This window comes from Chiloscyllium punctatum, chromosome 17 (genome assembly GCF_047496795.1).
Source record: "Chiloscyllium punctatum isolate Juve2018m chromosome 17, sChiPun1.3, whole genome shotgun sequence".
In the NCBI taxonomy this organism is placed as follows: Eukaryota; Metazoa; Chordata; class Chondrichthyes; order Orectolobiformes; family Hemiscylliidae; genus Chiloscyllium; species Chiloscyllium punctatum.
This window is the reverse complement of record NC_092755.1, coordinates 13,920,871-13,992,959: the sequence shown is the minus strand read 5'-3', so window position 1 is coordinate 13,992,959 and position 72,089 is coordinate 13,920,871. Positions and strand designations below refer to the sequence as shown.

Here is a 72,089-nt window from a genome sequence, read left to right as displayed (position 1 = left end):
CAATTAGGAGAATCCGTTAATAGTTTGAAGCATTGCCAATCATTTGGATGGCTTGTTGCTGTTCGTTTCTTTGTGTAGCAGGAGCCGGTGCCTTCCTGTCTGGGCCCTCGTTTGTTTGGTGGATACGTCTGTCCAGAATAACTGTTGCCTTTTACATTATGCTGTGTTTGCGCTGTGCCTTGTGTGCGGGTTTTGTGATTTGGGAAATTTCCTTGGCCAATAAACCTTGGCTGTCTATCTGTGTTTTAGCCAGGAGGTTGTGACATTTCCCCAACTCATCCAATTGAAAGGAAAGAAAAGAAGCTTATGTAATAAATTACAAACCTAATTTTAAAAGCTGGTTATGCTTGTTGTCAGAGTAGCCAGCTGTCTGTGCAAAAGCCATTGTGTACATTGGTCAAACCGATGGTCTTATAGCTGATAAGTGATATCATAAAATCTTGACAGAACAGAATCAGGCCGTTCAGCCCATTGAGTCCACAATGACCATCTGAAGAGAATCCAAGTCAGACCCGCTCCCTCGATGGTATCCCTGAAATCCCACATTTCCTATTGCTATTCCTGCTAGCCCGAATATCCCTTGACACAATGGGCAATTTAACATGGCCAATCTGTCGTAATGGCAACTATGGACAGGCAATCAATACTGGTCCAGCCAGGAACACTCAAACACTGCAAATGAATGAAACTAAGGTGATCACCCAGGGAGTTCCATCTACCTTCCAGCCCCTGGGGATATGTCCAGGCATGATTCACCATGATCATACCCATCTGTTGCAGCCTGCAATCCTAACCACCGGTATCCCGGGATATATCAAGGTGAGTGCGGTTAGGACCACAACCGATGTGAGAGGAGCCGAATTCTTGGATAACAGGCGATGGGAATGTCATGGTATGACTTGTTCCTTCCCATTTACGTAAGTATGGTCCCTGGCAATGTTCCCTCTATCTCCACAGTAAGTGGGAGGTAATCATGGTAACCCATCCAAATACAACTCCGATAATTTGGACTTCATCCTAACTTTGGTCACTTGGGTTAAGTGGAATCCCTCATACCAAGCCCGGGTGTCCCACCGAGAGTGTCCTTACAGCTGTTATTAACCCAGCCCTTGGTGGGCTGCTGTCACTGACAGTGAGAGACGTTGGTGTGGGTGTTCTCCTGGAACAAATATTTATACTGTTTGTCACTAACCCAGGATGGGATTTTCCCTTGGCTGGCCTGCCTGAGCTCCTCCCTCAGCTCCTCCATCATCCCGTTACCATTGATACTGCACAGGGTGTGGTTTTACTGCTCACCATAATCTCTGATTGAGCCCTGGATGATCTTGTTAATCGTGTTGGCGTGACCCTCCAGTTTGGTCACTAAGTGATGGTTAGCCTGATTCTCCACTCGTTGTCCCATGGTCTCCTCTGGGTTTTCTGTATTAAGTCTTTCTCAGGCTCATGAGAGAGTTGTTGGGTCAGGATCCTGAGTTTATTCTCCAAATTAGCCAAGTCAGCATCCTGACCGGTAACACTCCTGCCCTGGGAGTGGACTCGTATACTGTGGCTAAATCATTAAGGAGTTCCCTTTTCTTTTGTCTTTTAATTACTTTTCTGGGTTCTGTGTTTTCCTTCAAATATCCCTGTCCTTTGTCCCATTATCCTGTGGGTCAGTTGGGAACATGATTATTTTAATGGGGAAGGACACCACTCTGATTACTGTCTCCCTGATACATTCATTACTGTCTCCCTGATACATTCATTATGATTAGTGTCAGTTTGTGATAAATGTTCGTGAACAAGGAATTCCCTGTGAGTTTAGTGACTAGTCTATTGTGAGAGCCTGGTATGTGTGGGACAAGCTGGGGGAGGAGCCTTCCCTCCTGGTCACAGCCCGTTTTTAATTTTGTTTCTGAGGAATTCTCCCTGGTGGGCTTCCTGGGATATCACTGTCTGAAAATGACCCCTAGTCCAGGCAGGGTGCTTGGTATCCTACTACCATTCTCGGGGAAACTCTACCAATCGCTTCTGATCCCTGAGCTCCTGGAACACAATGTGGAAATCCCTAAAGTCTATTTCGTATTCAGCAATTAATTAGCAGAGAGCCCAAGCCTCATTACGGGCACGATTGAGGGGTCGAATCCCAGATGTCTCTCCTCCTTTCTGAGACATGGGAGACAAAGGGTCGGGCCCAGTTTCTCATCGCTAAGAGAGGTGCAGATCATATCCCCAAAAATCCAGACAAATTGTGTCTCCGGGTGAAGCTGACAGGGGGGAGGGGAGGTGCATTCCCCTGGTTGTTGTTCTGCAGTTATGTATCGCCTCTGCAGGATATGCCTTATCCTGCCCTCGAGCAGTGAGGATCGCTGCCTTCATCTCATCATGGATGCCCCTCCCTAGCTGTTGGCCCTCAGGGAGGGCTGAATGGCCTGCTGGACTAAGGCACATGGCGATTCATTTGGTTTGCTCCTCAGCGTCCACTCTGTGTATGACAGAGTGTCAGTCAGTCTCTGTGACAGAGATGGGATCTTTTTGGTGCTGCCCACCAGCTGGGTGCCCGGAATGACTGTTGTGTACGGAGTTCTTAAATGTATCCTCCTTGACCACTTGCACTGGTAGTTCATTCCGTATGTGTAACACCCTCTGGGTAAAAGCATTGTCCCTCAGGTTCCCTTTTAATCGTTCCACTTTCACCTTAAACTGATGCCCTTTCATCCTTGATTCCCCAAGCCTTGGATAAAGACTGAGTGCATTCACCCTATCCATGTCTCCCATGATCTTATACACCTCTATAAGGATACCCCTCAGTCTCCTACACACGAAAGAAAATGTCCTTGCTTGTCCAACCTCTCTCTATATCTGTCTAGTTGAGTTCTGGCAACATCCTTCTGTACTCTTTCCAGTTTAATAACATCCTTCCTATAGCACGGTGGGCAAAACTGAACACAATACTCCAAGTGCGGCCTCACCAACATCCTGCACAACTACAACAGAACTTCCCAACTTCGATATTCCATGCCCTGACTGATGAAGGGCCCAGTGTGCCAAAAGCCTTCTTCACTGCCCTGTTTCCCTGAGTTCAGAGAGCCGTGCTCCTGGAATCCAAGGTCCCTCTGTTCCACTGCACTCCTTCAGGCCCGACCATTCACCATGAAACCCCTGTCTTGATGTGACTTTCCAAAATGCAAGATCTCACCCTTGTCTGTATTAAACTCCATTTGCCATTTCTCAGCCCAATTCCCCAGCTGATCAAGGTCCTGTTGCAATTGCTGAGAACCTTCCTCACTTATTTTAGTGTAATCTGAAAACTTTCTAATCATGCCTTAAACACCCGCATCCAAATTATTGATATAGATAACAAACAGCAATGGGCCTAGCACTGACCAGCTCAGCGGCACAATGGATCAGTGGTTAGCACTGCTGCCTCATAGCACCGTGGATCTGGGTTCAATTCCAACCTCACAGGATGGTATATGTGGGTTAGATCCTGTTAGGGTTAGATTTCCGACAGTATGGAAACAGGCCATTTGGCCCAACAAACCACACCGACCTGCTGAAGAGTAACCCTCCCAGATCCATTCTCCCAACCCAACATTTACCCTTAATGAATGCACCTAGCATTATGAACAATTTAGCCTGGCCAATCCATCTGACCTGCGCATTTTTGGAATGGGGAGGAAACCAGAGCACCCAAAGGAAACCCACACAGACACAGGGAGAATGTGCAAACTACACACAGTCACCCGAGGCTGGGGTCGAACCCGGGTCCCTGGCGCTGTGAGGCAGCAGTGCCAACCGCTGAGCCACCATGCCACCCCAACTGAGTTTGTACGTTCTCCCCATGTCTGCGTGGGTTTCGTCTGGGTGCACCGGTTTCCTCCCACAATCCAAAGATGTGCAGGTCAAGTAAATTGGCCATGCTCAATTGCCGAGAATGTTCATGGATATGTAAGTAAGTTGCATTACTCAGGGGTAAATGTAGAGTAATAAAGTAGGGGAATGGGTTTGGGTGGAATAATCATCAGAGGGCCAGTAGACTTGTTGGGCCGAAGGGCCTGTTTCCACAGAGGAGGGATTCTATGATCCTATGACCGCTGAGGCACACCACTAGTCACAGGCCTGCAGTCAGACTGTTACCCTCTGCTTCCTACCATCAAGCCAATTGTGTACTCAGTTTGCCAACGCCCCCTGGATTCCATGCAATGTAACCTTCCAGAGCAAGGTACCATGTGGAACCTTATCAAAGGCCTTCCTGAAATCTGTCGAGTCGACATGTACTGGCCTGCCCTCGTCAAACTTCCTGATCACTTCAATAAAGAACGCTGACAAATTTGTGAGGCATGGTCTCCCATGCACAAGGCTTTGCTGACTACTCCCAATCAAATGTATTTCCAAATGCATGTCTATCTAATCTCTCAGCATCTTCTCAAGTAACTTACTTATCACGGATGTTAGGTTTACTGATCTATAGTTCCCAGGTTTATCTTTGCAGCCATCCTTGAATAAGGGCGCAACATATGCTGTCCTCCAGTCTTCCGGGACCTCACCCGTGGCTAAAGGTGAGGCAAAAAGATCAGCAGGGACCCCACAAGTACTTCCCTCACCTCTTGAGGTGCTGTTGGATATATTTGGTCAGGTCCAGGAGATTTATCCACCTTCATACATTCTAATGCATTCAACACAGTAATCCTGGGCCACGAGGAGGGGATGGTGTGGGTTTCTAACTTGAACTGATAGTGACAGATTTTATAAACTTGTATTAGTAATCTCAGTAAATATTCTGCTCAACTCTGATTAAATTACTCAGTATATCAGGATCTGGATATTCGCATTGTGTGTGTGAGTATTGTGTTCCAGATCAATCCCATTTGCTGCTTAAAAATTCTCCTTTGAATCATCGCATTCTCTCAAAAGGTCTCCCCAAACCTTCAATGTGTCATGTAATCCTTTTATGATGACCTGATGAGTGTAAGGTTTATTATTCGAATGTGTAATTTTTGTATAAGGATGTCTTAGAGAGGTAGCAGAATATTCTTAAAGGGGAGAATAACCGTTTTGAGGGGAGGCTGTTGTTTATTGGTATCAATGACATGGGAATAGAAGAGTTCACATTATTGGATCATTGGAATCTCTTGTGGGGTAGAATTGACCTCCATCAGAAGGATGGATTGTACTGGCACTGAAAGGGAACAGTTGCTAGTGCTATTCAGGAGGCATTAAACCAATGAAGGAATGTGGGTAAACCCAGAGAGAGAGTGAGGGAAGAGCTCAGTCTGACGTCGGTACAGTTCAGATGTCAAACAGTCAAGGCAGGCAAAGGCATGGCAGAGAACGAGGTAGGACTGAGCAGTTACCCTGCATTTATTTCAATGCAGGAGGCCCGATAGGTCAGGCAGATGAGCTCAGGGCATAGTTTTGAACATGGCACTGGGATATTATAGCAATTACAGAGGCATGACTCGGGGATGGATAGGACTAGCAGCTTCATGTTCCAGTGTATAGATGCTATAGCAAAGATAGAAATGGGGCCAACAGAGCAGGGGGAGAGGTATTTTTGATAAGGGATAACATTACAGCTGGGCTTCAAGAGGGTATTCCTGGGAGTACATCGAGGCAAGTTATACAGGTGGAACTGAGAAATAAGAAAGGGATGATCTCCTTACTGGGATTGTATTATTGATCTCTCCTCACCTCTAACCCCAATAGTCAGCAGGGAATTGAGAAGCAAATTTACGAAGACATCACTTATCTGTAAGAATAGTATGGTTGTATACAAGACTTGACCTTTTTTATTCATTCACAGGATGAGGGTGTCACTGGCTGGGCCCAAAGGGTAGTCACATTGCTGTGGGTCTGGAGTCACATGTAGGCCAGACCTGGTAAGGATGGCAGATTTCTTCCCTGAAGGATATTAGTGAATCTGATGGTGTTTTTTTTCACAACAATGGATTCATAGTCTTTCATAGATTCATAATTCCAAATTTTTATCGAATTCACATTCCACCACCTGCCCTGGCAGGATTCCCACCCAGAGCTCCAGAACATTATCTGGGTATCGGGATTATCCGTTTAGCGAAAATATCACTAGGCCATTTGGCAGGGTGAGTGACTGAGGTATCCGTAGGACAGCACATCAGCACCAAAATTCCCATGGTCTCTGCAGAACATAGAAAGGGCTGGGGAGGGAAATATATTCCTGGTGGTGGGGTCTGACTGTAGGTAGCAGAAATGGCAGAGGTTAATGCGCTGTATCTGGTGATAAGTGGGGTGGCAGGTGAGGACCGGTGGATTATATTCTTGTGGTTGGATGGGTGGTGTAAAGGCGAAGGCGCAGGAAGTGGAGGATATGCATTGAAGGGCATTGTTGATCACGTGGAAGGGAGATGTGGTCCTTGAAATTGGAAACCTTTCTGGGATGTCCTGGAGTGGAATTGCTTCTCCTCGGAGCAGATATGGCAGAAGCAGAGGAATTGAGAGTACAAGATCACATTTTTACAGGAATATACTCAAGGGTAATCAGGAGAGCAAAAAGGGGACATGACATATCTCGAGGAAATGGTTTAAGGAGAATCCAAAGAGATTCTACAAATACATCAAGGATAAAAGAATAACCAGGCAGAGAATAGGATACCTTAAAGATTAAGAAGGCCATCGATCTCACAACAGGAAGTGTGAGAGATACTGTGCTATTCTGTTCTAGAGAGTTTGGAGAAATAATAGTGATAACTTGAAAAGTGTCCATATTACAGAGGAGGTGGTACTGGATGTCTTAAATCGTAGCAAGGTGTATCCCAGAAATTTGTGGGAAGCTAGGAAAGTGATAGCAGTGTCCCTCCCTGAGATATTTATATCATCGTTTGTGACAGGTCAGGTGCTGGAAGATGTGTGCCATTATTTTTAAAAGTGGTAAGGAAAGGCCAGGGAGCAAGAGAAGAGTCACCCTGACATCAGTGGCAGGTAAGTTGTTGGAAGGGATTCTGAGGGATAGGATTTACATGTATTTGGAAAGACGAGGAATGATTAGGGATAGTCAACATGGCTTTGTGTGTGGGAAAGTCTCTTTCTCTAACTTGATTGAGTTTTTTTGAAGGCAGACTGTGGACATTGTCTATATGGATACTGAACGATGTTCCACAAAGCAGACTGGTTAGCAAGGTTAGATAACATTGAATGTTGGGAGAACCAGACATTTGGATACAAAACTGGCTTGAAGGTCGGCGGCAGAGGGTGGTGATGGAGGGTTGCTTTGTGGGCTGGAGGCCTGTGAGCAGCAGAGTGCTGCAGGAATGGATATTGGGCCCTTAAATAAATGACTTGGATGTGAATATGAGGTATGTTCAGTAGGTTTACAGAAGACACCAAAATTGGAGGTGTAGTGGACAACGAAGTAGGTTAGTTCAGAATACAACAGGATGTTGATCAGATGGGCCAATGGAGCAAGGAATGGCAGATGGAGTTCAATTTAGATAAATGTTAGCTGTTGTATTTTGGAAAAGCAAATCAGGACAGGACATATGCACTTAATGGTAAGGTCCTTGGGAGTGTTGTTGAACAAAGAAACCATGGTGTGCAGTTTCATTGTTTCTTGAAAGTGGTGTTGCAGGTAGGAAGGCTAGTGAAGGTGGCGTTTGGTACACTTATATTTGTTGGTCAATGCATTGAATACGGAAGCTGGGACGTCATAATGTGGCTGGACAGGACATTGATTAAGCCATTCAGGAATTTTGTTTTAAGTTCAAAATTCCCTGTTGTGGGAAGGGGGTTGTGAATCTTGAAAGAGTTCAGACAAGATTTACAACCATTTTGCCAGGTTGGAGGATTTGAATTAAAGGGAGAGGCTGAATAGGCTAGGGTTAATTTCCCTGGAGAGTCAAAGACTGAGAGGTGATTTTACGGAGATTTATAAAATCACGAGGGGCATGGATATGGTGAACAGCCAGAGTCTTTCCCCCCCAGGTTAGATGGGTCCAAAACAAGAGCACATGGGCTTATGTTGAGAGGGCAAAAATTTAAAAGGGATCTAAGGGGCCATGTGTTCAAGCTGAGCTGTGTGGAATGAGCTGCCAGATGAAGTAGTGGAGGCTGATAGAATTACAACATTTAAAAGGCATCCGATTGGGTATATGAATAGGAAGGGCTTCGAATGATACGGACCAATAGCTGACAAACCGGACCCCATTAGTTTAGGATTCCAAGTTGGCATGGACCAGTTGGACCAAAGGTCTGTTTCTGTGCTGTACATCTCTGACACTAATAAATGAAAATAAAATGTGTTCCTCTTTTGTGGAGAGCTAGCAGAAGCACAGATAATTATCCTTGGAGCTGAGAAGGTTAAGCAATGATTTCAACCAGGTGCAGATTTGTTTCCAAGGTATTTAATTTACAGAGAGAGAAGAATTGTTAACAACGTCACAATTTTAATAACTATTTTCAAGTAATTGGCAACTAATGCAGGATGAATATGTGAATATTATTTTATTCAGTAAATTCTGAGCATCTGGAACAATCTGATTGGCAGCTGGACACAGATTCAGCAGTTATTCATAAACAGATTTGGAATTTTACTTTTTAAGCAAAGATTTGGGGGGCTATGGGCAAATGGGAGGGGAGTTGGGACAGATATGCAGCATCTCCAGAAAGAGGGAGTATAGCCCCAACGGGCTGAATAGCTCCCAGCCCCTGTGCTCTGTGATACTGCCCCATTCACTGTGAATGATGAAGCTCATCCCAGGGCAGAGAGAGGGAGGATCCCACCACTCACCTCACAATGGGCCTCAGATGATTGATGTCAGCGCAGGCCAATAGGAGGCAGAGGGTGGGTCTGGAGGACCAGGCAGGACCAGTTTGTCTTCCAACCAATCGGAGTGAATGAGGGTATCCTTAAGGCTGGAATTAAAGAAAGGCACATGTAGCAGAGATTTGAGAAACTGGAGGAGATGAGACATAGGGAGCTTTCTGTGGCTGGACAGGAATCATATAAATAAGGAAGAGTTGTGAGGCTGGATGAGGTGATCGGGAGAGTTGTGAGGATCGAGGAATTTGGAGGTAGTGAGAATTACAGTCCTAATGTTATACAGCAAGGAAACAGGCCCTGTGGTCCAACCAGTCCATGCCGACCATAATTCCAAACTGAACTAATTGTACCTGCCTCCGCTTGGTCCACATCCATCCAAATATTTCCTATTTATGTACTTATCTGAATGTATTTTAAATATTGTAATTGTCTTCACAACTACCACTTCCTCTGGAAGTTCATTCCACACGTGTAAATTTAAAAAAAAAACCCTAATGTCTTTTCTCAAATCTTTCTCATCTCTTCTCAAAATGAATGCACCTGAATTTTGAATTCCACTCTCTCCCGGCCATTCACCTTTATCTACACTCTTCACGATTTCATAAACCTTTTAATAAGGTCACCCCTCAACCTCCGACACTTCAGTGAAAAAAGTCCCAGCCTCTCCTGATAACACAATCCCTCCATTCCCATTAACATTCCAGTAAATCTCTTCTGAACCTGCTCCGATTTAATGATATCCTTCCTATAACAGCATGACCAGAGCTGGGTTTAGAATTCCAGAAGAGGCCTCCCCAACATCCTGTACAACCTCAACATAACGTCCCAACTCCTATACTCAAAGGTGTGAACAATGAAGGTAAGTGTGCTTGAACACCTTCTTAACCACCCTGTCTACATGTAACACAAACTTCAAAGACGTGAAGCCCTCGGTCTCTTTGTTCCATATCAATACTCAACGCCTTACGTTTAATGAGTGTACGTCCCGCCTTCGTTTGTTTTATCAAGATGTAATATTTTGCATTTATTCCAATTCAAAAATCCTTTGAATATAAAGGCAGTAGGAGTATAATTAAGAGGGAAATCGGGAGGCAAAAAGGAGACATGAGATAGCTTTGGAAAATAGGGTTAAGGAAAATCCAAAGGGCTTTTATAAATACATGAGGAACAAAAGGATAACTAGGGAGAAAATAGAGACCCTCAAAGATCAGCAAGGCAGCCATTGTGTGGAGCTGCAGGTGATGGGCGAGATAGGAAACAAGTATTTTGCATCAGTGTTTACTGTGAAGAAGTACATGGGAGATATAGAATGTCGGGAAATAAATGGTGACATCTTGGGAAAAAAAGTCCATATTACAGAGGAGGAGGAGGTGCTCAATGAGTGGCTAAGGAGCTGGTGCAGGGGAAAAGGATTCACATTTTTGGATCATTGTGATCAACTCTGGAGTAGAATTGATGGATTGTACCTGATTTGGAAGGTGTCTAATATCGAGGCAGGGAGACTTGTTAATGCTACTCGGGAGGCAGTAAACCAGCAAGGAGTGGGTGTGATCGCAAATAGATAGTGAGAAAAGAGGTATCTCTGAGGGGTACAGTTCAGAAGGCAAATAGTCATTGCAGGCAAAGGCAAGGCACAGAACAAGGTGGGATTTAGCAGTTACACTGCATTTATTTCAATGCAAGAGGCCTGACAGGGAAGGCAAATGAGCTCAGGGTATGGTTTTGAACATGGCACTGGGATATCATGGGCATTATAGAAACGTGGCTCAGGGATGGAAAGGACTGGCAGCTTAATGTTTCCAGGTATAGATGCTATAGGAAGGATAGAAAGGAGGACAAGAGGAGGGGGAGTGGCATTTTTGATTAGGGACAGCATTATGTTGTGCTTAAGGAGGACATTCCTGGGAGTACGTACAGTGAAGTTATTTGGGTGGAACAGGGAAATAAGGAAGGGGTGATCTCCTTATTTGGGTTGTCGCGTGGGTCTCATCTGGGTGCTCTGGTTTCCTCCCACAGTGCAAAGGAATGCTGGGTAGGTTGGATTATCCAGGCTGAATTGCCCACAGTGTTCAGGGATGTGTCGGTTGGGTGGATTATCCAGGCTGAATTGCCCACAATGTTCAGGGATGTGTCGGTTGGGTGGATTATCCAGGCTGAATTGCCCACAGTGTTCAGGGATGTGTCGGTTGGGTGGATTATCCAGGCTGAATTGCCCACAGTGTTCAGGGATGTGTCGGTTGGGTGGATTATCCAGGCTGAATTGCCCACAGTGTTCAGGGATGTGGAGGTTGGGTGAATTATCCAGGCTGAATTGCCCACAGTGTTCAGGGATGTGTAGGTTGGGTTGATTATCCAGGCTGAATTGCCCACAATGTTCAGGGATGTGTATGTTGGGTGGATTATCCAGGCTGAATTGCCCACAGTGTTCAGGGATGTGTCGGTTGGGTGGATTATCCAGGCTGAATTGCCCTCAGTGTTCAGGGATGTGTCGGTTGGGTGGATTATCCAGGCTGAATTGCCCACAATGTTCAGGGATGTGTCGGTTGGGTGGATTATCCAGGCTGAATTGCCCACAGTGTTCAGGGATGTGTATGCTGGGTGGATTATCCTGGCTGAATTGCCCACAGTGTTCAGGGATGTGTATGTTGGGTGGATTATCCAGGCTGAATTGCCCACAGTGTTCAGGGATGTGTCGGTTGGGTGGATTATCCAGGCTGAATTGCCCACAGTGTTCAGGGATGTGTATGTTGGGTGGATTATCCAGGCTGAATTGCCCACAATGTTCAGGGATGTGTCGGTTGGGTGGATTATCCAGGCTGAATTGCCCACAGTGTTCAGGGATGTGTCGGTTGGGTGGATTATCCAGGCTGAATTGCCCACAGTGTTCAGGGATGTGTATGTTGGGTGGATTATCCAGGCTGAATTGCCCACAGTGTTCAGGGATGTGTCGGTTGGGTGGATTATCCAGGCTGAATTGCCCTCAGTGTTCAGGGATGTGTCGGTTGGGTGGATTATCCAGGCTGAATTGCCCACAATGTTCAGGGATGTGTCGGTTGGGTGGATTATCCAGGCTGAATTGCCCACAGTGTTCAGGGATGTGTCGGTTGGGTGGATTATCCAGGCTGAATTGCCCACAGTGTTCAGGGATATGCAGGTTGGGTGGATTATCCAGGCTGAATTGCCACAGTGTTCAGGGATGTGGAGGTTGGGTGGATTATCCAGGCTGAATTGCCACAGTGTTCAGGGATGTGTAGGTTGGGTGGATTATCCAGGCTGAATTGCCCAGTGTTCAGGGATGTGTAGGTTGGGTGGATTATCCAGGCTGAATTGCCCATAATGTTCAGGGATGTGTAGGTTGGGTGGATTATCCAGGCTGAATTGCCCACAGTGTTGAGGGATGTGTATGTTGGGTGGATTATCCAGGCTGAATTGCCCACAGTGTTCAGGGATGTGTAGGTTGGGTGGATTATCCAGGCTGAATTGCCAACAGTGTTCAGGGATGTGTAGGTTGGGTGGCCCTGGGAAATGCAACGTTACAGGGGGAGGTTAGGAGGCTCTGAGGGTCAGTGTCGATGTGATGGGCTGAATTGTCTCATTCCCCACTGTCGGGATTCTCTGATAATTCTACTAGTTTTAAAATAGTTACAGAAAATAATATACCAGATCTAAAAGTTAAGTTTCTAAATTAGACAAAGGCCAATTTTGACAGCACAAGGGAAGCACTTTCAAAATTTGTTTGCGGGAGGTTATTCCCTGGGAAAGGGATGGCTGGAAAGTGGGAACATAAGAACATAAGGAATAAGAGCAAGAGTTAGCCATCTGGCCCCTCAAGCCTGCTCTCCCATCCACAAGATCAGGGCTGATCTTTTCATGGCCTCAGCTCCACATTCCTGCTCTCTCACTATAACCCTTAATTCTTTTCCTTGTCACAAATTTACATTTTGCCTTAAAGGCATTCAAGTTGATAACGTCAAATCCTGCACTCGGCAGGGAATTCCACAGATTCACAACCCTTTAGCTGAAGAAGCTCCTCCTGAACTCAGTCCAAATCTGCTCCCCCTTATTTTGAGGTTATGCTCTCGTTTCAACCGTCCCTAGTGGAAATAACCTTCCAGCTTCCATCTTTCTTACCCCCTTCATAATTTTATTTTTTCGTCTCCAACCTCCCATTCTTCTAAATTACAATGACTATAGAACCAATTTTCTCAATCTCTCCACATACACCAATCCTCTCAACTCCCAACTCAAACTAGTGAACCTCCTCTGTACTCCCTCCAGTGCCAGTACATCCTTGCTAATGTAAGGACATCAAACCTGTACACAGTACTCCAGGTGTGGCCTCCCCAGCACCCTGTACAGCTGCTGCATAACCATCCCTCTAGCAATGAAGGACAATATTCCCTTCACTGCCTTAATTACCTGCTGCACCTGCAAACCAACTTCCTGTGATTCATGCACAAGGACACCAAGCTCCCTATGCACAGCAGAATGCTGCATGTTTTTACCATTTCATCATCCAGTTTGCTGTTCGTCCAACCAAAATGGATGACCTCACATATCCCAACATTGTCCTCCATCTGCCAGACCCTTACCCACTCACTTAACCTATCTGTGTCCCTGTGCAGACTGACAGTGGCCTCTGCAGACATTGCTCTACCTCATCTTCGTATCAAATGTGAACTCTGTCGCCATACACTTGGTCCTCAACTCCAAAACATTTGTGTAAATTGCAAACAGTTGTAGTGCCAACACTAATCCAAACACCCGTTTATCCCCATTCTTTATTTTTTGTTGGTTAACCGATCCTGTATCAATGATAATACATTACCCATAATGCTGTGCATCTTTACCTTATACAGCAGCCTTTTGTATGGCAACTTGTCGAATATCTTCTTGAAATCCAGGTACACCACATCCACCGAGTCCGCCTTGTCCAATGCGCTCGTCATATCCTCAAATAATTCCAGTAAATCCTTAAACATGACCTGTCTTTCCTGAATCCATGCTGCGTCTGCTAAATTAGACAATTTCTACCCGGATATCTCACCACTCCTTCCTTGAGAGATTCAAGCATTTTCTCCACTACAGAAGTTAAGCTAACGGGTCCTTTTTGAAAAACAGTGGCACTGCATTTGCAGCTTCCAGTCTATAAAATCCATCCCAGAATCCAACAAATTTTCGTGAATTATCACAAGTCTATTTGTTATTCACCCCCCCCCCCCAAAATCTACCTTTAGGCTGTTATCTTTCCCAACATTACCTCTTTACTGGGAATGATTGCCTCCATAGGCCTGCTACATTGTGAGTACACAGACAGTATATTCCTGTTAAGGCTAAGGATGGTAGGTGTAGAGAATGCTGTCTGTCGAAAGAAATTGAGGGCCTGGTCAAGAAAATGAAGGAGGGATATGGCAGGTACAGAGAGCTGTGTTTGTGTGAATCCCTTGAGGAATATAGGGGCAGTAGGAGTATACTCGAGGTAAACAATGAGGGCAAAAAGGGACATGAGATAGCTTTAGGAAATAGGTTTAAGGAGAATCCAAAGTGATTGTACAAATACACTAAGGACAAACGAGTAACCAGGCAGAGAATAGGTACCTTCAAAAATCATCAAGGCTGTCTGTGGAACAGCAGGAGGTGAGAGAGATTCTGTATGAGTGGAGAGGTTTTAAGAACAAAATATGCACATCGGAAAACACAAATTTGATCGTCCCAGTCTTGTGTTTTCAGTAAACAAGGAATTGCCTCAGTGTGGCTGCAGGCATGAGTGCACACCGCCATCTTTATTTGGGGCAAAAATTCACTGGACACGTGTGGAGCCACCAGCTTTGCAGGGGGCAAGGTGCAGCCAGGCGCATGTGCAGCCTTTCTCTGGGACAGAGTCATTGGGCAGGATTTTACACAGAGCACATTCAAACTCAGAGAAATGGATGTTTATTTCGGGATTTGTTTCGTCATTCATTTAAATTATTTGGTATCGTAAATGAGTTTGCAGGTCATACAAAATTGGAGGTATTGTGGATAATGAAGAAGGTTACCTCAGATTACAATGAGATATTGATCAGATGGGGTTTAATTTAGATAAATGTGAGGTGCTGCATTTTGGAAAAGCAAATCAGGGCAGGACTTGTACACTGAATGGCAAGGCCCTGGAGACGTTTGTGGAACAAAGAGACCTTGGACTGCAGGTTCATAGTCCTTGCAAGTCAAGTTGCAGGCAGATAGAATGATGAAGAAGGTGTTCAGTATATTTTCCTTTATTCGTTAGAGCATTAAGTATAGGATGTGGGAGGTCATGTTGCTGTACAGGACATTCGTTAGGCCACTTTTCGAATATTGTGTGCAGTTCTGGCCTGCCTCCTATCAGAAGGGTGCTGTGATACTTGAAAGGTTTCAAAAAAGACTTACAAGGATGTTGTTAGGGTTGGAGGATTTGAGCTACAGGGTGAGGCGTAAAAGGCTGGGGCTGTTTTCCCTGGAGTGCCATAGGCTGAGTGGTGATGTTATGGAGGTTTATACAATCATTAGGGGCATGAATAGAGTAAATGAACAAGGTGTTTTCCCTGGAGTGGTGGTGTCCAGAAGTAGAGGGTGAATGGATAAAATTTCAAAGGGGCCTAAAGGACAACTCTTTTATGCAGTGGGTGGAATGAGCTGCCAGAGGAAGTGGTGGAGGCTAGCACAATTAAAATATGTTAAAGGCATCTAAATAGACAGCTAATATGATTAGGAAGCATTTACAGGGATATGGGCCAAGTGCTGGCAAATGGGAATAGATTAGGTTTGGATCCCTAGTTGGCAAGGATGAGTTAGACCGAAGGGTCTGTGTCGGTGCTGTACATCTCGATGACTGTGGGATCATAACAGCTTACACTGTTCTGCTTCATCTCTGGGCTCCCTCATGACCACTTTGTCAATATCCAGCTTGCTCAGTATCAAACAATGGGTGTATTTTTGGTCTGTTTAGTATTTTACTATTACTTTTACAGACATTTTTGTAAGTTAATTTTTCACTGCCACCCAGCCCCTGACCATGTGCTGCTTATTAATTTTTTTCTGGAAGATCTTTGACAGTCAAGAATTCTTTTTTCCAATAAGCAAGTGCATTTTCCTTCTATTTCGAACTATCAAATTCTGCACCATTTTCATTCCCTGTAATCTGTTTTGCACTCCCTGAAACATCAACTGTGTTTCTCCTTCCACAAAAACCAGTGATTAATGCCAAAGCCCTGTTGCTTGTGGAGAGGGTGATGTTTGACTTTCTTGTCCAGCTGCAGTTTGTGTGGTGAAGGTGCTCCCACAATGTGGTTGGGTAAGAGACATTACAGAGTATTCATTACAGCAACAGTGATGATTTGAAGATAATGTTCAAATCAAGAACAGTTTGTAGTTTTATTATCCTGCTTATAATTTCATAAAAATATTATTGGGAACTTTAGACATAAGGCCAGAGAAGGATGATATTAGGTCAGGTGACCAAAAGTATTGCCAAATAAGCAGGTTTTGAGGAATGTCTTAAAGGGGGAAAGCAGACCTGTGAGGTTTTAGCTGCGAATTTCAGACCTTGTTGCTTTGGCAACTGTAAAAGCAGCCACACAGGTGAAGTAATGAATTAACAGGTCATTGGGAGTCTCGAACAGAATGGGTTGTCGAGGTCTCAAAGGGTGTGAGATGCAGCGACCGAGGGATGATCACAACCAGGAATTAAATCAAGGGTGAGAATTTTAAATTGAGGGATGTGGGCCGGATGCTGGCAGGTGAGACTAGATTGGGTTGGGATATCTGGTCAGCATGGATGGGTTGGATTGAAGGGTCTGTTTCCATGCTGTACGTCTCTGTGGTTCTATGTTGTTGATTATGAATAGGAGCCTTTTGATGGATCAACAAGTTTTGGTACGAGGGATTACTTGGGCAGCAGAGATTTAGTTTTTCTTGAGATTACAGGGAGGTTGAATGTGGGAAGATGGCCAGGAGTGTGTTTGGATAATGAAGTCTGGAGATAACACAAGATGGATGAGAGTATATGAGCTGAGACAAGGGTAGAATCAGCTAGAATTAGTGGTCTTGGAGTGGGACTGGGCTGTCACCCTCACCTCACCTCTGGGATTCAGTTAGTTGTCAGGTTGTGAATCAGGGCAGTAACACAATCGGGAGCTGAGTGGCCCTGGTGGAGCCTAAAATGAGTGTCACTCAGCTGGCTGTTACTGAGCAGCTGCTGCTTGGTAGCCCTGTTGATGACATCTTCCATCACTTCACTGCTGATCGAGTGTGGACTGATAGAGGGAAATTGGCTGGGTTGGATTGCCCTGTGTTTTTGTGTTGAACATCCCTGGGCAATGTTTCACATTGTTGGTAGATGCCAGTGTTGGAGCGGTACTTGGTTTGGTGGGTGGCAAGTTCTGGAGCACAATCTATCAGTGTTATTGCCAGAATGTTAGCAGGACCCATAGCCTTTGCACTACTTAACCATTTCCTGATGTTATTCAAACTCAACCGAACTGGTATAAAACTCACATCTGTGATGTTAGAAACCACTGGAGAAGGCTAAGATGGATCATCCCACTTTGCACTTCTGGCTGAAGATTGCAGCAAATGCTGTCATCTTATCTGGTGCATGGGTGTGTGAGGCCCCTCCATCAGTAAGGGTGGGGATGTCCGTGATGCTTCCTTCAGTGAGTTGTTTAATTGTCCATCACCGTTCACAACTGGGTGTGGCAGAACTGCAGAGCTCCGATCTGTTCCATTGGATGTAGGATCACTTAGCTCTGTTGCTTGCTGCTGATGCTGTTTGATATGCAGGTAGTCCTGTTTGGTAGCTTCACCAGGTTGGCACTTCATTTTTAGGTCTGCCTGGTGCTGCTCATGGCATGCCCTCCTTTACTGTCCATTGTGATGGGTGAGAGCGGGATTTACAAACCCATGAGATTACAGATTGTGCTGGAGTACAGTTCTGCTGCTGTTGATGTCCCACAGTGCCTCAGAGATACCCAGTTTGAGATCCGACATCTCTTCGAAGTCTGTCCCAATTAGAACGATTATATTGTCACTCAACACAATGGAGGTTTTTCTCAACTTTAAGGCAAGACTTTGTCTCCAAAAGGAATGTGTGATGGTCGCCCTTACCGATACTGTCATGGACAGATGTATCTGCAGCTGGTCAATTCATAACAATGAGATCAAGTATGTTTTTCCCTCTTGTTGGTTCCCTCACCACCTGCTGCAGACTCAGTTGAGCAGCTATATCCTTTAGGACCTGACCAGCTCAGTCAGTAATTCTGTTGCAGAGCTAGTCTCAATTGTGAACATTGAAATCCTGTACCCAGAGTACGTTTGACACCATTTTATTGCCTCAGTGCTTCCTCCAAATGTTGTTCAACATGAAGGAGAAGTGATTCATCCTCCAATGGTGGACGGGACGTGGTAATCAGCAGGAGCCATGAGACTTCCTGGTCTCCGGAGTCAATGCTGTGTACTCCCAGGGCAAATCCTCCCCCTCTATACACCACTGTGCCACTACCTCTGCCTGGTCTGTCCTGCTGGTGGAACCCGGACATATCCAGAGATTTCAGGAGAAAGTGAAGACTGCAGATGCTGGAGATCAGAGTCAAGAGTCTGGTGCTGGAAAAGCACAGCAGGTCAGGCTGATGAAGGGCTTAGGCTCGAAACGTCGATTCTCCTTCTCCTCGAATGCTGCCTGACCTGTTGCGCTTTTCCAGCACCACAATCTCAATATCTTGGGAAGGGGGTGGTGATGGTGTCTGGTCATTGTCTGGAAGGGTTGATTTCATGAGTATGACTATGTCAGGCTGTTCCTTGATTGGTCTGTGAGACAGCTCTGCACATTTTGGCCCCAAAATCCAGATGTTAGTCTGGAGGACGTTGCACCATCGAGAGGGCTGATTCTGTGGTTGTATTAAATGGTGCCTTGTTAGATGCCGAGTGGTCCATCCAGTTTCATTCTTTTGTTGAGACTTTGCAGTGATTAATACAGTGAGTAGCTGGCTGGGCCACTGTCAGATTGGCAGGATGTTTTTCGCCATTGACAATGGTTCCATGGAGATCAGGAGATTCCTAATTCCAGTTATTTTTTTCTTGAATTCAGATTCCACCACCTGCCAATATGGGAGTCGAACCAGGACTTCAGTCATTTGTTTTAATATTTTGGATAAAGGTTAAATACATTAGGTTTGTTCACTCACTTTAAATATCACTTACCCAGGTTTTGTTTCTTTGTGAAACACTGTCCATCATCCTGTCTCCTCCATCCTTCTCTCCAACAACAAGTGAGGAGCACATGGAGTTTCTCTGTCACGAAGACTGAGATAATCCAATCTGCTGCTTCCCTCCCTCCCACTAGCCCGCCGAGCCAAACTGCCTCACGTGGTGTTCCCGGTTTTTGTCCTAAACTTACATCTTCCTCCAGTCTGTTGTCAAGCCTTATCAGAGCTCACCTTCACCCTTTACCCTAATCTCACTAAACTACAGACTTTCCAACTCTCTTTCCTCCTCCTCCTCATCAGTCCCCCTCACCGACTCACAGATATTGTTCCTGTTCTGTCTTTTCTGGTTACGTCCTTCTCTCCCAAAATCCTGCTCCATCTCCACTCTCCCATTCCTTTCTGAATTCCTTGCATTTGGTGTCCTTGGTCCCTTCTGTATCTCACCTACATACTGCCAGGAGGTGACATTGTGCAAAAGTGCCATGTTGGGTTTCACATGTACACTGACGATGCCCAGCTCTCCCTCCCCATTATCCCTCTCCACTACTCCACTGTTACTCAGTTATCAAACTGCTTACCACATTCCCACCACTCGATTAGGTGCAGTTTCCTCCAATGAAACATTGTAATGGTTAAACCCGTTGCCGGACAAATTCCTTTCCCTTACTTCTGAGCCTCTCCCTCTCACTGGGAACTATGCAGCAGAACTACACTCTTCACAGTATTGCAGTTATATCTGACCCCAAGCTAACCTTCTGATCAGACATCCACAATCCCAAACACCAGGAATTCCAATCTCCTAAACGTTGCTTGTCTCCTCCTCACCCCAGCTCCATTGCTACTGAAACCCCTTACCGTGTCCGTGTTGCCTTAAACGTGACGAATCCGAAACAGATCCCTTGATTCTGTGACTGACTCAGAATCTGGTTTCAGACTCCCCTCTGTGTTTGCCCTCAGACACATTATTATTTATTCTGTCAAACCCCTTAAGAATCTGGTGGTGCGGTCTGATTGTAGGTGGTGGAAATGGCAGAGAATGATGTGTTGTATCTGGGTGGAAGATAAAGACTGGCGGGGCGGGGAGTGTTCTATCCTTGTTGCAGTTGGAGGTGTGGGTTTCAAAGGCAGAGGTGCAGGAAGTGGAGGAGATATAGTGCATGGTATTGACCACTTGGGAGGGGAAATTGCAGTCCTTGAAATACGCGGCCATTTGGTATGTTCTGGCCTCACTGGAACACTGCAGTAAGCATGAGACAGAGATGTTGGCCAGGGAACAGACTCGTATGTTAAAGTGGTAGGCAGCTGGAAGCTCGGGGTCTGTTTTTGCAGCAGAACGTGGATCATCAGTCGCCATTTCCGCCACGTCCACTGAGATGCTGCCAGATACAGATTCCTTTCCGCTCCATTAACAGCTATGCACCCTCCCAGCCAGATCGTAATCCACTCCTTTGTCTTTCCAAATGTTCTGGTCTCTCTTTTGGTTCTGTCCCTGCCTATTATTTACTCTTTAACCCCTATCTCCTGCAGTACAAAGATGTGCAGGTTGGTTGAATTGGCCAAGCTAAATTTCCCATAATGCTCAGGAATGTGTAGGTTAGGTTCATTAGTCAGGAGAACTATACAGTAATATGGCAGGGGAATGAGTCTGGGTGGGATACCCTTCGGAGAGACGCTGTGGAGCCTTTGGGCCGAATGGTCTGTTTCCACACTGTCAGGATTCTAATTTTCCCAGCTCCCATCGGTTCTGAGGAAGGGCCACTGGACAGATTTCTGTTCCCAGATGCTGCCAGACCTGCTGAGCTTTTCCAGCACCTTCTGCTTGTTGTTCCTGATTGACACCATCCATACACCGTCCAGGTTTGATTCAGACAGGGGGAGGATCCCACCACTGACCTCACAATGGGGTCCAGCTGATTGATGGCAGCTTCGGACCAATAGGAAAAGGTGGTGGGACTGGTAGACCAAGTGGAACCAGCTGGTCATCCAAACAATGGGAGTGAATGAGGGGCGTGGCCAGTGGGATGACACGTCACCAGGAACTCTGCCTGTGCAGTGCCACGTGACTCGGCCGTCGGTGAATGTGGGAGACGCAAACAGGGAAGGGGAGAATGGCCTCAGAGACAGGAAGATAATGAGTCACTTTAGACTGGGAAGTTTTAATTACACTCTGTGTGGTTCGTAAATCTGAATTAGAAACTCTTAATCCAGCGTTTGCAGCAGATGGGAAAATGGCTGCGGCCCTCAGGCGGTGAAAGGTCCTGGGATATGGCCGCCATCTTTATTGGGGGTAAGGTACAGTGAGGCGCATGTGCATGTCCCCTTCCTAGGATTTGGGGGGGGACATGCAACTTGAAGAGAGGCATTTACATATCAAGCACATACCAAGAAAAAAGTATATCTTTATATTCTTCCTGCACTGACTGAGAGTTTTGTTTTGTGAATTCATTTCATAGGATATTAAATCAGAATGATTGAGCCTGGGATCTCAAAAGCAAGTTTTTACAGTCAATGGAGTCATCAGGATCTGAATATCATTGGCATTTAACTGTGGAAGGAGAAAGGTTTGTCTTCTGTTTGTGAGAAAATATCTCCAATATTTTTGTTAAGCAGAAAGATGTACAAGTTCATGGTTGGATCATCCTTTTGGGTGTGTGCTCGGTTCTGGGCCCTGCAGCTGAGGAAGAAGGTATTGGCCTGAGAGGGAGCACAGATTTATCCAAATTCTCTTTGTAAGAACTCTCAGATTCAGACCCAATCACCCACTTCATGATGTTAACCTGTAAACTTCATATTTTCAATTACCTGCAAACTTCCCATTAAAATTCCTTTTGGACTCAAATTCCAGCACCATTTCAGGTGGGATGTTCCAGATTCTGACAACTGTCTGTTCATCCAGAAACTGCTGAGGTCCATGTTGACTCTGGGGTTACAAAGGGCTGAATTGAAAGATGAGGTGCTGTCCCTGAGCTCCCATTGAGACGCATTGGAACAGTACAGGAGGCTGGGGCAGTGTAGGTGTGAGCAGACAATGAAAATGACAGGGCTGCACTGTGAGGGCTGCTTGGCTCAATGAGTGTGTTTGGAGTTGGGTGTAAACAGAGTGAGGGGAGACAGGGAGAAGGTGAAGCTGAAACTCAGTTTTAGTTCAGGCCGTTCAGAAATTCACATGGTCCCAATGGGAACAGCCAATTTTTAAGTGATACCTGCGGAGTATTTGTTAACAGTTTTTAAAGTACTTTTCCTGAGGGCAGTTGAGAGTTAACCACATTGCTGTGGGTCTGGAGTCACATGTAGGCCAGACCAGGTGAGGATGACCGTTTCCTTCCCTACAGGACATGAGTGAACCAGATGGGTTTTCTAACAGTTGACAATAGTTTCATGGTCATCATTCGCCTTTCCATTCTAGATTGTATTGAATTCCGATGCTGCCATCAGCCATGTTGGGATTCTAACCCTAATCCTCGGAACACTGTACATGTCACTCATCTGGCAGGAATACCATTAAGCCGTTGCCTCCCTTTTTAACAATGTTTAAAAGAAAGTTCTACGTGTACAATGTGAGATAAAATACTGCAACGTCCATGTGTCAGCCTCTCCAAAAGGTCAATCAACAGAAATTTGTTTGGGGGTGAAATATTTCACTTTTTTGGGCCAGTTTATGAAACAAAAATGAATCCAAATAAAAATCTTATGCCACGGTCATGTAATTTCTGAAGCTGGAGGGGGATTACAGAGACAGGGAGGGTTGTGGGGCCAGAGGGGGATTGTTGTCCAAACATCACTGTGGTGTACGTGGACTGCAGCATTTCAGGGAGGTGGTTAATCACCACTTTCTCCAAGACAAGTAAAGGTGGCCAATAAATACTGGTCTGGGCAGCAAGGGCAACCCCCAGTGAATAAAACCAAGCAGTGACCTCTCTGAGCTGACTTGCTGTGAAGTTAAAAACCTCTCTGGAAATGGAGTGGGCAGAGAAGAGAAACAGTGACATTTCACAGCTGTCCTCAGAGAGACCTCACTCTTGGAAGTACTTGGATCAGCTCAGTGAGTTTCAATTTCTTCAAATATCAATCTTAGTCAGTTTTATTTTATTAAATCTACAATAGTGAGTCAGGTGAGGATTTCTTTTTAATGTCTTACGGTTCTTGATTAAATGTTTAAGATATGAAATGTAAGCATTAAGTTATTCTCGGGCAGTATTTTTCGAGCAGTAAGACTGTGCCTTTGTCTTGGTCTGCAGATTGTTAAGGCGGAGAGATGGCCTGTTGTAGAGTGGCGGGCTGTTCCTGTCGGATGTGGGAGATTAGGGAGAGTTTCAATGATCCTGTGATTATGTCTGCAGCAAGTGTGATTGCAAATCCTATTGGAATGCATGGATTGGTGGAGGAGTGATTAAAGTGAGGAATTGACAGGAGCCGGGGGGTGTGATAGGTCGCAGTGTCAGGATTGCAGGATACTGCACATACAGTCAGGTAGATGGGTTACCTCCAGGAAAGCTAGGAGGGGTAGGTCGGTACTGCAGGAGTCTCCTGTGGCTATCCCCATCTCAGACAAGTATACTGTTTTGGAAAATGTAGGTGGTAATAGACTTTCAGGGGAATGTTGCACTGATAGCCAAGTTACTGGTACTGAGACTGGCTTCTAACATAATGTGAGGTATATCCAGTTCCACACGATCGATGGTGATCGGGGACTCTCTAGTCAGGGGCACAGTCTGCTGTTTCTGCAGCTGACAGTGAGACATCAGAATGGGGTGGTGCTGCCCTGGTGCCAGTGTCAAGGATGTCTCACAGAGGGAGCAGAATATTCTCAAAAGGGAAAATAACCAGTGGGAGGACATTGTACATTGGTACCAATGGTATAGGAAGGGAAAAGCATGGGGTCCTGACGAGCAAGGAGGTTTGTTAGTGCCACTCAGGAGGCATTAAACCAGTGAGGGAGTCGGGGTAATCCTAAAGAGATAGTGAGAAAAGAGGGGAGTCTGAGGCTGGTACTGTTCACCAGTCAGACTGTCAAGGCAGGCAAGAGCAAGTCACAGAATGAGGTGCGATGGACCAGTTGCACTGCATTTATTTCAGTGCAAGAGACCTGACAGGTCAGGCAGGTGGGCTCAGGGTATGGTTTTGAACATGGCACTGGGATATTACAGCAATTACAGAGGCATCACTCAGGGATGGACAGGTCTAGCAGCTTAATGTTCCAAGGTATAGATGCTATAGCAAGGATAGAAAGGGGCCAACAGAGCAGGGAGAGAGGTGTTTTTGATTAGGGATAACATTATGGCTGGGCTTCGGGAGGATATTCCTGGGAGGGGTTTTAACTTTACCAACATGGCCTCCGAATGCTGTAATGTTAAGGGCTTGGATGGAAAGGTATTTGTTCAGTGTGTACGAGAACATTTCAAATTCAGTTTGTAGGATGTACCTACTAGAGAAGAAACAAAACCTGACCTGTTTTCTTTATTCATTTACAGGATGAGGCTGTCACTGGCTCAGCCAGCATTTATTGCTGCATTTACCCAGAGAGCAGTTAAGAGTCAGCCACGTTGCTATAGGTCTGGAGTCACATGCAGACCAGACCAGGTAAGGATGGCATTTTCCTTCCCTAAAGGTCGTGAGTGAACCACATTGGTTTTTCCAACAATTGACAATGGATTCCTTGTGGTCACTAGATTATTTTTTCCAGATATTTATTGAATTCACGTTCCAAAATCTGCCGTGATGGGATTCAAACCCGGGTCCCCAGAACGTTATCTGGGTCTCTGGATTAACTGTCTAGCAATTGTTTCACTCTGTCATCAGGACATGAGGCAGGGTGAGTGACTGAGGTATTAGTGGGGCAGCACATCAGCACCAAAGATCCCACAGTATTGTGGCTCAGGGGTTAGCTCTGCTTCCTCAGCACCAGGGACCTGGGTTTGATTCCAGCCTCAGGTGACTGTCTGTGTTGGAGTTGGCACATTCTCCCCAGTGTCTGTTAGGGTTTCCTTCAGGTGTACCAGTTTGCTCCCACAGTCCAAAGATGTGTATATTAGTTGGATGAACCATGTTAACTTTCCCATCGTGTCTAGATGCAGTATATGAGGTTTTGGGATGTGCAGGCAAATCTCTGCCTGATGTGAAAAGATCCTTTTGGGGTTTTGGACAGAGGTCAGAGGGAGGTGTGGCCGCATGTTTTACATCTCCCATGGCGGTAAGGGAGGGTCAAGGGTGTGGAGCGTGGGTTGGTGGGAGGGTGTGGACCGAACATGGGAGGTGCAGCGGGAATGGTCTCTGCGGAACACAGATAGGGGTTGGAGAGGGAAATATGTCTCTAGTGGTGGGGTCTGACTTTAGGTAGCAGAAATAACAGAGGTTAATGCGCTGTATCTGGAGATTAGTGGGGTGGAAGGTGAAGACCGCAGGGTTATATTCTTTATTGTGGCTGGAGGGGTGGGGTAAAGGCGGAGGTGCGGGAAGTGGAGGGTATGTGTTGGAGGGCATTGTTGATCAAGTCAGAGGAAAATTACGGTCCTTGAAGTAGGCCTTTCTGGGATGTCCTGGAATAGGATCCAAAGAGATTAAACAAATATATCACAGACAAAAGATTAACTGGACCAGAGAATAGGACCCCTTAAAGGTCAACAAGGCTGTCTATGGAACCACAGCGGGGGAGAAAGATATGCAAATATTTCACGTCATTTTTACTGGAGAAGTATATGGAAGCTCGAGAGATTGGAGAAATAAACAGTGATAACTTGAAAAGTGTCCATGTTACAGAGGAGGTGGTACTGGATGTCCTAAATCGCATCAAGGTGGATAAAGCCCTGGAACCTGATCAGGTGTATCCTGGAACTTTCTGGAAATCTAGGGAAGTGATTGTTGGGCCTCTCCTGTGGTATTTGTATCATTGATAGTGACAGGAGAGGTGCCATTATTTTCAAATGTGGTAAGGAGAGGCCATGGAACAAGAGAACAGTGAGCCTGAAGTCAGTGGCAGGCAAGTTGTTGGAAGGGATTCTGAGGGACAGGATATCCTTCTATTTGGAATGGTAAGGAATGATCAGGAAAAGTTAACGTGGATTTGTATATGCACAATTGTGTCTCACGAACTTGAGTGTGAGTGTTTTGAAGTGACAAAGAAAATTGATTAAGCCAGGCGGTGAATGTTGTTTATATGGACATTAAACAAGGTTCCACAAAGCAGACTGGTTCGCAGGGTTAGGTAACATGGAATGAAGGGAGAACAAGCCATTACAAAACTGCCTTGAAGGTAGGAGACAGAGGATGATGGAGGGTTGCTTTGCGGACTGGAGGCCTGTGAGCAGCAATGTGCTGCAAGGATGGATATTGGGCCCTTAAATAAATGACTTGGATGTGAATATATGAGGTATGGTCAGTAGGTTTACAGAAGACACCAAAATTGGAGGTGTAGTGGACAGTGAAGAAGGTTAGTTCAGAATACAACAGGATCTTGATCAGATGAGCCATTGGAGCAAGGAATGGCAGACGGAGTTTAATTTAGATAAATGCGAGCTGTTGTATTTTGGAAAGGCAAATCAGGGCAGGACTGATTCACTTAATGGTAAAGTCCTGGGGAACGTTGCTGAACAAAGGGACCTTGGAGTGCAGGTTCATAGTTCCTTGAAAGTGGAGTCACAGGTTGGCGGGGTAGTGAATGCAGCATTTGGTACGCTCCCCGTTATTGGTCAATGCATTGAATGTAGCTGTTGTGATGTCATATTGTTGCTGGACAGGGTGTTGATTACAGCTCTTCTGGAATTCTGTTTTCAGTTCCAATCTCCCTGTTCTTGGAATAATGTTGAGAAACTTGAAAGGGTTCAGAAAACATTTGCAAGGATTTTGCCAGGATTGGACGGTTTGAGCTTATTGGGCAAGGCTGAATAGGTTGGAACTATTTTCCCTGGAGAGTTGGAGTCTGAGAGGTGATCTTATAAAATCATGAAGGGCATGGATAAAGTGAGCAGTCAGGGACTTTTTCCCAAGTTCGGTGGGTCCAGAACTAGAGGGTACAGGCTTAAGGTGAGAGGGAAAAGATTTAAAAGGGATCTAAGGGGCATCTTATTCATGTTGAGGGCATTGCATGTATGGAATGAACTGCCAGAGGAAGGGGTGGAGGCTAGGACAATTGCAGCATTTAAAAGGCATCTGATTGGGTACATGAAGAGGAAGGATTTAGAGGGATAAGGGTGAACCGCTGGCAAATGGGACTCCATTAATGCTCTCCGTTATTGGTCAATGCATTGAATACAGAAGCTGGGATGTCATATTGTGGCTGGACAGGACGTTGATTAAGCCACTTCTGGAATTCTGTTTTCAGTTTGAATTACTCTGTTCTGGGAAGGATGTTATGAAACTTGAAAAGGTTTGGACAAGATTTACAAAAACGTTGCCAGGATTGGAGGATTTGGGCTACAGGGAGAGGCTGAATGGGCTGGCTCTATTTTCTCTGGTAAGTCAAAGAATGAGAGGTGACTTCATGGAGATTTATAAAATCACGAGGGGTGTGAATAAGGTGAGCAGCCGGGGTCCTATTTCCTCAGGTTAGGTGGGTCCAAAACCAGAGCACCTGGGTTTAAGGTGAGAGAGGAAACATTTTAAAAAGGATCGAAATGGCAACGTTTTCAAGCTGAGTGTGGTGTGTGTATGGGAGGGGCTACCAGATGAAGTAGTGGAGGCTGATAAAATCACAACATCTAAAAGGCTTCCAATTGGGTACATGAATAGGAAGGGTTTTGATGGATACAGGCCAATAGCTGGTAAATGGGAATCCATTAGTTTAGGATTCTTTGTTGGCACGGACGAATTGGACCGAAGGTCAGTTTCTTTGATCTTAATAAATTAAGATGCATTCCTCTCTTTTGTGGAGAGCGAGCTGAAGCACAGATAATTATCCTTGGAGCTGAGAAGGTGAAGCAGTGATTTCGATCTGGTGCAGATTTGGTTCCACGGTCTTGAATTTGCAGAGAGAGAGAGGAATTGTTCACACTTTCACAATTTTTAGTAACTACTTTCAAGTAATTGGCAAAAATTACAAGGTGAAAATGTGAACACTATTTTATTCAGTAAGTTCTGAGCATCTGCAACAGTCTGAACGATACAGATTCAGCAGGTATTCTGAAACAGACTTAGAATTTTACTTTTTAAGGAAAGATTTTGGGGGGCTATGGGCACATGGGAGGGGACTTGGGACGGATTTGCAGCATCTTCAGAGGGAGTGAGTACAGCCCCAATGGGCTGAATAGCCCCCAGGCCCTGTGCTCTGTGATACTGTCCCATTCACTGTGAATGATGAAGCTCATCCCAGGGCAGAGAGAGGGATTAGCCCTCCACTCTCATCACAATGGGGCCCGGCTGATTGACGGCAGCTCCAGACCAATGGGAGGAGAATCTGTGTGGTCCTGCAGCCAATGGGATTGAATGAGGGGTGTGGCCAGCAAGACAACACATGTCCATGAGCAGTGCAGGTGCAGTGTCACTGGGTGGGAGATACAGCAGAGACTGGGACAGAGGCTGTGGGACCTGAATTACAAACTCCCGGTAAATTAAAACCAAAAGAACTGCGGAAGATGTAAATCAGAAACAACAACCAGGAGGTTCTCCAAAAGCTCAGCATGTCTGGCAGTATCTGTGAAGAGAAATCAGAGTTAACGTTTCAGACCCAGTGTCCCTTCCACAGAACAGATATTACTGAGTAAAAAAAGTCAGTTTATGTGCAGAAGTTAGTGTGGGGGAAAGATAAAAGAAGATAGGTGGGGATAGAGTGAGAAGAGCGGTTGGGTAAAGGAGTGGATAATGATCTGGCTGGGGGAGGGTCTTTAGCTGTTAATGGAGACTGTTAGTGGCTAACCATAGGTAGTGTGTAATGGCAGGCTGTGAGAATGAGGCCTGGTGTGTGGGGTAGGGGGCTATGACATGAGGTTGTTAACTTATGGTTAGCCACTAACTGTCTCCATTGTAAGCTGTTACCCACCAATATCACTCCACGATTGGAGCTGCCGAGGACACAAACCTTTGGAATATCTTCCCTAAACCCCTCTGTCCGCCTTAAAGATGTATCTAAAAGTCGTTCTCTTTAATCAACGTTTCCATCATTCGTGAAGCATTTTAGGAGATTTGTCAATGTGAAAGGCTCCATACAATGCAGGTAGTTGTTGTTATTGTCTGACATCAGGAGAAACAGGGATGAGCCCTCTCTCTCTCTGAGACCTGAGGAACAGCAAAAGCAGGAAGCACTGAGCATGCTCCAGCCCACAATGGGCCTCGGAAGGGCTTTTGCCCGAAACGTCGATTTCGCTGCTCGTTGGATGCTGCCTGAACTGCTGTGCTCTTCCAGCACCACTGATCCACTCGGATTATTGATGTCAGCGCAGGACCAATAAGAGTTGGGGAACGGGGCGAGAGGTGCTAGTTGGTCCTTCAACCAATCGGAGTGAATGAGGGGCGGGACAATACTCAAACATGTGATAAACTTCACTGGCAGCACAGTTTTGTTGTGACCAAGGCATTGGAAATGTGTGAAGGTGAAGGGCAGGGGAAAGGAAAGACATATTGACCAGGAAGAGAAGGAAAATTTCATGCTATGGAATGAGAGGTTTTACAGAACTTAGTGCACATTGTAAAACACAAATTTGAAAATCCCAAATTCTGCACCATTTTCCCTCCATATAATGCATTTTGCACTCCCTGAAATATCAACTGTGTGTTTCTCCCTCCACAGATACCAGTGATCAGTGCCAAAGCCCCATTGCCTATAGAGAAGGTGATGTTTGACTTCCTTGTAAAGCTGCAGTTCGTGTGGTGAAGGTGTTCCCACAATGTGTTTGGGTAAGAGCTGTTATAGATTATTCACTCAGCGACAGTGAAGAGTTGACAATGTGTGTGCAAATCAACAACAGTTTGTTTTTTTTTAATCATGTTTATAATTCCACAGAAATACTATTGAGAACTTCTGACATAAGGCCAAAGATGGGGATATTAGGTCAGGTGATCAAAGGAATTGCCAAATAAGCAGGTTTTCAGGAATACCTTAAAGGAGGAAAGCAGGTCTGAGGGGGTTAGGGTGGGAATTCCAGACCGTGTTGCCTTGGCAACTGGAGAAACAGCCAGACCAGTGAAGCAATGAATAAACTCATCGTTGGGAGTCTGAAAGAAAATGAGTTGTCGGGGTTTCACAGGTTGTGTGGTGCAGGGAGACAGGGATGTTCACAGCCAGGAATTACATCAAGGGTGAGAATTTTAAATTGTTGCTTGTTAATAGGAGCCTTTTGATGAATCAACAAGTTTTGGTACAAGTGAGCACTTGGGCAGTAGGGTTTTAGATCCTCTTGAGATTGCATGGAAGTTGAATGTGGGAGGCTGGCCAGGAGTGTGTTTGGGTAATGAAGTCTGGAGATAACACAGGGATTGACGAGTGTTTCAGTAAATGAGCTGAGACTAGGGTGGAGTTGGGTGATGTCACTGATGTAGGAATAGTGCTTTTGGAGTTGGGCTGCTCCTCCTCCTCATCACTCCCCCTCCCCAATTCACAGATATTGTTCCTTGTTCTACCTGTCTGTCTTTTCTGGTTATGTCCTTCTCTCCCATTCTGCTACAAACTAATATTTGACCCCACTGTTGTTGGAAAAACCTACTCCATCCTGACTCTCCCTTTCCTTTCTGAATTCCTTGTATTTGGTGTCCCTTAAGGATCTCTCCTTGGTCCCTCCTGTTTCTCACCTACATACTGCCAGGAGGTGACATTGTCCAAAAGCACCGTGTTAGGTTTCACATGTACACTGACGATGCCCAGCTCTCCCTCCCCATCATCCCTCTCCAATACTCAGTTATCAAACTGCTCATCACACTCCCACTATGCAATTGGCTGCAATTTCCTGCAACGGAACGTTGCAATGGTTAAACCCATTGCCTTCAGTTGCTATTACAAATTACTTTCCCTGACTGCTGAGCCCCTCCCTCTCCCTGGGAACTGTCTGAGACAGAACCACACTCTTTACAATATTGCTGTCATATCTGACCCCAAGGTGAACTTCTGATCAGACATCTACACAATCACAAACACCAGGAATTACAATCTCATAAAATGTTGCTTGTCTCCACCTCACCCCAGCTCCATTGCTACTGAAACCCCTGACGAGTGTCGGTTGTTGCCTTAAACTTGACGAATCCAAAACAGAACCCGTGATTCCGTGACTGACCCAGAATCTGGTTCCAGACTCCCTCATGTTGGGAAGCATCCTCCCATTGTTTACCCTGTCAAACTCCTTAAGAATCCTACATTTTACAATGAGATCCCCTCTCATTCTTCCCAAATCCAGTGAGAAGAGTCCCAACTTCTTCAGCCTTTTCTTAAAAGATAATCCCTGCAAACCAGGGTTCATCCCAGTTAATCTTTTGTGAAATGCCTCTGATGGAATGATGTATTTCCTTAAATAAAGGGACCAAACCTTCTGTCATTACTCCAGATGTGGTCTCACTCGCACTTTATAAAGTTCCTCTCAGGTATATACTCCAAACAACTCCCTTTAAACTTGCACGGATATTGTTGGAAATGCTCAGTAGGTCATGCAGCATCTGTGAAGAAAAATCAGTTCAAGTTTTGGGTCTGGTCACCCTTCCTCAGATACATTAACTCTAATTTATTTTCACAGATGCTGCTAGACCTGCTGAGCTTTTCCAGAAACTTCTGTTTCTCTTCCTGGTTTACAGCATCTTCAGTTGGTTCAGTTTTCATATCCTTTAAACTTGTCATCTCTCTTCTAGAATTTGTCATTTCCACCTTGGAAAAAAGATTCACATTTGTTTGGTCTCCCCTACCCTGAGAAAAAAAGAAACCATGACTCGTCACCCTATCATTGCTCCTCATAATTTTATAAAGTTCGATAAAGCCACCTAAAGTGTCCAGTGCTGCAGGGAAATAGCCTCAGCCTATTCAGCCGCTCCCTATGGTTCAAATGTTCCAATACTGGCAACACCCTGGAAAAACTTTTCTGAACTCTTCCAAGTTTCCCAACATCTTTCCTGGAACAGGGAGACTGGAATTGAAAGAAGTCTGGGGATTCCAAAAGTACAACCGAAACATGATCGCCCAACTCCTATACTCAATGCACTGCCCAATAACAGCGAGCATACCGCACACCACCTTCACCGACCTGTCTACCTTCAACCACACTTTCAAGGAACTATCAACCCACACTGCACGGTCTGGTTGTCTGTCAACACTTCCCAGGAACTTGTCATTAAGAGGTTGAGTCCTATTCTGGTAACATCTTTCTGAAATCAGGGAGACCACAATTGAATACAGTATTCTAAAACTGGCCTCACCAATGCCCTACTCAGCCACAACGTGACTCCTAATCCCTATACTCAGTGACAGAATCCCTACAGTGTGGAAGCAGGCCTTACGGTCCATGAGACCATACCAACCATCGGAACAGCATTCCACCCTAACTCTGTAACCTACCATTACCCAAAGCTCATCCAGCTAACCTGCATGTCTTTGGATTTGTGGGAGGAAATTAAGGCCACCTAGAGAAAGCCCACGCAGACACACAGGGAGAATGTGTAAACACCACACAGACAGTGGAATCGAACCAGAGTCCATTTATCGATCAGCACATTCCATTCAGTGTTAGTGTCCCAAATGCCATGTTCAGGACCTGATCTCCTTGAAACTCTACTTTCCAAGAACTATGCAGTTATTCTGAGCCCTTTAGAAGGAATTAAGGTGAGGCGGAGAAAACTGGAACAGAATTGAGTTTTAGATCTATAAAATAACTCTCCATCTTCCCTCTCTGTTCCCCCTGTCTCCCCCTGCTCTGTCTGCTCTCCCCCCGTCTCCCCCTGCTCTGTCTGCTCCCCCTGTCTCCCCCCACTCTGTCTGTACCCCCCCTCTGTTGGCCTGTTTCCCCCCCCCACCACCCCCCAGTTGGCCTGTCCCCCTCCCTGTGTCGGCCTGTTGTCCCCCCTCCCTGTGTCGGCCTGTTGTCCCCCCTCCCTGTGTCGGCCTGTTGTCCCCCCTCCCTGTGTCGGCCTGTTGTTCCCCCCTCCCTGTGTCGGCCTGTTGTCCCCCCTCCCTGTGTCGGCCTTTCCCCACCGGCCTGTCTCATCACCCCCTCCCCCCTCCCAATCGGCCTGTTCCCCCTCCCCGCCCCCCCTTTTAAAGTTTAAGAACATCCATCTGATCGGAAGGAGAGCAGAATTCTATGGAATATTGATTCGGCAACTTTTGCAATATCCTGTACAGCCGCAATATGACCTCCCAACCCCTATACTCAATGCTCTGACCAGTAAAGACGAGCAGACCAACTGTGGCCTTCACTATCCTATCTACTTGCTACTCTACTGTCAAGGAACTATGAACCTGCACTCCCCAGGAACTTACTATTAACTGTCTAAGTCCTGCTAAAGTTTGCTTTTCCAAAATGCAGCAGCTCGCATTTTTCTAAAGTGAACTCCTCAGCCCATTCACCCATCTGATCCAGATCCTCTTGTACTCTGAGGTAATCTTTTTCACTGTCTACTACACCTCCCATTTTGGGGTCATCTGCAAACTTACTTACAATACCTCTTATGTTCACATCCAAATCATGGATATAAATGACGAAAAGTAGTGGATCCATCACCGATCCTTGTGAGACTCCACTGGTCACAGGCCTCCAGCCTGAAAAGCACCCTCTGCTTTCTACCTTCGAGCCAGTTCTGAACTCCATGCGATCTAACCTTGCTGACCAGTCTCCCATGAGGAACCTTGTCAAACACGTTACTGATGTCCATGTAGATCATGTCCATGCTCTGACCTCAGCGATCCTCTTTGTTACTTCTTCAAAAAAACTGAATCAAATTCATGAGATATGATTTCCCAAGCACAAAGCTGTTATTAGTATCCAGGATTTAACTCTGTACATTGGGGTCTGCGTTGCCCAGTTATAGGTGTTAATATTCTGGATGAAGTTCAAGTACACCAGCATCTTGTCAGTGACTCTGTATTGAGTCTTGTTAATGTCACCAACACAGGTGAGTTCCTTTTGAAAGGCAGTCCCTGTATCCCTTGCCCACCAGGAAATAGTGTAAGTGTCCTTACCTCTGGACGAGGAGGATCAGGCTCAGAGTTGAGTAACAGCATCTTTGAAGAGGCTGATTAGTAAACCTGCCCAAGCCACCAGGCCATACTGTCTCCCAGCTGTCCCTGCCTGAGCCTCCAAACAGAACCTTCCTGTAGTTTCTCTCCTGTCAAACTCTCCCATTACTCAGTTTGTCCAGGACCCCCCTCCTGCTGCTGCACTGATCCTGTCCCTCACTGACCTGTCCATCCCCCAGTGTTCTCCACATTCATTCACTATTCACAATCCCATTGTCCCTGTCCTCCAGCCCCGCCCCCTCCCGTCGATAGAGACGGCTCCGTGGTTCGCATTGCTGCCTCACAGCACCAGGTACCCGGGTTCGATTCCAGCCACGGGCAACTGTCTGTGTGGAGTTTGCACATTCTCCCCGTGTCTGAGCGGGTTTCCTCCGGGTGCTCTGGTTTCCTCCCACAGTCCAAAGATGTGCAGGGCAGGTGAATTGGCCATTCTAAATTGCCAATGTATTAGTTACATTAGTTAGGGGGAATGGGTCTGTGTAAGTTACTGTTTGGAGGGTCAGTACGGACTTGTTTGGCCGAAGGGCCTGTTTCCATACTGTAGGGATCCTGATATATTGGGCAGCAACTGCTGTCAATCACCCGGACTCCTGTATGATCGGGAGCACGTGCTGTAGGAGGGGGGACCAGTGCACGGGCGCAGTGCTGGCCAATTGTGGGACTATGTGCAGTATAGGTCAGTGCCTGGGAAGGAGGCTGTGGGTGTGAAGGATTAATCTCTCATTAGCAGCTTCATCCCTCTGGGAGCAGGACCCAGGGGAATGGCCCTTCTCTTGCTACCCTGACATGTGATCAGACTATCAGTGGGGCAGCGTTTTTCAGAAAGTTATCAGAACTCTCCTGTGAATATTCAGGGTTGTTATGGAAAGGGACAAGGATGGGCCTGCAATTAGAATTCTAATTTGGCTCATTTTAGTCAGATGGGTCTTGGCCAGAGTGTGCAGGAAGCAGTGTATGCAGGATGGTTCTCATCAGGAGCTAGGAAACTGAATTCGAAGAGAGTGTGTGAGAACTGGGTGTGGAGGAAAGGTGTGGGGAGATTGGTTTGGATTTCAGTTCACAGAAGAGAGAAATTGTGAGACTGAGGTTTAACGATTTGGTGGAACAAGGAAACTACAGTTTAATACTGCAATTGTCTTATGAATTTCCATCCTGTATTAACAGTGGTAACTTATGTGCTCTGTTGTATGGTACTGAAAGGGTGGATTTGCGGATGAGAAATTCAAATTGAATTTCATGTTCAGATCTGATGGTTACTTGATCCGTGCCGATCTGAATATCATTGGCCTTTTCATCTGGAAGGAAAGGTGTGTATTCTGTCCGTGGGCAAATATTTCAAATCTCAATGTGACTGCAAAAGTACTGAGACACAGCCAAGTCCGTGTCAGCGTGGTGAGTGTGGAGAGAGATTTCATTTGTTTTTGAAAGTCTGAAAAATCATGGCACATTTCCCAGGAACAATTAAGCCACAACTTTGCTTTGTAGAAGGACAAGTCTTTAATTAACCAGGCAACCAGAAAGACACAAGGATACCTGCACCATGGGGAACACTATGAAAACGGGATTGTTGTAAAGGGGTTCATTCTCGATCATGGATTGTAATCCATTGGCATTGTCCCGTCGGTTCCAGCCCCGCGGAGAAACACTGGGAATATGAGGAATGTAATGTAGGTTTCAGTTATTAAACCGTAAAAAGTGCAGAACAATTTACAAGGATGTTGCCAGGTCTCAGGGGTCTGAGTTATAGGGAGAGGTTGGACAAGTGAGGATTTTATGTTTAGAGCAGAGGAAACTGAGGGGGTTCTTTTCTAGAAGTGTATAAGACCATGAGAGGCATGGATAAGGTGAATGCACTCAGTCTTTTTCCCAGGAACTCGAGGATTGGACGGCTTGATTGGATCAGTTTAAGGTTAGAGGAGAAAGAATAAAAGGGAAGCTGAGGGGCAACTGTTTTACACAGAGGGTGGTATGTATATAGAAGGAGCTGCCAGTGGAAGTGGTTCAGGCAGGAACACTCACAACAGGTAAAAGACATTTGGACAAATACATGGATCGGAAAGGGTCAGAAGCAAATGGGCCAAGTGCAGGGAAATGGGGTTAGCGTGGATGGACATTCTGGTCGGCATGGGCCAGTTTGGGCCAAAAGGCCTGTCTCTGCTGTCAGACTCTATGACTCTAAGTGCATTTGCTATTTCTCCTACTAACTCTGTTGGTATCCTGGGATGTATTCCATCAGGGCAATGAGACTTGTCTACCTTTATCTCCATTAACTTGCCCACCTCTAACTCTTTCACGATAATGGTTATTATCTAGGTCCTCACCTTCCTTAGTCTCCTTATCAATTACTGCCATACTCTTCGTATCCTCCACTGTGAAGACTGACTGCTGTGTGCTCATATTCCTGAACCCTGCAGGATAGGAATAAATCGGCACAGAACTCTGAGAGGTCTTCTTTGAGTCTTTATTGATGAGACATGGCAGTTACCTGGATAGTGTACATGCAGAACACCTCCCGGAAGCATCAGGTAACTCCCCGCCTGTCCGATGTGCCGCTCCCACTCTTATACCTTTATGGTTTGGAACTTTGAATAGAGACTGTCTCTCAGTATTATCTCCATGGCAACGCTAGTTAGAAAGTCTAATTCAGTTCAGCACTTTGTAGTTAAACCACACACCCCACCCCACGCCCCCGTGGCTCCCTCAAGTATGTGACAGGCACTTCAGTTTCAGTGGGGTATCTATCAGGATTCTGATATGGAGGAGCCGGTGCTGGGGTGGACAAAGTTTAAAAACCACACATCACCAGGTTATAGTCCAACAGGATTATTTGGAAGTACAAGATTTTGGAGTGTGCTGTGATTTTTTAACTTGCTCAGGATTATCTCTATGGTAACAGTTAAGTGCTTCAACAATTAGAGGCCATATGTTCCCCAAACAATATGTTCCCCTCTAGCAGTATAAACTGTTATTCCAGCCCTGGGGATAGCTATTAATCAGTTTTCTCCCCCAATCCCATCTCGCTTTCTGTTGATCTTTAAAGTTTTTCTAATCTCCTTGGTCTTCGCCAATTTGTATGCATTCTATTTCAGTTTGATAGACTCCCTTATTTCCTGAGCCACCCACGGCAGATTATTCCTTTTCCTACAGTCCTTCCTTTTCCCTGATATATACTTTTGCTGAGCACTTCAAAAAATTTCTTTGATATTCCCGCACTGTCCGTCAACTTTCCCACCAAAAAGTCTTTGTTTCAAGTCTACATTAGCCAACTCCTGCCTCATGCTATTGTAGTCTCCTTTTGTTTAAGCACTGGATCTTTGGATTGGATTTAATCTTCCAACTTTCCATCTTTGTTCTAAGGTCAACCAGACTTATCAGAATTCTTTTATCAGATTACGAGGGTAGACAATGTTTCCTGGTGTTTTGGTTTTCATGGTCAGTGACCTTGGCTTTGTAATAAAGTACAGGATGGATATTTACAACAGCATACTCTGGACACTGCGAATGTACGACGCAATCTAAAACCATAAATCACTGTCTCCCCTCAGTTTAAAATTGCAAAATCATTATCTCCTTCACGCTTCCTCACGATCTAAGATTGGAAAGCTAATCCACCTGACTATCTGTCATTTTCCAAGAATCTCCTTTGGTGAAGGTGGTGATTTTTGGATTCAGCTTTCCAGTTATTACCGCCTCTCCGAGGACACCCTGCTTTATCCTCAATCATAGAATAGCCTTTAACCTCAATCATAGAATAGAATCCCAACAGTGTGGCAGGAGAGGTGTGGCCCATCAAACCCCACCAACCATCCAAAGAGTATCCCACCTGGAGCACCCCATCCTTGTAACACTGCATTTCCCATGGCTGATCCACTGAGTCTGCACAATCATGGAGACTGTGGACAAGTCCACACCAACCCGCCGAAGCGCAACCTACCCATACCCCTACATTTACCCCTTACCTAACACTACGGGCACACACAGAAACACAAAAGGCAGCATGTGTACCTGAGTTGAATGAATCTGGACTTAGGAAAATGTGACAACAATCACAACTAGTTAGAATTACAGAATCCCTTAGGTGCACAAAGAGACTATTCGGTCCATCGAGTCTGCAATGACCTGCTGTCCCACCCTACCTCCATAACCCCACGTTTAGCATGGCTAACCCAACACACCTTACCTACACACTACAGGCCATGTTAGCACGGCCAATCCATCAAACTGGCATATCTGTGGGAGGGTCCCATATTATGTCTAAGTGCTCAGGATTGTGGATGAAGGCTCACAAATACTTGAGTCTGACGCAAATCATACATTTTTTTTTAAAATAAAATCTGGGGGAAATTGCAGCCAGACAAATTTCCAATTATCTCATGAAGAGAATTCAAAACTCGTGCCCCTGACCCAGGGTGCGCAGTGAAGTCACAGAGATCTGGGAACCATCAGAAATGTAACAGGTTGTGAGCAAGGTGGGGGTGAGACAAGGACAAAAAGACAGTCTGTCACACGGGGGAAGGCAGGAGAGATTAAATTGCAGAAATGGTAGTCCCTCAAGGCCATGGGGAATGGAGTTAGGGCTGGGAAAGAAACCAGGAAACAAGGTCAAAGAAATACATTGAAAAAACAGATTATAACAACATAGAGGGCAGAGTACACAGTCTGAAATTGTTGCTCTCATTGGTGAGTACAGAACACTGTAAAGCCTGGGTCATTCTATTACAGCAGGATAGGTCAAGTGGCCTCGATTTGTGCTGTAACTTTCTGATAAATTTATTCAGACATTTGGAATTCAGGTCGGATGATGTTCATAAATTCTCAAATTGGACTGGACTTTAATATTCTGGAGAAATGTTAAATCAATCACAATGATCCCATTCTGCAGACTTTAGTCCGCATCCCTGCATGTTCCAGCATCTCAGTTACATCAATGTCCTTTTATTCTAATGTGTTGCTGGTTACTGCCTCTGCCACCCCATCAATGAGTTCCTGCTCCCCACCATCTCCGAGTGAAATGAATTCTCCCCTCCCCTTCTTTCTGGGAATTAGTTTCAATCTAAATCCTCCAGTTTCTGACCTCTCAGTTAATGAATAGCTCCTTCCTATCCACTCGATCTGGATTCCTCAGCATTTTATCACTTCAATTAAATCTCAGCTCATCCTCCTTGGAAATCATCCACAGCCTATCCAACCTTTCTTCAGAGCAGAAATTTCCCAATTGTAGAAACATTCTGATCAATCTCCTCTGTATCCTCTCTGGTGTGATCACATCAACCCTGGAATAAAGGGATCAGAAATGTGTGCAGTACTTTAACCGCAGTCAAACGAGTGTTCCTGACATTTCCCATGTCACCTCTGTGTTCTTGTGGTTGTCACTCACACAAGAAGTGTCCTGGTTTTCCCACATGGAACTGGATGTGCACTCCATGGGGCTGGGATACCCTACCATGTGTTTATTTGTTCACTAATCCTAAATTAACTTCAGATTAAAACAAGATTATCAGCTACCCACCAGTCAACTTCTTCCATTATACTCAAGTCACCTTACTTTTTAAAATCTCTTTAAAATTATTACTATCTAAACACAACAGGCTTTAAGTTGCTGATCAAGTATTCAGATGTCTCCACTGTTACAGTCACTTGAAGATTATCTTTACATTCAGCTACATTTGGTGAATTGAACACTGATTGTAAATATATGAACATCAAACGGACTTGAGTTTTATGATAATTAATCCAGTCTGACATTCTTGTTGGTTAATATCTTGAAGAGAACTGTCCTCAGAACTCCAGCTGTGCTCTGACTTCATTCACAACTGGATGTGGCCGGACTGCAGATCTTAGATCTGTTCTGTTGTTTCCTGGATTGCTTCACTCTGTCTATCACTTGCTGCTTATGCTGTTAGGCATACAAGTAGTCCTCTTTGGGAACTTCATCAGGTTAACACCTCATTTTTAGGTATTCATGCTGATGTTACTGACATGCCCTCCTGAATTCTCTCAGTTGAATGAGGATTGATAGTCTGGTTTGATAGTAAGAGGTAAGTTGGGGGATATGCTTGGCCGTGATTCTGTAAGTTTTGTTGGAGTACAATTCGACTGCTGCTGTTGGAAGGAAAGAGCTAAACTCACTGTTGGCCCCATATACTACATGCAGTTTCATGAACACTGATACGCCAAGACATGAAATATGCGCAACACTGTACAATGATGCAGGATCACAACTGCAGTAAGGGGAGTTTAAGATCCAACTTGACATAGGAGTAGGGAAAGAAGCAGCTGATCAGATTGTCTCACTCATAATCATAAAGAGACTCTGAGATTATTGTACTGTTGGAGGTGAGGGCGGAGGAAATTGGGGAGAAGGAGAGTTCTTCTGCAAAAACTGAGAGTTGTGAGATAGAATTGATTGCCATGGATTTAACAGAAAGCTAATTGAAACTGGTTTTATCCCCAAAAGATAACAAGACTGATGATGCTTCTAATCATCATCAGAAACAAACCCCAGAATACATGGTTCGGAGATGGATGTCAACAGCCAATCAACATCCAACTCCTGCAATCATTGAGCAAACGTATGTGTGATTACCCAGTTCTGATGAACCAGACAATCACTGTTCACTCTGTGCAGTTGGACAGCGATGTGGGGAAGTATTGGCTGAGTGGTATTGTCGTGAGACAGTTACTCTAAAACCCCAGATAGTGTTCTGGAGACCTGGGTTCAAAGCCTGCTGCAGCAGATGGGGATTTGAATTCAATAAAAAAAACGTATGAATTCAGAGTCTAATGATGACCATTAATCGATTGTCAGAAAAACCCATCTGTTTCAGTAATGCCCTTTCAGGAAGGAAGCTGCCATCCTTACCTGGTCTGGCCTACATTGTGACCTCAGACCCACAGCAATGTGGTTGACTCTTACCTGCCCTCTGGGCAATTAGGGATGGGCAGTAAATGCTGCCGGGCCAGCGACACCCTCATCCTGTGAATGAATAAAGGAAAATAAAAATCTGTACCCAGTGTGAATCTGTGCATGTTCAACAATGTTGTGAACATTTCCAAAGCTAAGATCTCTATGTGCACAACTTTATGAGCTGCCAAAATCATTGTTCGTTACTTGGCGTGAAAAAGAGAAAAAAAATCCTTCAACTGTGGCTATCAGTAAATTGACTGGTGTCTCAGCAGGATGGATGCCTGAGTGAATCCCATCTCCCCCCCCCCCCCCCCCCCCAACACACAGCAGGTGAACAGCTCTCCAGTCTGACTGGTTTGGCCAGTTTCCAGGTGGGATGGGTAACGAATTCCCTTCTGGCATTCCCCACATTTCCAGAGTCGATCCCTAGTGTGGCTGCACTGGTGTTTTGCCATTTCAGATGAATGCTGGCAGACTGTTACACACACCATTCGCCTGCCCCCCCACCCCCACCAAAGAACCCAGTATAAAACAGTAAACGTTATCTCCTGCTGTGGAGGGACAGCCTGTATCAGTCTGAGTAGGAACACTGAGCAGATTTACCGAAATGACAACTTAATCGGTGACCAGAGCAAGTTAAGCAAGTCCAAATAAAATGCATTATAGCACAGAAAGAGGCCCATCAAATCCAAGCTGGCTCTCTGTAGCAGAATCCAATATTCTCATTCCCCCTACGTACCCCAAACTCTGCAAGTTTATTTCCCTCAGAACTGATCTAATTGTTTTTATCAATCATTGATCTTCTCTCCTTGCACCACCATAATAGGCAACATGTTCTGCATATTTCCAGCCAATACAGTCAGCAGAAACACTTGCTCATCTCCCGCTGTCTCAAAACCTTACATCTGACCTTAACTCTTGTGCCATCACCTATCGAATGCAGATATTTTTGTCTGCTATGTCTAGGTCTGTTATAATCTTATACAGCTCTATCAAAAATATATCCAACTTCTTCACTTCAAAGAAAATCGCAATTTCTTCAAATCAATCCAGTGACTGCATTTTCTTCATCAGTGAACCACTCCAGTAAGTCTGTACATCACAGTCTGAAAATCACTCATATCCTTCATTGTTGATGCCGATTTTGTTCCTCAAATCCAGACGATGCAAGTTTTCTGCACAACAGCAGTAGATTTATTATCGGACAGCCGGCGAGAGTTTCAAAGTGTCTCTAAAGTAGCTGAGTGTCTACTTGGAGAGACTCTTCTTCACAAATCTCTGCCTTACCCACAGAGACAGTATATTTAATAGGAATTAGACAAAGGCATATCAGTGCAGAACAGGCCCTTCGGCCCTCAATATTGCGCCGACCTGTGGAATTTTCTCAACTCGTCCCCCTGCACTACCCCAAAATCATCCATGAGCTTATCTAAGGATTGTTTAAAACTCCCTAATGTGGCTGAGTTGATTACCTTAGCTGGTAGGGCATTCCACACACTTACCACACTCTCTGTGTAAAGAGTTTGCCTCTGACATCTGTCTTAAATCTATCACCCCTCAATTTGTAATTGTGCCCTCTTGTGCAAGCTGTCGTCAATATCCTAAGAAAAAGACTATCACTGTCTACCATATCTAATCCTCTGATCATCTTGTATGTCTCTATCAAATCCCCCCCTTAGCCGCCTTCTTTCCAATGAGAACAGATCCAAGTCTCTCAGCCGTTCCTCATAAGAACTTCCCTCCACACCAGGCATGATCCTGATAAATCTCCTCTGCACCTTTTCCAATGCTTCCACATCCTTTTTGTAATGGGGCGACCAGAACTGTACACAATATTAAAACTGTGGCCACACCAGCATTTTGTATAGTTGCAGCATGATATTGCGGTTCCAGAACTCAATCCCTCTCCCAATTAAACCTAACATGCCGTATGCCGCCTTAACAGCACGATCCACCTTGGTGGCAACTTTCAGGGATCTATGTACATGGACTCCAACATCCCTCTGCACACCCACACTACCAAGAATCTTTCCATTGACCCAGTACAGTTCCTGTTATTCTTCTCAAAGTGCATCACCTCACATTTAGCTGCATTGAACTCCACTTGCACCTCTCAGCCCAATTCTGCAGTTTATCTAAATCCCCCTGCAACCTGTAACATTCTTCCAAACTGTTTACTACTCCACAGACTTTAGTGTCATCTGCAAATTTACTAATCCATCCACCTATGCCTGCGTCTAAGTCATTTATAAAAATGACAAACAGCAGTGGTCCCAAAACAGATCCTTGTGGAACACCACAAGTAACTGGGCTCCAGACTGAATATTTTCCATCAACCACCACTCGCTGCCTTCTTTCAGAAAGCCAGTTTCTAATCCAAACTGCTAAATCACCCTCAACTCCATGCCTCTGCATTTTCTCCATCAGCCTACCACGTGGAACCTTATCAAAGGCTTTACTGAAGTCCATGTATACCACATCAACTGCCCTAGTCTAATCTAAATGCTTGGTCACCTTCTCAAAAAACTCAATGAGGTTTGTGAGACACGACCTGCCCTTGACGAAACCATGTTGACTATCTGAAATCAAATTGTTGCTTGTTAGATGATTCTAACTGTTATCTCTTATAATCCTTTCCAAAATCTTTCCTACAATGGAAATAAGGCTCACTGGTCTATAATTACCTGGGTCATCTCTGCTGCCCTTCTTGAACAAGGGCACAACATTTGCAATCCTCCAGTCCTCGGGTACTAAACCCATCGACAATTATGACTCAAATATCAAAGCCAAAGGCTCTGCTATCTCCTCCCTAGCTTCCCAGAGAATCCACGGAAAAACCCCATTCGGCCTGGGAACTTGTCTACTTTCACTCCTTCTAGAATTGATAACACCTGTGCGTAACTAACTTCAATCCTTTCTAGTCTAATATCTCGCACCTCATTTTTGTCCTCTACAATATTCTCCTTTTCCTGTGTAAACACCGATGAGAAATATTCATTTAGCAATTCTCCGATCTCTGCAGGGTCCACACTCAACTTCCCACTTCTGTCTTTGATTAGCCTTAGTCCTACCATAATCACCCTTTTATTCTTCACAGGCCTATAGAAAATTTCAAGGTTATCCTTTATTCTGTTTGCAAAAGACTGCTCGTGTCCTCCCTTTGCTTTTCTTAACTCTCTCTTTAAATCCTTCCTAGCTGATCTGTAACTCTCTATTGCTTCATCTGTACCATTTTGCCTTATCAACACATAAGCCTCTTTCTTCTTAACAAGAGATACAATTTCTGAAGTAAACCATGGTTTACAAACTCTGTCTGTGCCAGTTGGGTCACCCCACAGCCATTGACTTTCCAAAGACACAATCCAAGATTTTCTAACCTCTCCCAATCCAGGCAACATCCTGGTAAACCTGTTTCCACCTTCCCAAAAGCCTTCACATTCTTCCTGTAATGTGGTGATCAAAACGGCACACAATACCCCAAAGGTGGCCTGATTATAGTTTTATATTCACTCCCCTGACAGAAGAAGGCAAGCCTGCCATTCACCTCCTTCACCACTTTCAGGGATCATTCAGCTTGCAACTGAAGATCCCTCTGTATATCAGGGCTGCTCAGGACCCTTCCGTTTATTGTATACATTCCTCTTGCTTTGTGTCTTCCAAAATGCATCACCTCACACTTGTCTGAATTAAAATATATCTGCAATTTCTCCACAAAACTTTCTGACTCATCTCTTTCTTGCTGTATCCTTTGACATCATTCTTCACGATTCACAACTTCAACAGTTTGTGCCATCTACAAACTTGCTAATTAAAACGTTTACATTTTCAAACTTTTCATTTATATACATTACAAGCAACAGATGTCCCAGTTCTGATCCTTGTGGAACAGCACTAGCCATAGACCTCCAGCCAGCAACATGCCCCTGCACAACTGTTGCTGGGAGAAATATCAAAGTGGAGCCTTGAGTTCTGTGTTGAGCAGCATGACCAACGTTTATTCAGAGCTCCTTACTAATACAGGATGGGAGAGGTCCCTCTCTGTCTCCCCCAGGTAAGTCCAGCATTTTGATGTGCTTACTTCATATGTTCCAGTAATATTTTCCCCCTGACCTGAACTCAGGGTTTGGAATGTCAGCTCGGATATTTCCATGTTTCCTTTCCCAGTCTCTGATTCTCTCAGCTCATGCAGCTGCTTTGCCAGTTCTTTCACAAATGGTTTAACCCTATCCTTGTCATTGCACATCTCCAGCCCTCCCACTACCATACCCTGTGGCATCTGCATAGTCCATCCAGTCACTAATTCAAAGGGGGACAGTCCCGTCGCTTTGCTGGGGTTGTCCTCCATTTCATTAGGCTGCTGGATAGTACTGTAACCTATCGCTGTCCTGTCTCTGAGAGAGCCTTAGTCAGACTAGCTTTCAGTGTCTGCGTCATTCCTTCGACTGTCCCAGAGCTCTGGGGGTAGTATGGTGATGGGATTTCTGTTCAGTACCAAACAGGGCACATAGCTCTTTAGCTATGTTCCCTGTAACATTTGTCCCTTGGTCAGAATCTGCAGGGGAATGCTTCCACCCACTGAGTAAACCTATTTATTAAAGCCCAGCAGGACATCCTTCCCTGGGATTGGGATGGGTGTGTGTGTAAAATCCATCTGTAGTTGCTCCCATGGACCCCTGGGTCCCTGCTGCTGCCTCCATTTTATTGCTTTCCCTGGCTCACACTGTGAACAGACTACACACCTTCGACAAAACCTTGCTGTATTTCTCCCTGTTCCAGGCAAGGATTGTAGTGGATCATCTGATATTGCATTTTATCCTCCCCAGTATGGGCCAGCCCATGATATGTTTTTAATAATGTTTGTCTTATACAGTGTAGTGGCACTGCTGGATCATCCAGACTCTGTTGTGTCCTATTACTGCCCCACGCTTTTCCCATTCCTGTTTCTCCTGTTGTGGGACCGTTTCTGGGAATATCTGTAAACCTTCCTCTCTCACTTCTGTAGCTACGGCCATTGCCATCTCCTCAAATGTCTGCCCTGTTTCAGTCAGTATTTCACATATAAGATTATTAAAGGATTGGACACTCTGGAGGCAGGAAGCATGTTTCCGCTGATGGGTGAGTCCTGAACCAGAGGACACAGTTTAAAAATAAGGGGTAGGCCACTTAGAACAGAGTTGGGGAGAAACTTCTTCACCCAGAGATTGGTGGGTGTATGGAATGCTCTGCCCCAGAAGGCTGTGGAGGCCAAGTCTCTGGATGCTTTCAAGAAAGAATTGGATAGAGTTATTAAGGATAGTGGAATCAAGGGTTATAGGGATAAGGCAGGAGCAGGATACTGATTAAGGATGATCAGCCATCATCATAATGAATGGTGGTGCTGTCTCGAAGGGCAGAAGGGCCTACTCCTGCACCTATTGCCTATTGTCTATTCACCTGCCTTACCCACAAACTTACTGCCCCATTGGTGTGGGGTTTCTACTTCCCTGTGAGCTCTAATCTTCATTATTGCTGCTTCACTGGGAAAGTTAGCTGCTTCCACTAACTCTCTGACCTCTCCTTCATGCTCTACATGCCCCAGACAGGGTGATATACCCTTACCGAGCACAGGCCAACACATGGTCATGAACTATACCAAAGGCATGCTGTCTGTCTGTGTATATGCTGACTGCCTGACCCCTGGCTAATGTCCGCGCTTCTGTCAGGGTTCGTGATGGTTCTGCCATTTCTGGGTAATTCTCCAAAACAGTCCTCCAATAATTAAACAATCCTAAAGTTTGCCTTATCCCCTTCATGGTGTGGGGGTGAATAGTTTTGAAATCGTGGTCTTTCGTTCCACTGGGATTGTCCCCCTCCCTTCCTGATTTGATCTTCCTGATGTGATGTCCCAGGTACATCTCTCCCGACCTTCCCACTCTCTGTGGGTTAATTTTAAGCCAGGCCTGCCTGACCTGACCCAATACTCTGTGTAATATCCGGATATGTTCTTTCTCTCCAACTGAGGTAATGAGGTGTTGGTAAGATTAAATCGATGCACTCCATCAGCCATATATCGGTGGGATATACTAGAATATTATGAGGTCCCTGAGGGAACTGGATCCAGGTCTACTGCTTTCCTCAGACAGTAAATACTAGCTTATTCTGACCGTTCTAGGTCCACAGGAACCCATTCACGATATCAGGGGCTGAGACTGTATCCTGTTGCAATTTTAATCCATGAAGTAAAGTGGTGTGGTTCACTACTGTAGGATACTCTTTAGTGGCGGATTTACTGAGGGAGGTATAATCAATACTGAGGTGGGATGAGCCGTTTGGCTTCTGTGAGTTAGTCTGGGATACTGTTGGTCTGAGTATTCCCTGCTTCTCTCAATCTGTTACTGTCACAATTATTGCCTCCTCAGCCCCAGCTTTAATGGGATCCTGTTTGTGTGGGGAGTGAGAGGGCCCTCGATCTTTACAGGATCTACAGATAATAACCCACATTCCTGTTTAAGTTACCCGCCATGCTGTTTGGGTCCTAGCTATAACTCCCCAGATTCTCTGACTGTTCCAGTCTCCCTGCAAGGTAACTACTCTGGAGATGTCGCCTCTCCTTTGCTTCCTGTCCCGGGCCTGGCCAGGTTGTTCCCATATTAGAGTTTGTGCCTCTACATCAATAGTTGCTCTGAACTGTTCTAAAATGGCATCTCCCAGAATGGTCCCTTCCTCAGTTTCACACCCCCATATCTGAATATATTTTGCCATATCCATGATCTGCATTGGGACAGATTTACTTCATCCAGCTTCCTTGATTCCCTCTCCAACTGCTCTCATTTTAGTAATTGAGGCGTGAGGGGAAAATCTGTGTCGGTAACTGATATAGATGCTCCTTTTATTAATATTTGTTCTGCTGGTTCCCAAACACAGCGTCAATGAATATTCATGTTCCTACGTGAACACAGGCACACACACAATGTGAACATCTATCTCCCTCTCTCTGCCTACGTTCCTTGTCTATGTGCCCTTTCCTGCTTCCCTTGTAACATTGTGGGTCGAGTTACCCTCCCTGTACTGCAGCTATTCCCCTGTGTTTCTGAGTTTGCCTCAGCTCCCATGGCCCAATTCAGAATGTGGTTAGAATGATCTCCCACTGGGAGTCCCATGTTTATGATTACAGTTAAATGGGGTCCCATGTCATCTTTTAAATACATCAAACCTATTTTATCATCACAGGTTGGGGTTTGGTAATCCCCACGTGCTCCTTACACACCTCAGGCTTCCTCTCTGTATGATCCTCGATAATACCCTTGGGTCCCTGAGTCACCAAGGTTATTCTAGCCTATTCAGTCTGTCCCCTCCCCAGTGTGTCCCTGCAATATCTGTAAATGCCTGGAGGCACTCATCGGCTGTGATTGGGGGGGTCGGCTCACACCCTCACCCTCTCATTGCAGAGACAGGTTCTGCTGTACACGTCCGGGCATCTTGGCCTAAAAGATTTTGGCCTAACACCATCTTCGGTGAGACTGTACCTCAACTAATTCATCCATATTCTCCCAATAAGGCCCATTACTACCATTTCTCTATCAGGCTGGGTGTTCATTCACCAACATCTATCGTACAGCCAGGTAAACGGTTCAGTTTGGTTTCTGTCAGTTCCCTTTCTTGCCCCCCTCCTGTCTGTTCAAGTTTGAGCTTTGATGCTCAGCGGTGCCATAGACACGGCCTTCTGGGCCTTACAGGGTGGTGGGTCATCCCACCCATTGCCGTCCCTCTGTCCATACGTGGGTGCTTTGTCATCTAACCCGTTCCAGTCAGTGTCACCATCCTCACTGCCTTCTGAGGAGAGCGGGGCACCCGGTATCTCCCCCCACTGTAACTACCACCTGGGCCTTTGGCTTTAAGGCCTCACGTCTGAGAGCCACCACCTTCACTTGTTCCTGTTTCCCATAATAATGTAACACATCCTGTCATTCCTGGAATAAAACAGAGCAAAATGTGAATTTGGTTTGACTTGAAACATTAATAATTTGACATTCACTTTACATATCTTTAAAGGTGAAAATTCTACTGTGATTATTTAAGTGAATTTAAAGTGATCATACAGTGAAAATAACCCTCATAATCAAGGATAATGAATGAACTGAATAATATGTGATTATTTGTACAAGTTCTTGCATTGAAAATTCAATTTTATTTAATGCTTGTCACCCATTACACCATGGGCATTGTTATTAAGGAATAAAGTAATGGAAGGATATCAGAGAAAATAAATAGACTTTAATTTTAGCTTCACTGCAATAATGGACCAAAACAAGATTTGGAAATATGGGTAAACTACATAACAAAGTTTCCAGTGTCATTTTTGACATGAAAATTATTTTAGTTTGCAAGCTGTTTTGCACGAAGAATAATTGGAAATGAATTGTGTTTATGAATTGACCATTTAAAATATATTTTGAAGAGAATAATCAGATTTTTTTTGAGGAAATTAGGAAAGGAAATATATATGTATCCATTGGTATTAATAGTTTTAAAATGTTTAGAAGTTGACTGGGATTATTTGATTGAGAGAGGCTGCATGATTATAAAGACTAATTCACCTTTTTCATTGCATTGTTGGTTTCACTAGAATCTGTTGTGGTCTAAGCTCTTGTTGTGTGCAATGGACTCGCAGGTTAATTAAGCTATTAGTGAGAGTCCCTGATCAGGTTTCCTTTGTCTGTATGACAGTCTGTAAGTGCGCAACACACCTGCTTTTCTGAGGGGAAACAGAGATTCTTTTCAAAGGAAATAAGTGGCAGTTCTCACTGAGAATGTTTTCTACCACACACCATAAGCAGGGAAGGGTTTTTCTGAAGAATTTCATTGTCTATCTATAAACTGATGGTAACTGTGTTTGTCAGTTTGTGGAGGATTCAGCCCCTTTGTTCTGAGCTGTTTTTATACAAGCAGTTGGTTCATTCTGTCTTTGCCAAGAATGTTGTTTACTTTCCTCTTTTACTGTGATTCTGCAGGTTAGAATATTCTGAGAGTCAATAATGTTGAATAACTGAACATTAAATTATTTTGACTCTAACAGAGCAGTGGCTTTGTTTTCAGCTCATTATTCACTTTCCATTTCCTGTTGTGATGAATGTTAAAGAAACAGGCTCTGAGCAATGTTTCCATTCACTTGTGTTGGAGTCACTGACAGCCACGTGGTCAGTCAGTTTCAGGCTGATGGATCAGTTTCTCTGTCCTATTAGATGGTGGTCACTTGCTCAGTTTCCGATGGCTCACCTGAGCGTCAGTCCATCAGCTGCTGAAACCCTGCATCCAGCATTTGTTCCCTCTCACTGTGACTAATCCAATACAGTCCCAGCTTGTCTCCCACATTCACCTCCACATCCTCATGATCACCTCAGATTCTACTGTCTGTGTCCTTACAGCAAGTTGTGTAAGACACCTACTTCAGTTTTAACCTGATCGATATTATGTTCAGGAAGATCATTTTAAAATGTGGTTCACTGCTTTTAAACCTGTCCGTGCCTTCACCCTGTCCTCCCAGCGTAGTTCCACCCCTCCCTGAGGTATCTGCATTTATCCAATTCCAGCTGTGTCAGTGTTTCTTCTTTTATTCTCCTCCCTGTTGGTGGCTTTAGTTTCTGCTGCCTTGAACCTAAACTTGGTCATTCTCTTCCCCAATTCCCTTCAATTCTCCTCCATTCTATCAGCTCTCCTTAATTTCTACCTGTTTGATCAAGGATTTGGTTTCCACCCTTATCGTTGCCGAACTGTTAATCCAGAGACCCAGGTAATATTCTGTGGACCCTGATTCAAATCCCATCACAGTAGATGTGGAATTTGATTTCAGTGCAAATCTAGAATTATAAGCCTTTTGATGAAATTATTCTCAATTGTGGGGCTGTATCTGCAAAAGTCTTTAAACTTTCCTTACTCACTTCTGCAGTTACTGCCACTGCCTCTTCCCCAAATGTCTGCCCTGTTTCAGTCAGTATTTCACTCGTCTTACCCACATACTTACTGCCCCGTTGGTGTGGGGTTTCTACTACCCTGTGAGCTCTAATCTTCATTATTGCTGCTTCACTGGGAAAGTTAGCTGCTTCCACTAACTCTCTGACCTGTCCTTCATGCTCTACATGCCCCAGACAGGGTGATATACCCTTACCGAGCACAGGCCAACACATGGTCATGAACAATACCAAAGGCATGCTGACTGTACATGTGTACATGTTGACTCCCTGACCCCTGGCTAATGTCCGTGCTTCTGTCAGGGCTTGTGATGGTTCTGCCAATTCTGGAGAATTCTCCACAAAATTCCCACAGTAATTAAACAATCCTAAAGTTTGCCTTACCCCCTTCACGGTGTGGGGGTGAATAGTTTTGAAATCATGGTCTATTGTTCTGCTGGGATTGTCCCCTCTCCCTTCCTGATTTGATCTCCCTGATGTGATGTCCCAGGTACATCTCTCCCGACCTTCCCACTCTCTGTGGGTTAATTTTAAGCCCGGCCTGCCTGACCTGACCCTGTATTCTGTTTAATATCTGGATATGTTCTTTCACACCAACTGAGGTGATGAGGTGTTGGTAAGGTCAATGTGACTAACTCCATCAGCCATATATCGGTGGGATATAGTGGAATATTGTGGGATCCCTGAGGTAACTGGATCCAGATGTACTGCTTTCCTCAGCCAGTAAACGCCAGCTTATTCTGAGATTCCAGGTGCACAGGTATGGACCAGAACCCATTCACAATATCAAGGGCTGAGACTATATCCTTTTGCGATTTCAATCCATTAAATACAGTGGTGTGGTTCGCTAATGTCGGATACTCTTTAGTGGTGGATTTACTGAGGGAGGTATACTCAATAATGAGGTGGGATGAGCCGTCCGGCTTCTGTGAGTTATTCTGGGATAGTGTCGGTCTGACTATTCACTGCTTCTGTCGATCTGTTACTGTCACAATTACTGCCTCCTGGCCCCAGCTTTGATGGGATTCTGTTTGTGTGGGGAGTGAGAGGGCCCTCGATCTTTACAGGATCTACAGGTAATAAACCGCATTCCTGGTTGTGTTACCCACACTGCTGTTTGGGTCCTAGCTATACCTCCCCAGATTCCCTGACTGTTCCAGTCTCTCTGCAAGGTAACTACTCTGGAGATGTCGCCTCTCCTTTGATTCCTGTCCCGGGCCTGACCAGGTTGTTCCCATATTACAGTTTGTGTCTCTGCATCAATAGTTGGTCCTAACTGTTCGAAACTGACAACTCCCAGAATGGTCCCTTCCTCATCTTCCCACCCCCATATCTGAATATATTTTGCCATATCCGTCATCTGCGTCAGGAGAGGTTCATTTCATCCACCTTCCTCAATTCCCTCTCCAACTGCTCTCATTTTAGTAATTGAGAGGTGAGGGGCAAATCCGTGTCGGTAACTGATATAGATGCTCCTGTATTAATATTTGTTCTGCTGGTTCCCAAACACAGCGTCAATGAATATTCATGTTCCATAAGTGAACAGATGCACACACACAATGTGAACATCTATCTCCTTCTCTCTGCCTACGTTCCTTGGCTATGTGCCCTTTCCTGCTTCCCTTGTAACATTGTGGGTCTGGTTACCCTCTGTGTACTGCAGCTGTTCCCCTGTGTTTCTGAGTTTGCCTCAGCTCCCATGGCCCAATTCAGAATGTGATTAGAATGATCTCCCACTGGGTGTCCCATGTTTATAATTACAGTTAAATGGGGTCCCAGTTTAAAAACAACAAACTGATATCATCATCACAGAATGGGGTTTAGTAATCCCCCGTGGTCCTTACACACCTCAGGCTTCCTCTCTGTGTGATCCTCAATATTAACCTTGGGTCCCTGAGTCACCAAGGTTATTTTAGCCCATAAAGCCTGTCCCCTCCCCAGTGTTTTACTGTAATATCTGTAAATGCCTGGAGACACTGGTCGGCTGTGCACTGGGGGGAACCGGCTCACACCCCCATATTCTCATTGCAGGGACAGGTTCTGATGTACACGTCAGGGTATCTTGGCCTGAGAGATTTTGGCCTAACACCATCATCGGTGAGACTGTACCTCAACTAATTCATCCATATTCTCCCAATAAGGCCCATTACTGCCATTTCTCTATCAGGCTGGGTGTTAACACACCAACATCTGTCATTCAGCAGGTGAACTGTTCATGTTTGGTTTCTGTCAGTTCCCTTTGTTGCTCCCTACTGTCTGTCCAAGTTGACCTTTGATGCCCAGTGGTGCCATGGACCTGGCCTTCTGGGCATTACAGGGTGATGGGTGATCGCACCCATTGCCGTCCCTCTGTCCATACATGGGCACTTCACCATCTAACCCGTTCCAGTCAGTGTCACCATCCTCACTGCCTTCTGAGGACAGCGGGGCACTGGGTACCTTCCCCCCCCCCCCCCCACCCCTCTACCCCCCCTCCCCCACTGTAACTACCACCTGGCCCTTTGGCTTTAAGGCCTCACGTCTGAGAGCCACCACCTTCACTTGTTCCTGTTTCCCATAATAATGTAACACATCCTGTCATTCCTGGAATAAAACAGAACAAAATGTGAATTTGGTTTTACTTAAAATAAGAATAGTTTGACATTCACTCGACATATCTATAGAGGTGAGAATTGTACTGTGATTATTTAAGTGAATTTAATGTGATCATATAGTGAAAATAAACCTGATAATCAACGACAATGAATGAACTCAATAATATGTGATTATTTGTTCCAGTTCTTGCATTGAAAATTGAATTTTATTTTAATGCTTCTCCCCCATTACACCAAAAGCATTCTTATTAGGGAATATCAAAGAAAATAAATAGACTTTAATTTTAGCTTCACTGCAATAATTGACCAAAACAAGATTTGGAAATATGGGTAAACTACATAACAAAATTTCCAGTGTCATTATTGACATGAAAATTATTTTAGTTTGCAAGTTGTTTTGCACTAAGAATAATTGGAAATGAATTGTGATGATGAATTGACCATTTAAAATATATTTTAAAGAGAATAGTCAGATATATATTTTTGGAGGAAATTAGGAAAGTAAATAAATATGTATACATTGGTATTAATAGTTTTAAAATGTTTGGAAGTTGACTGGGATTATTTGATTAAGAGAGGCTGCATGATTACAAAGACGAATTCACCTTTTTCATTGCATTGTTGGTTTCACTAGAATCTGTTGTGGTCTAAGCTCTTGGTGTGTGCAATGGACTGTCATTAATAGCTTAATTAACCTGCGAGTCCCTGATCAGGTTTCCTTTGTCTGTAATTCAATCTGTAAGTGCGCGACACACCTGCTTTTCTGAGGGAAAACAGAGATTCCTTTCAAAGGAAGTAAGTGGCAGTTCTCACTGGGAATGGTGTCTACCACACACCATCAGCAGGGAAGGGTTTTTCTGATGAATTCCAATCTCTATCTATAAATCTGATGGTACCTGTGTTTATCAGTTTGTGGAGGATTCAGCCCCTTTGTTCTGAGCTGTTTTTATACAAGCAGTTGGTTCATTCGATCTTTGCCAAGAATATTGTTTACTTTCCCCTTTTACTGTGATTCTGCAGGTTAGAATATTCTGAGAGTCAATAATGTTGAATAACTGAACATTAAATGATTTTGACTCTAACAGAGCAGTGGCTTTGTTTTCAGCTCATTATTCACTTTCCATTTCCTGGTTGTGTTGAATGTTACAGAAACAGGCTCTGAGCAATGTTTCCATTCACTTGTGTTGGAGTCACTGACAGCCACGTGGTCAGTCAGTTTCAGGCTGATGGATCAGTTTCTCTGTCCTATTAGATGGTGGTCACTTGCTCAGTTTCCGATGGCTCACCTGAGCGTCAGTCCATCAGTTGCTGAAACCCTCCATCCAGCATTTGTTCCCTCTCACAGTGACTAATCCAATCCAGTCCCAGCTTGTCTCCCACATTCACCTCCACATCCTCATGATCACCTCAGATTCTACTGTCTGTGTTCTTGCAGCAAGTTGTGTAAGACACCTACTTCAGTTTTAACCTGATCTGTATTATGTTCAGAAAGATCATTTCAAAATGTGGTTCACTGCTTCTTCAGGACTTGGTGAAGAAGGGCTTATACCCGAAACGTCGATTCACCTGGTCCTTTGATGCTGCCTGACCTGTGCTTTTCCAGCAACACATTTTCAGTTGTAATTGTCGTAACCAGTTAATTACAAGTTACTGACAAAATATTTTAAGAGAAGCTGCTATTGATGGTGGAAATGCTGCTGGTTGGTATAAAAGAGGGCTAGGGTGAATACTGTACTCAGTTTTGATGAGAAAGTTGAGCAATGTAAGATTCTTTTATCTTTGTTAATAAGAAGAGGCAGAGATTGTAGCTAGGACATCCACAATCATCCACCCTCACCACCACTGATGTTCAGTCGCAGCAGTGCCAATCAAGCGGGCTGCTTTATTCCGGATGGTATCAACTTTCTTGAGTGTTGTTGGGGCTGCACTCATCCAGGCAAGTGGGGAGTATTCCATCACACTCCTGACTTGTGCCTGGTAGCGTTTGGACAAGATTTCAGAAGCCAGGAGTTGAATTACTCTTGTACCCACTATATTTATGTGGTGAGACCAATTCAGTTCCTGATCAATGATTATCCCCAGGATAATGTTGCTAGTGGGTGTTCATTCATGGTAACACCATCGAGTGTCAAGGGATGGTGGTTCGGTTATGTCTTATATGTGATAGCCTGCATTTGTGTGGCATGTATGTTACTTGCCACCTGTAAGCCCAAGCCTGGATATTGTCCAGATCTTGTTGTACTTGGACTTGGACTGCTTCAGTACCTGAGAAGTAAATTATTTATTAACACTAAATAGTCACGAGATTATGCAAATTCCTTTTTCTATCAAATGTCATGGACTGTATCTTGTGGTCACTCTCATATTCACTTTCATTATCTTTCTATTTTCTTCTTAATTCAGACACAAATGTTTGAACATCGATAGTATAAAGTTACATAAATTAAAATCACGTCACATGTTTCTACAAGTAAACTAATTGAATGAAATACATTACTTCTGTATTGTCTGCATTTTGACAAAAAAGAATTCTCTTCAATAACTATTGAATGGCTCATTTATTGTCCTCAATCCATCAATCTAGGTATTATATTTCAGTCTTCAGTTTACCGACCTTAATGTACGTCTAATCAACATCAGAGCAAAGTGTTTTTAAAATATTGAGTCAATTTATTTGTTCAGAATACAACATTTATTAGGAATTCACTATCCTTATAATAATTGTTGAATAATTTGTTTGTCTTTCTAACGTGTATCGTCAGATCCATATATTTTTTAATCCATATTTTAATTTAATCCATTGCAACAATGCTATTGTTTTCAGGTCAACTATCCCACAATGGAACCAATCATTTTGCATGCAACACGCTTTGTAAACTGACTTTTGCTCATTTGAACAATCACAGTAATCTCTGCTTTATGAATTCAGAAAACTGTAACGACTTTTCACTGCAATAATTCCTGTTCATGTCTGCACATTGCACAGTCATGTAGCAAAATTAAATTTCTCCTTCTTACAAGTGTATTGATAGATTTTCGAAAATCTAAGTGTTGCTAATATCTAATTATTGTTAGTTCAGTAGGGGGTATAAATGTTCAGTAGGGGGTATAAATGTGTAATAATGGCTCAGTACAAGAAGTAATGTGAAGATATTGCAATGTACAAACTCACAATGATTGTGAATATCAATTTTTATTTTAACCATGGAAACACAGTTGAATTGATTAAATTATATTTCATTTCAATGCTCACATTCATTGTATTTCTAATCACAATAAGAGCAAACTATTTCATGTGTCAAAATTATTTAAAATTCATGTCACTTTTTTATGGACACAAAATAGAATTAACACCCGTTTGTTCTTTCCTTTACCAATCACAGTGAAGTTTGAATTGTAGAATGCTAGACTGATACAGCATGGAAACAGACCATTCAGCCTAACTTGGCATTCCGGCCAGGTTTCCTAAACTAAACTAGTCCCATTTCACTGTGTTTGTCCCATACCTCTTTGGACGTTTTCTATCCAATAAACTGTCCAAAAGTCTTTTAGATGTTGTAATTGTATCAGCCACTGCCCTTCCTCTCACAGCTCATCCCAATATGTGAAACACACTGTGTGGAAAAGTTGCCCCTCAGACCCCTTTTAAACCTTTCCCCCTCACCTTAAATATTATTTACACCGTAGAATCTTTAAGACTGCAAAGTTATTAAACGTTGAGAGGTATTTAGAAGCAGCGTAATAACATTCATACTTTAATCAGTGATGTGAAGCAAATAAATTCAAGATGTTGTGATCATTATAATGAACAACAGTTACAAGTTGAGACAATGTTGGTTGAAAAGCAATTCAGTCGACACTTAGATACTTTCTAATCAACTCTGAGGTGTTTTGACACATCTCTGTTGAAGGTGGGAATTGAACCCATGGCTCCTGGTCTACTAGTACACACATTACCAGAGCCCTCCATAATATTCCCACGCAGGAATGGCAGGACTATAATCACATACTTACTGTGTTTATTCACAGGGAAAACTGCTCTGATATTTATAGTTATAATTGGACTAGGATTGTATTAGACAGTTCCAGTGTGTAATGGACCGATAAAAAGAATTAGTAATTTCTAATAATGATGGAACAAAGCAACAATGGTCTTAAATAAACATAAATCTCATGATAATCAAGTAAGTCAATTTGTTTGAAGCAGTTATTCATCTGCATAAATTAAAATTAACCTGCTTTTTAATGCACATGAATTGGAAATAAAGCATTAGTCATTCAATGTGACTACTCAGCGAAAAACAACTTCCCTCATTTTCAAAAAAATGTGATTTCTAAGAATTCAAGATTTATTGTAAAAGCATAGAACAAACATTTGTTAATTCTGGTTTATTTACACAAGGAACATGTGAAATTTAAATAATGCTAAACATGAAAAATACTTAGCTCTTATTGTAATAATCAGAAATGTAGCAATGTTAGAATTGAAGTGAAATACAATCAATACAAGAATGTAAACAAAACTGTGGATGCTGGAAATCACAAACAAACTCAGTAATTGCTGGAAAATAACTCAGCAGGTCTGGCAGCATCTGTGGAGAGTGTTGGGCCCAGTGACCTTTCTTCAGACTGCACTCTTTCTTACAACCAATTCAATCCAGCTAAGATTCCACACTTAAAATTATTTTTGCTAAGATTAAGAGATTGTAGAGTGCAATATTGTTTGTATCAGTTGATGTACTGAGACATAGTTCCACATATACAGCTGGAGATATTGGATTTCAACAATGATTACCGGTTAGATTTTGGTAATAATTAGTTTTAAAATGGCTGATAACAAATTTAAGAATGATGAGAAAACCCTAATTGCGATGTAATTGTGCAATATGTTGAAAAAAAATGAAATATTTATGTGAAAAATAGTTAGCAATTTCTTAATTGATAAGACTGATTAATGATCCTTCCATTAATACGAGAATTCAAATGAAAGAGAATGAGAGAGTTAGAATGAGTGTTGGGTGAGAGAACTTTGGTTGATTGCAGGTGTGTTGACCTGAAAAGAATGTCAATATTTCATTATGATACTGTCTCTAATAAGTAATGGATTGAACGAAAATGTAAATCTCAGGATGGTGTGATAATTGAAATGACAATTAAATAATATTTAATATGAGAACGCAACACTTAAAATGATACAATATTTTCAAAGCAGTTTGTACTGGATATTCGTTAAGATCAATAAACTCAGAATTAAAATATTGGTTAATTTTTTTTAAAAATCACACTTTAGAAGATTATTCATCAGAATTATTCTGTCATTGAAAAAACCTCATTTCTTCAAGAATTCTGCATTTCCCTCATTTTCTGTCTTTTTTCCACAGGGATCTGTACTGGAACCCTTCTGTTTGCGATGCAATTATATAGAAGTGACATGGATTAAAATCTAATTGGGTGAGTTAATAAGTTTGCAGATGATATAACGTTCAGTGCAGTTGGGGACAATGTAGAGTGTTGTCAAATAATGCAGCAGGAAAAAGATAAATTGCAGATATGGGCAGAGTAATTAAAGGTGAAGTTTAATCCATACAAGTGTGAGGTGTTTCACTTTGGAAGCTCAAATGTTATTTAAAAGTAGATAGTTAATGGCAGGACCCTGACAGCTTTATTATTCAAAGGGATCTTGGCGTTCAAGACCATGGCTCCCTGAAAGTGACCATGCAAGTAATTAGGTGGTTAGGAAAGCAAATGGCATGCTTGCCTTTATTGGTCAGGGAACTGGTTACAAGAGTCAGGAAGTCATGTTGTAACACTTTAACACTTTGGTTAAGGCATACTTAAAGTATTGTATTCACTTTTGTTCGCCATGTTCCAGGAAGGGTATGGAGGCTTTGGAGAGGGTACAGAGGGCGTTTACCAGGATGCTGCCTGGATTTGGAGAGGCGAGAAAAACTCAGATTGCTTTTTTGTGAAGTGGCAGAGACTGGGAGAAGACTTGATGGAAGTCTGTACAATCATTAGATACGTAGATAGGGTTGACGGTCAGAAAGTTTTTCCCAGAGTTGACGCGTCAAAAACTATGTGACATGTGTTTAAGGTCAGGAGGGAAAGTTCAAGGGGAATGTAAGGGGCAATTTGTTTTGTACACAGGGAGTGATTGGTGTCTGGAATGAACTTCCAGGGTTGGTGATGGAAGCTCTTTAATGTTTATTTCAATAATTTGGAAGGATATGGACCAAGTGTAGGCAGAAGGGATGAGTTTCTTTTACATTATGTTCAGCACAACATTATGGGCCAAATGGCCCATTCCTGTGCTGTACAGATCTTTGAGAGAAAGCTAATGTCTATCTCATATGACATTTAATCTAATCAATATTTAGCCACTGGTGTCAGAAATAAGAAGGAAATAAGTAGATAACGAACTTGACTATAATCTAAAAATATAGTCAATTAAATTTACAGAGGTAATTTTTTGATATTTGTTCTGAATTATCAGATTAGCAACTTTGATGGAGATGTGTTTAAAGTGTTTGCAGTTATTGATGTTCTGACCCAACATTACCCATGTTAAACTGAAGATTGGACCAGAAACCTGTTAGAAAACTTGAAAATATTCAGTAAGGTGAGATGCACATCATAATTTCTTACTGCCTATACTACAATAACAAAATCTTTCAGGTCTACACCAAAAAGCATTGATTTGCAGCCAATGCTCATTATAAATATCTGAATGCTACTTGTTTCAACAATCAAAGTAATTTCAGCCTCATCGATGAAGAGATATCTTAGACATTTCACTAATAATTACTGTTTATGTTGACACATTGCTCGTTCAAACATTAATGAGATTTCTCATTAATATTCAGTTCAATGATAGCATATTAATAATTTAGTTATTGTTAATATCTAATAATTGATCAATCCAGTAAGGGATATAACAGTGGAATTATGGCTCAGTACATTAACTGATGGAAAGATATTGTTGTGTTCACTCTCCCAATTATTGTGAATATCGATGTGTATTTTGATTTGATTTGATTTGATTTTTCTTCAACATGAAGATTTATTGTATTTCTGATCACAGTAATAGTTAAATATTTTAAAGCTAAAAAAAATTCAAATTTGTGACTTTTTTGTCAACAAGAAAAAAGAATTTACATGCGTATGTTCTTTTCTTTATCAGAGTAAATTTTGAATTGTTGGAAGTTTTACATGTGTGTAAAGAAGGGGAGCTGCCTGCAGCTGAATAGTCACATTGAATGATTTTTTTTGTTTTGCGATTACATCCTGCTGCTAATCATTCTAGTTATCTTTTCATTTCAGGAAAAACTGCTTTAAACATATTCCGCAGTTGTATTTTGCATGAATTTACAATAAGCGCATGGTATGTGTATTTATCTTTCTTTCAATTGCCATTATTTTAATTTTTAAGTAAGAGCATATGTGCTTAGTACCATATCACAGCAAACCCGTTTGGAAATATTGAATCACTTAATGTGTCAGTGTTCTAAAATAGATTACCAATTCATTGTTAGTCCAACAATCACACAGTAATTTAATTTAGGTTTTCTAACAAATATCGTGAGATTCACATTTCAATTTAAATCATTATTTCGTAGTGCCAATTTTACAAAGAAAAAATTATCTTTTATTCCAGGTCAACACAACCACAAACCAAGCAATGATTCCTCATCCAACACTGACAGGAAATATCTGATATCTTCTCATTTGAATGTTCACAGAAATCATTGGATTCATATTCGGCCTTACAAATGAAGATACGTCTGATTGTTTTAGACTCCAATTCGACATGTTGCGGATTGTAATATGACATTTCTAATCATTTTAAGTTTACAGTGACTAGCTTTAACACTAATTGTTACTTATATCTAATATGTAATCATTGATCAAATCAGTATAGTCGGCTTTAAGTGTGGAATTAAGTCTCAGTGACGTAAGCATATTGCATGGTACTGTTTCCTAATGGTTGTGAATGTTGATTTTTATTTTAATGCTGAAATCCTTGTTGATTTGCTGCTGTAGGGAAGCCCTGAGCAGCCTGCCTTAGAATTGAAACACAAAATGGTGGAGGGGAGATAAATAAGACGAACAGTCTGTTTCAGTCTTAAGTTTAAAAAAAGAACATTTTGTACAATCCTACTCCAAGTCCATAAGTATGCTATTCCAGACAGTCATATTCCAGATAGTGATAAGGGAATGCAGGCACACAGAAAAATGACCAACCCTGACTTTCATTAATGAAAGAATAATTGTCCCAGTGAATGAATAAACACCAACTGCAGGAAAGAGCCCAGCTAACTTCCACAGCGGCTGTCAGGGAAACAGACAGGGTTTGATTGTCAGAAATAGTTACTATTTTAAAGTTGCTCAGAACATTTAAAAAGTTTCTAATTACATATTCTTGAGAATCGTAAATAAGGCATAGTGAGAGGCCCAAAGGACTGCAGCAATTAATTTTGAAATGTGAGGAAATAAAATGCACAGAGATCCCAAGGCCTGGAGATTATAGCACCTGTAAAACACCATGAAGCAATAGGAAGCTCGGGCTATCCATAGCGATGTTCATCCAAGATTAGGTGTTCTACAGGATCGGGTGTCTGTATCATGAGGGAAGGACCGTAACCACATTGCATGTGGACATTGTAATACAGAAGGTGTGTAAAAATACTGTTTTTTACTGTACACGTTACAGTGTGTCATGGACCTCCCTTCCTAGATTGGCCTCGGGTGATGATCCCTGTATTAACTGATTGCAGCATGAGTAAACATCTTCCACTTGCCTGAGTTCGGCCTATCTCCTCAGTCTTCATTCCCTGTCAGGGGAAATCACTCCTACAGCTGTGGTGACATTTAAATTCAATACAAACACTTATTATCTATGAAATTATTCCTTGCAGAGCGATATCATTTTCATGTTAATTTTTAAAATTTTTGTTTTCAAGAAAACAATGGAGGAACATCCATTTGTTATTTAGTTCAACTTATACTAAATTTTAAATTATTGAAAGGACTACACATGGGGGTGGCGGGGGGAAGAACAATTCTTCAGCTCAAATGTCACATTAAGTGACAATTTCCGTTTTTCAAATCACGTGACCTCCAAAATGATATTTATTTTAATTTCATTTTGAGGTAGTTTTATTTTCTTCCAACATTAGTTGTCAATGAACAATAATCACACAATTATTAGTTTTTTGCTACAAAATGACTTCCTGTCCCAAATGTCATTGACTCGATGTTTAGTTCATAATAATACCCACTTTCCCATCCTCATTATTTTCTTCCTAGTTCTGACATTTATCTAAACATTTATCATGATAAAAATTACATTAATAAAATAGACATGAACCGACCAAAAAAAAGTTGAACGATGTTCAATTGTTGCTGAGATTTTTTAATTATTAAAGCCACGTTTTATATTTTAATTTTCAGTTTTTTAATCTTAATGAATATACAATCGACATCAGAGCAAAGTGCATTCAAAATATTAAGTCAATTTATCTATCAGGATTTTAGAAACAATTATCAATTACAATAATTACGCAATACTTTAACTTCGGCTTTATAACAAGTACAATGTGCTTTTAATATCTTCCATATTTCTTAGTGTGAGTGCTACAACATTAAAACTTGTTTGATAAGGCCAATATACCCACAAAAGACCAATAATTGCCATTGCAACATCATTTGTAAATATCTGACTTTTGCTCATTTGAAAGATCACAGTCTTCTCAGCCATTGAAATTCAGAGAACACCAGTTAATTTACACTGCAATATTTCTCTTCGTTTCTTAACATTACTCAGTGGAATAGTAAGAGGAGATACCTCATTATCCTTAAATTCATTAATAAAATATTTCAAATCGATTTGTTGCCAAAACCTAATTATTGTTCAATTCGGTAAGGGGTGTACATGTGGAACTATGTTTTCATATAATAACTAATGCAAGGACATTGCAATGCACAATCACTCAATCGTTCTGAATATTCCTTTTCATTTTAAACTTGGAAACACTTTTGAAGTGATTTGATTGGAAATCACTTCAATGTTAACATTTATTGTGTTTTTAATCACAATAAGAATTGAATATTTTTCACGTGCAAAATTATTGAAATCCCCATGAACTTTTTGAAGCACACAAAAAAGGGTTGGCATCTCTCTTATTTCATTAAACAACCACAGGAAATGGTGACTTCTTAGAAATCGTATATTTCAGAAAGAATGAAACTTGTCTTCAGCTGAATAGGCACATTGATTGACCAATTCATCATTTTGTTCCAATTTACGTGTAGATCAAAAACATTGTAATTTGCATTTCAGAAAATGTGGAACTTATGAACATATAGAATAATTATATTCATTTTTATTTATAATGCACAGCAATCACACAATTCTGTCAAGTTGTCATTCCACAAGTGATCATAAAAATCATGTTAAATTAAGACATTTATTAACTCCCATCATTATTGTAAATTACTACTGAATTTTCAGAAGATTGCACACAGTATCCAACCATTTAATTCCAATCAAATTATCACAATAAACATCTGATTAGTTTTCAGCCCTGCGCAGCCTGGTTGGGAATGTTATGAAGGAATCTTGTGCAACTCTGGTCGTGTCTCTGTTACCAGACCAGAGGATACAATTTCAATTCCCACCTTGCACAGAGCTGTGCCAGAACAGCTCTGAATGTTGAGAAGAAAATATCTAAGAATCGAATGAATTGCCTTTCTATTCAACATTAGATATGTTTTCATTTGTTGTTCATTCCAATAATCACTGTATCTGCTATATATTTTCTTCAGTCCGCTAATAACAGAATGTATCTGATTCCACTCAATCAATATTCTTTGCAAAATATTTGATAATGTTGCACTCACAAAGATGAAATATGCAAAGTAAAGATACTCCTTGATTTTCTTTTGTTCTGAAGAACTGAGTTCAGACTGCACATAGAACTTGATACTTCAAAGGTATAAATATGAGAAAAAAAATTAAGTTCTTCTTCAGTTAAATAAACAAATGCCACTTCCTACTATATATCAATTTTTAGTTATTGATCTGTTTATGAGTTGTCTGAAATTTGTTTTTAGTTTTCCATTCACCTATTTATATTGAATGTAAGGTTGAAATGTTGTGAAAATATCCGAGTGCATTCATTTGAAAATTGAATTTGCATATTTCTCTCTAATCCAGTTTATTGCATGATGACTTAACAGTGTTTTGTTCAGCAAACCTAGTGAATACATAAAAATTGTCTCATCTTAAATAAGATCTTTCACACCCAGTTATCAGTCTGTTCCTAATTCATGTAAATATCTAAATTTATTGAAATCAATGTTCACACAAAACAGTGCACATAAAGCGACACAAAGATATTCATCATCAGCTGATTACTATTTAGTGGAATAACCTGAGTGAGTATCTTATTGTTTCTAGGACAAATGACAGCAGTAAGCATTTATTTACTATTCTATGCAGTTAATGCAATTGATGTGCTATATTTCAGCTCAGTCGTTAATGTTGATTTATATTGTTTAAACCAATAATTCTACTTTATCACGGATATTGACTATACTACAATAATGTTAGGAAGCAAATCTTTGTCAATCTAACAATCTTTAAGCTCATTTTTTGTTGTGTGTGTACAAGAGACCATTCAAATTATAACCATTTTTATTACAAATTGAACAAATACTGCATTTTAAATTTGTGAAGTTCCTCCATTTTTGCAAAAGGGTTAGCCTTCACTAATGTCACATTTAACCAACTGCTATTTCAAATCACGCGTGCTACATAATGATTATTGTTTTCATTTCATTGTAAGAAAAGAACTGCTTGTTGATTTTTTTGTCATTTCTATTCCAACATTATTCATCATTGTACAAAAATGACAATATTATTAAAATCACATATATGCCACATATCATTGACTACATTGTTCAGTTTCAAGCTCACTTTCATGACTTACTAATTCTCTTCCTAATTCTGACACAAGTCTTTAAACATTGATCATAATATTGATCATATAAATTGATGTAGCATATCTCTACAAGGAATCCAGTGTATGGAAATTCACAATTCTTGTATTACGTACATTTTTTACTTAAAAAAAGATTTTTGCCCCATAATCACTGAATGGCTCATTTGTCTTCCATCCATAAAGCTCGGTACAATGTTTTATTCCTCAGTTTACTGATCTTAATAAATATCCAATCAACATCACAGCATAGTGCTTTTGAAATATTGATTCATTTTAATTCTTCAAAAGACAGCATTCATTATCAAGTCATTGCCATTACAATAATGGCACAATTATTTATAAAAAATGTCTTTTTAACAAGTATAGTGAGATTCACATTTAGATTTAATTCATTATGTCTTAGTACTAATAGTACAGTATGAAAATACCTTTATTTTTCAGGTCACCTACCCCACAAAGGAACCAATGACTTCCCATCCAACGTCATTGCAAATATCTGATGTTTGCTCATTTGAATGATCACGGTAATCTCAACATTAAAATTCAGGAAAATGTAAATACTTTTCACTGAATTAATTCCAGGTCATTTCCAGACATTGCTCAATCACTTGCAAAAAGAGATTTTTCATTATTCATTAATGCATTGACAGACTTTGATAATTCAATTGTTGCTGATTTATAATAAAAATAATACTTATTCAACCTAGTAGGTTGCGCAAATGTGGAATAACGGCACAGTACATGAACCACTGTAAAGATATTGCAGTGCACAATCTCTCGATCATTGTAAGTATCAATTTTTATTTTACCTGTTGAAACATAGTTGAATTCAATTAATTATATTTGACTTCAATGCTCACATTTATTGTGTTTGTAATCATAATACGACTTACGGATGTTTCATGCAACAAAATCAAATGAAAAAGAATTAGCATCTCTTTATTCTTTCATTCAACAATGGCAATAAATTTTGATTTTTAAAAATTTTGACATTTTTGGAAAGAAGGGATATTGTCTTCAGTTGAATTCTTGCATTGACTCACTAATTCACAGTGTCCGCTACTTATTCTCTTTGGGTTCCTATGAAAAGGAATTAACTAGTTCTTCTGATTGTAAATTCCTGGAAAATATTTGAGAATGTTGTGGTTTTAAAGGTGACAAGGCTAAGTGATCGTAAGTCATCAGTTATTTTGTTAGAAAGAGCTTGATTCAAACATTTCGAACACACACACACACACACATTGTTATTCTGCTGTGTAACAAGGGGGAAAACAAGTCGCTTTCTTCAGCGTTAAGTAAATATATGCTACTTCCAAGTGTTCATTAGTCAGGTAATTACCTACATTTGCTATTAAAAATTGCAATTCGTCTAAATATTGTTATGACCTTTGATCAAATTAAATTTTTAATTATTGTTTATACATGAATTGCCGGGATTTTGTTTTTTTTTGTTTTCCATACACCTATTCGTATTGAATGTAAGATTGACATGCTTTGACAATATCATTTGAAACTTATTTTTTCGTATCTTTCACTGATTTTACTTATTGCATAAGATTACATGGTACCTCATGGGTTAGCAATGCTGCCTCACAGCGCCAGGGACATCGGTTTGATTCCCTCCTTGGGTGACTGTGGGGACTTTGCACGTTCTCCCCAAGTCCATGTGACTTTGCTGTGGTGTCCTCCCACAATCCAAACATATGCAGGTTAGGTGAACTGGCCATGCTAAACCGCACGTTGTGTTCAGGGATATGTGTATTAGTCATAAATAAATGTGAAGAAATATGACCGGGAAAAGTGTTTGGGTGGGTTACTCTTTCGAGGGTCATTTTTTTCAAACAAATGGTCTGTTACCACACTGAGGTAACAGGGGTGCTTTCATAGTGTCGCTTGTATTAAGGTGCGCCCCGAGATCTAAGCCACGTTGGAACTGAAACGGGAGGAATCGACAGAGCGGCTACAGAATGACATCGCATCCATTTGGTTTTCTTTAAATCACTGACGAGCAGGAAAATGTAAACGGGGAGGGCGAGTGGGGAAGTGAGGCAGTTGCAGCTCTGGTGAAAGTCCAAAGGTTCATCTGAGAGTGTAATTTCTTTCATTGTTGTTGCTGATTGAATGAGCCACTAACGTGCAAACTGCTCCAAAACATGATTCAGGACCGCTGGTACCAACTCTCGCACGTTGAATAACGACAGACAGTTTCCAAATGAGGCCTTTCAGAGACGACTTTGGGGTATATTTGATAGACAAGTTCAGGAATTCGTGGTGCGCTGTGACACCAGCGCATCAGCTTCTTCCCTGCCTTTGAACCGGGCCGCCTGCGCAAGGAATGCAAATGCGGTACTGCTTTTCGTGGAAGGATCAGAAGGCGGTAACTACACCCTCAAACAGAATGGTATATGATCAGAACCAGGTTGGAGAAAAACTTTACAATACTTTGCACAGTCATTAAATGGAATTGCATTACATTTCACGAGGAGAGCAGATTTGTTCAAGCAAATTCGAAGACAGGTTTGCAGATGGGAAAGCAAGCAAGGAAGCTCCGTTCTTGTCCATGTGAAAGGCTGCAGTTGAAGAACAAAGCAGTTTCGCGTGTGATGCGATGAAATAACAGTCTCCATTCGGTTCCAGTAAAAGCTCAAATTGTTTGGAACAGCACATCATGTCAGCAGAGACACTTTGAAATATTTGGCACTATCCCACACCACAGTTCATTCCCCGGGAAACAAGCCCATTTTTCTTTTGTTTCCAACATCAATACAGTGGGGACCGAAACAGCATTTTAACAAACTGCAGCATTGGAGTTAAACAGCAGAAATGGCAGTGGCGGGATTTGAATCCGCGCCCCTTTCAAGATTGGAATCGGGATCCAGCGCCTTTGACCGCTCGGCCACATTACCAGCCAGCCGGACTGCCCGTTTTCTTGCATTTCCAATTGTGCTCCTGCATAACAACAGACGCAAAGTCACATGAAAAGGGTTCCATGATCCCTCTCCGACTCGCACAGCGTCTGGGATGTGCCCGGCTACAATGTCAATGTCGCAGCAGATAATGATAGCCCATCAATCCAGACAAAACTCAATGGTAAGCTGAGTCTATCTTCTCGGACTCTTTTCAGCTACAAATGTATCTGTGAGTGCGTGATAATATATGTTCGCTTATGATTTGGTCAAATAACCACGAGCTGCTTGACATTACTGCAATTTCGAATCTTGCTTTGCTAAATGATTTCACCCATTGCTCGAATCAGGACAACTTTCACGTTTACACGGAACACGAAACACACCGGACGACAGGGAAAATGCACAAAGCTGAGCAGGCCGTGTTCCACATCATACTGTGCAGCATAGTTTCAGTCACTGTGTCTGTTTTGTAGAATAAGGGTCCCAAAGGAAGTTCTCTACCCTAAAACCGGAGGTCGCATTACAATCCGAGAGCGACAGATTACATTGTGAGGATGCTCTGACCTCGGGGCCAGTTCGAGATGCCACTTTCCGTGCCTTTTACCTTAACCGTGCAATTTGCTGCAGAGATGTTCACTCCTGGACATGAGCCACATGGATACCAACTGAGTCGGAAACCTGTGCGGGAATCGACGGGAAGCGACTCAATCCATTTTGCTAACTTCCATGGTGCTTATTAGTAATGGAGTTTTTGTTCACCTCAATCTAAAAGGCAGTTTCTGAACATAGTAACAGAACTCAAAAGGTAATTACCTCACCCCACCCCCACTCCGGAAGAGGTGCTAACTGCCCTTGATTGCTTTTTGTTCTCGATGTGAAGAGCTCTCACGCCTGAGTCACCTTCACGTCTCTGGTTGCTGAGTGAATCACAAAGAAGGAGTTTCCCCAGAGCTGCAACTGCCTCACTTCCCCACTCGCCCTCCCCGTGAACATTTTCCTGCTCGTCAGTGATTTAAAGAAAACCAAATGGATGCGATGTCATTCTGTAGCCTCTCTGTCGATTCCTCCGTTTCAGTTCCAACGTGGCTTAGATCTCGGGGCGCACCTTAATACTAGCGACGCTATGAAAGCACAGGTCCAAAGGTTCCTCTGAGAGTGTAATTTCTTTCATTGCTGTTGCTGATTGAATGAGCCACTAACGTGCGAACTGCTCCAAAACATGATTCAGGAATCTGGTGCCAATTCTCGCACGTTGAATAACGACAGACAGCTTCCAAATGAGGCCTTTCAGAGACGACTTTGGGGTACATTTGACAGACAGACAAGTTCAGGAATCCGTGGTGCGCTGTGACACCAGCGCATCAGCTTCTTCCCTGTCTTTGAACCGGGCCGCCTGCTCAAGGAATGCAAATGCGGTACTGTTTTTCGTGGATGGATCAGAAGGGGGTAACTACACTCTCAAACAGAATGGTATATGATCAGAACCAGGTTGGAGAAAAACTTTATAATGCTTTGCACAGTCATTAAATGGAGTTGCCTTACATTTCACTACGAGAGCAGATTCGTTCAAGCAAATTCGAAGGCAGGTTTACAGATGGGAAAGCAGCAAGGAAGCTCCGTTCTTGTGCATGTGAAAGGCTGCAGTTGAAGAACAAAGCAGTTTCGGCCCAGTTTCGAACTGGGGACCTTTCGCGTGTTCGGCGAACGTGATGACCACTACACTACAGAAACCAGCCGGGACCGCCGTACTGCAGCTCAGTGGCATCCAGCACTGAAAGTTGAAGCCATTCTCCGTTTCACCTTTCTGTTTCCAATCGCTTGTTGTTGTCCAGCGTAATTGACATCTTGAAAACGTAAAAAAAAAACACGTGAAATTGATGACAAAATATAGACAAGGATGTCGTCAATGTTTGGACCGTCGGGCGAGGTGGAATAAGCTGGGACGACTTTCCCCGCAGCATAACGGCTGCGACATGATCTTATGGAATGGCTGTAAACTGAGTATTTCTGTGTTTTACCCAAGTTGGGGTGAGTGGAAAACTCGAGAGCATAGGTTTAAGGTGAGTGGGCTGAAATTGACAAAGGACCTGAGGCACATTTCCCACACAGAAGGTTGTGCGTGTTTGGAATGAGCTACCAGAGGAAGTGGAGGATGCTATTACACTCAGAAAATTGCAAAGGTAATCGGGTGAGTTTCTGGACAGGATGGGTTTAGCGGGATTGGGGCCAAATGCTGGGGAACGGGACTTGTTTAATTTTGGCTATGCGGTGAGCATGGACGAGATACACCGAAGTATCTGATTCCACGCGGTGTACCCCAATACCGTCCTGTTGCTTACACCGGCTTTAAAGGATTACTTTTTAGCAGAGCTTGCCGTCGCAGTCTGTGGCACAATCGTTTAGTCTGTTCGACTGCTCACGGGAAAGGTAGTATTGTGAAACACTGCAGAAACGAACGACTTCCTTACTTTTGCTCCGACTGACCATACTCCGTGAAATTTTCCCAGACCCTCAGTTAAGGACTTTTGCTGCTGGAAGTTACCTCAGAAACCCTGTTAACTCGTAATGTACTGAGCGAATCGCAAAACACTAAGCATTTAACACGGAACACAAACAAAATTGGCATACCTAATGCATTTTCAGACACAGAGATGCATGAATGCTAAATGTGAGAGAGTCCGAGGGCATGAGTCATAAAGTAATCTCACAACTAACAACAGTGCAATTCCAAACTATTCTTTCAAACACACTGCAGCCTTAGTGCACCAACACTTTCCAGGCAAATCTCAAAAGAGAGAAAAAAAGAATCTAATAAGAATGGGCCATAAAAAGTGTATTTCACCAATCACAGTCTCGATGAGATTACCTTTCCCTTCTGATGTCTCCAGGACGGAAATGAAGCAAATGGTAGAAATTCAATAACATATGACACCGAAATTCATTGGAACGATTTTCCCATTCGTCAGAAAACCAAATAATGACGAGTCCAGCCACTGCAGGACTTTGTTTCACAACAGCGATGAAATGACACTCTCCTTTCGGTTCCAGTAAAAACTCAATTTGCCTGGAATATAAAGCAGCAGTAGAGCTGTTTGCGATTTTCCGTACGGGAGGTGAGCACTACCATGAAAGCACAAACACTTTGAGAAAATCTGCACTCTCCCACACCACAGTTAACTCTCCAGGAATCGTTCCCAATTTGTTAAAAACTCAATTTGCCTGGGACGAAAATCAGCTTGAGCCCGCGATTTACCGTGTGGGAGGCGAACACGATCATGATAAGATGGACAACTGACCCCCCTCTCCTAAAGCAAACTCCCAGGCCTGCTTTTTATTTGAACACGCCGCAGCCACAGAAACTGCAGTGGAGGGACTCGAGCCTAAGCTTCTTTAGTAATTGAGTTGTGAAGCAGGATCCTCCGGCTCCTTGGCTCCCCTTCATATGGCTAATTCGGTTCGAATAGTGAAATTTCCTGTGTCTGATCCGCAGGAGACCCTGCAGGATTTTCAGACAGCGCCATCCTCCCTGTGGCATGTACGTGCTGGATAACATTCTGTTGTGTCATGTGTCCCGGCTTTGCCAATATCACCGTTGTTG

The 72,089-nt window shown here is 43.0% G+C and overlaps 1 long non-coding RNA gene across 1 annotated transcript; it reads left to right on the top strand.

Moving 5' to 3' along the window:
- The first annotated feature begins 21,467 nt into the window (after window positions 1–21,467).
- On the top strand, window positions 21,468–62,459 carry LOC140487744 (uncharacterized). Its single transcript, XR_011962922.1, has 7 exons — window positions 21,468–21,557; window positions 24,468–24,576; window positions 29,714–29,820; window positions 58,962–59,031; window positions 60,114–60,199; window positions 60,901–60,961; window positions 61,235–62,459. It is a non-coding gene; the product is annotated as an uncharacterized lncRNA (long non-coding RNA).
- The last annotated feature ends 9,630 nt before the right edge of the window (window positions 62,460–72,089 follow it).